This window comes from Daktulosphaira vitifoliae, unplaced genomic scaffold (genome assembly GCF_025091365.1).
Source record: "Daktulosphaira vitifoliae isolate Bord-2020 unplaced genomic scaffold, ASM2509136v1 Scaffold_1, whole genome shotgun sequence".
In the NCBI taxonomy this organism is placed as follows: Eukaryota; Metazoa; Arthropoda; class Insecta; order Hemiptera; family Phylloxeridae; genus Daktulosphaira; species Daktulosphaira vitifoliae.
In genome coordinates this window covers 82,961,182-83,033,270 of record NW_026099572.1, presented here as the reverse complement: position 1 = coordinate 83,033,270, position 72,089 = coordinate 82,961,182, and the positions used below count along the sequence as shown (strand labels likewise).

The window sequence follows — 72,089 nt, the reverse complement described above, 5'->3', positions numbered from 1 at the left end:
GATAACGCACTACTATTATCGCCACGGATTTTTTTATTCAATTCGACAAAGGCGCAAAACAAATGTATAATGTCCATTGCAGTCATTTGTATGTCAATGAAAGCGTTACGATTAATTCGTAACCGTTGGATTATTTTTCATCGAGTCCGAGTGTATTTATAACAGTTCGATATTGTGTCGTTTCTAAGTCTCTAAGCACTCTTCGAACGCAACGGAAAAAATATTAAAGGAGTAATTTAATCGACAGGCGTTTCTATCGACCAATAGTTTCCAATAATTAAAAAAATCCGCGCCAGTAGTCCACGTCTACTCGTTGCGACGTAAATTCTAGTCGTGTTTTATCTGATTATTCACTTTTATGCAAAAGTCTGCCGAGAAATTCGCGGCAAGCAATAAATTCTTGTCTCGTTGAAACATGTAAGCCAATAGTATTTACCACAAACACGATTCCATTCATTGAGCAACATAAATTTACATTTGTAATAGTCGCCAATCAGACGATTCCTTTAAACCTAATGCACACCGTGTGTCAAATGCCTGTCGTATCTGTTTCGATGACATTTATCTGCTCTACGAATTTGTCGAAATCGCAATTTTCGGGTTGTTTATTGGCTGTAGTGGGTGTGTGTTTCATAGTTTTTCTGCTTTTAAATTCGGTAGACGGTATAATTCTGTACTCGTTACCGAGTAAGCGTGTTACCAATTGTTAATTACAAGTCATAGCTCGTTAAAATTCATCATTGCATAAGTTGTAAAGTAAAACAAAACGTTTTCCCGAGACAAGACAACGAAAACCCGTTTGACATTGTTTTTTTTATATCGTGTTCTCTTTAAAAAGAATGACACGGACAAAAAAACCATATATATTTATACTTTGACGCACGCGGATCATTTTTTCTTTTTTTTGGTCTGACCGAAATCAAGTTTTTTAAGACCCGTGCGCTTTTTACCGACATCGCCATATGGTGACGTCGACTCGCGCCAGTTAAATTAATTACGTACACGAAACGGCGGCGGCGGCGGCGTTTCTTTCCACTACTATTATTATGATTATTTCATTACAAATGATAGTAATATTTCGACGGATAATTGAGCGGCCGCTACGGTGTCCAATCGGCTGAGGTGGCCACGCCTTAGCCACCGCCGGGTACTTAACCTGGACGGAGCCTCTCTAATGATCTATTAGAATTTGAATCCGGCGAAATAAAAACTGTGGCGGCAACTGGCGTGCGATCGGTAATGTAGTCGCGTGTGATGGCAGCGCCGCGTTGTACGGACTTGGACAAAAATGTTACAAAGTCCAAGGAAAAATCTATTATGGCACACAACGCTGTCGCGACTGTCCACTATGACATGACATACGTTTGTTTAACCACAAAAACTGTGCAATCACTACTACGAACGGAAGAACTTAATACTTCAGATAAATTTCTACGCTCTGAAAGCTGAAAAATGTATTTATGTCATCAGTTACACATTTTTTCCAAATAAATTTCATAATCCATTAGGTATTGTCTATTTTGTCAGTTATTTTACACGAATAAACAAATTTTAATTGTCACAAATGTAACATACATACACCAAAAACTCAACTGCGTTTTTCAATAAGAAAAAAAAAACTTTTTTTTTTGTCTCGAGCCCCATGTAGATATAGGTAACATAACTGAACAACTATAATTTTATTGTTTATGCCATTTTCACTTTGTTTTTAATTTTAATAAACAAAAATACGTTCAGATATATTAATGTCAACAAATTAGTTTTTCATGAAGTTTTTAATTTCAATTAAAAATCTAAAGCTAGCAATTAAAAAAAAAATTACTTTATATTTATGAAAATGATTTGTCTTTTTTGATTTTTTAAGGGCAATTTTAGTTTATTACCGCATTAGGAACATCCATTTATTGACTATTATTTTCCCATATCGAATTCTTATTTCCGCTAGGCTTTTTTCGAAGTTGTTCTATTCACCTTCGTTATAGACTATGAAAAGTGTTTTTCTGATGGGCTTCAAAATCGCTTTTGTTAAATCATCGGAACTTTAGACATGACTAACCCTAGACATTTTTTTATATGTCTCATAGTGTTGCTTCTATTATTAAGACACTTTAATTTCGCCATTACATATTGTTGAGTGATATTGTGTTTTAAAGTTGAGTATTTTTTTTCTTCAAATGACATTTTTTAATTAAAACATTTTTCAGTAAATTTTATAAAAAAAAAAAAAAAAAGTAAATTTTATAAAAAAAAAAAAAAATCAAGTTTATAAAGTAATCAGGTTATGCTGTATAATTATAATTTTTATTTATTAAAAAAATAAAAAAACCTGACGAATCAATTTAAAATTTATGAAATGGAAAATTATATATAAATCGGCGAACGTATAAACAATATTTTGTTGACTTAAGCAAATACGTTGTTCAAGTTTAAACACTATAATGTTTATTTATGTACAATAAAGAATCTTTAAAAAGTGGAAAATCTGGTTAATAACACACATTGAAGTAAATGAGTCAAACCAAGAGAAAAAAATGAATATTGTTTGCGCCTATAGCATATTTTTAAATCGTCACTGCGATACAAATCAGCGGGTGAAGTATTCGTCCGTTATTAATTACCCGAGGTAAACGGTTCTGATAAATTATAATCATCTCATCATCACACAGTTGTTTGATGACCAAAAAAGTTTTCTCATACCGCGTGCCGTCGGCGGGCTGCAATAAAACAAATTGCTTTTGCTTAATCGTCGTATTGTGCAACGGGATCAGATAGCGGGCGGTTAGAATAAAAAAGTTTGTACGGTCCACATCGACGAGCGTAAATCATTTTCGCCTTCAAGAATGCAGTACTCGTGAAGTGTACACATATTGTACAGACGTATGTTCAACACTGAGAACACGGCGTGCCTTTCGATTCCATTTCGGGGGGTACACGCCACTGACAATTTGAATGACCGTTTGATTGGAACGTTTCATTAGCAGCGGCGACAACGTCAGTAGTACTTCCATGCGTACAGTGTAATTATCGCCGCGCCTGCTGATGTACAGCATAAGACATTCCACAATAAGGTGCTCATTACTGGCACATTTGGATTTATAAGAAAAAATACTTGTGTTTTATTTTTGATGTATCAACGCGTTGAATATCCAAGAGCTAATAATCTAAACCTATTTATCGTGTCTGGCACACGACTGGTAATAGACATAAGTGAATACTCGTCGACGAATTTTGTTGATATAGCGCCGAGTGTACTTGGACAGTGCAACGTGATTATGATAATTATTATATTACTACTCATTAGAAAGCGTAGTGTAGGCATCAGATTCTGCTACCGCACGCCGTCGTATTTGATAATTGTTTAAGATTGTGTAATTATTAAAGACGCATTGACGTGTGCGGCAAGTAAAACGATGACCGGTGGCAAACACTTACCTGCTCATCGTCGATTATTAGATACAATTTAAATCTATAGAACTTTTGCGCGCCGTAGTTGAAACGAAAAATTGCAACGAACTTCTTTTGCTTAAATTTTTTATTTGTTTTCTATACAATATTGAAGTTATACGTATGATTGCAATATTTTGGTATTTACAAAGAAGCAATCGATGTGTTAAAACAAAATCGTCCGTTCCAGTACCAAGTAATACGTTCATGGAAAAGTGTATGAAACAGTAAAATTTGTTTAGCAAATGAAAGTCGTGCAAACCGACGCCATCCCTCACGTGATTGATGCCATGAGATATTGTTGTTTTCGTCGAATCCATAAATGGGTTTGAACTGAAACTACGACTAATTTATTTTTAGAATATGGACGTAGTAACACATGATTAATTCAGAAATATACACTTAAAGATCTTTCAGTACCTGACATTAGTCGTCTGCAATACAAACCGATTCAACTGGAAGAAATATTCTTTGCAGATGTTTTTTTTTTAGGCACATCGTGTTGTAGCTATTAGCTATTCTTCGACTCCTTAAGCTATCGAGAGTTTCCAGTTTATCAAAATTAAATTGGCTCTTGAAATGATATCTTGTGCATGTAAACACTGACGAGCAAAACTTGTGCGTTTGTGTGTTTGAACTCGAACGACTGTTAGACATTCAACATTCCGACTTTGCACTCATGATTTGACCATATGGTTTTAATCATTTGTTTCTCACAGTGTGTGTATAATATCCCAAGCGTCTACGTCCGGCCATAAAAACGACATTTCCGTGATGTCGGCCAAACCGTTAATGATCTCTTCTACACAGGAGTAATTGTGAGAGTCATTAATAGTAGAACACTTCAAAATATATAATACAGTCAATTCACGGTCATAAATTGATTTGGGCGTTTGCGGTGTGGTATGGAATAGATGGAGATAATCGTGCAATTAGTACTCCTAACTATTGAACTTCCAAATATATGTACCGAATCCAAAAATATTAAATACTGATATGTATTGTTTTCCAATTTATAACTTGATTTTCACTCGAGATTCATCTACATCGAGTAAAAAATAGCTTTGTTCCGATGATGTACGTTTTCTGGTCTCAAGGGGCAAATTCACATGCACTCAAAGATTCTCGGATCGAATCTTACGCGCGTGTAAACCCATGTACCGTATAACATGATGACGGTTGCGTTTGGACGTGTTGCTTCTAACAAAAGACATATACAGTGTACAATGTATACTGTACGTAATACGTGCCCGTTGACGACAATATTGGCCAACGGTGTAAGCTACAGCGTAGTATTCGTCGGGGTGGACGGAGATCCACATTCCGAGTGTCAATCACGGTTCTTGTACCTATAAATAACGGCCATCCTGTTGCGATTTTTTTATATTATATATTATTCTTTACCTTTTCTTCGAAACGTTTTATTCGGATCATTCCCCGCGCTTCGTCGCCGGCCAACGATGGCACATCATCGCACTACTGCCACGGGATTCGGTCTTGGGATCGGATCGATCGGTCTGTTTTTCAATATCGATGCGTCTACCGGGGGCAGACAGTCTTTGTCTCCGATACTTTTTTCCCCCATTACTCTCTCCCGTCACCGCGGCTACATCTGTCCTGCGCGTTCCTACGTTTCTTTTATAAGAGGTATTTTTAACTGCACCTCCATTGTATGCGCAATTTTTTTTTTTTTTTATTATTATCAGTTTTTTTTTTTTTTTTATTCAGTGATATAGTAGTCGTCATTAGTCCAGTGCTGCTGCGGAGTAATGGTGGGAGGTATAAATTATGCGCATAAAAAAAAAGAAAAAAAAGGGGAATAAACTAACAATTGTCGGTATCCGTGAAATTTGTAAACAATACTCGAATCACGGGTACAGTTGTGAGTGCATACGGACCAATGTTTTTTCGCCCGTGCCAACATACCCGGAATACCGCGAGTGGCTCCATCCGTCATTAATTAAAAGCACGCTTCTTCAAAGAATGCGCGCAAAAATGCTCCGTACAGTACAGGAGATTTTCAGTCGGTAGCCATCATTATGTTTTATCGCACTGTACGCAGACCGACGCTACACGTGCAATTGGAAAGGTACGAAAAAAAAAGAGCCACAGAAACATTACGGACACTGGAATTCCTTAGATGGTAGTGCTGAAATTACAACGATCCGAGAATGTTATCGGTACTCCGGAGTAGTTGGGGGTCTAGAAAAATTTTTGGAATGGATTATTATATCCGTCGCTACCAGACAGACAAATCATGTAGGCGTTAATGACTCTGTACTCGTTTCGTCTGAACTTTTGATGGATCATTTGCAGGTTGATTTTATGTGAATAACTTTGACGTTGCATTATTAAGGTTCACAGATTTCTTCGAATAAAATTTGTTCTTATGTTGTACGAACTTGTTCCACGTCAACACATAACAACTTTTTGTGTTCCGATTTGTTTTCAAATACACAATGTCTATATGAATTATTTAGAGTGACAATATTTTTTAATTTTTACCATACTATTTATATACTTTCGGTCTTAAAATACTTGTTATGTCGAAACAAGTGAAAACCATTTAGTACCTACTAACATTTATCTAATAAAATGCATCGCTTGAGAATTCAAAAGATTCTCAACAGTGTTACTGTATCACACCTGTTGAACAATTATAACTATTATAACAATTATAAACAATGATTAATTATCACCCATTACTACAAGTATAATTTCATTTTTTCTTCTAATGTACGACTGTAGTTATTAAACACAAATAGCATTAGTTACCGCGGTTGTAGACAATATTAATATGAATGTAATTATCCTTTAGTTTTATTGAGGAACAAAAGACTATTAGTATTTTTATTAATGCGTACACTCAGAGTTGTCAAAGTTTTATTTTGGATGCTATTACTATTAATTGACTTCAAAGAAACTACGTTTAAGCATTATCATGTATATCTACATGATAAAAAGTTATTAATTTGTTCCCTCCAAAAAATGAATTGTTTTTATCTGTTTAAATGTTTTATACTTTGTTAAAATCAAATAATTTATTAAAAAGTAAAAACTCTACTATTAAAAGTTGTCAAATAATTTTTCTATTACATAAATAATTATTATTTTATATTGTCAGCGTAAAAAATTAAATAAATTAGCGAGGCAAACATTATTCAAATAAATAGGTATGGTATTTTAACACGAACATTTCTATTATTTAAACAATATTTATTTCATATAAAAATTTAATTTCTATTTGTGATATTTCTTTTTGTGAATTTACAAAAAATAATTTTGAAACGCTTTAAATTATTAATGGATCGCAACATATATCTCTATCTGTGTATAATTATATTGACATCGTTCTTATATGATGGTGATGCAATTGATTACCTTTGGACTGACTGTTTTAATTACATTTTTTGTTCTTTCTAGGAAACTGACGGGATGAGCTCAAGAGCGTCAGACAGCGGCGCAGAGTCTAGTGGCTCGGAGTCACCGCCTCCGGTCGTTGTGTCGGACGCCCGGTCACCACCGTCTTCTTCTGCAGCAGTAGCAAAAGGAGCATCAGCCGCCACATCGTCTCCCGGTAAGTCAACATACAACGGGTCGTATTCTGTTATCATTGGTTTTCCTCCGTTTATTTATTTTTTTTACTGGCGTAACTTTTTTTTTCCACTTTACGACGATATCGTTTCCGACTAAGCCTTTTATGGTCGCTTACATCGGACAACTCTAAAATAATAACTATAGAAGAAAAAACTGTATCGGTGTCTCAACGAGTCTTACTGATACGTTTGTAGAATTTAATAAAACGTCGCAGACCGCTTGGCTTTAACCGTTCCCGTTTGGTATAATGTCACGTTTTGATAGAATTCCGGATCGAGTACATTGTTGTCAGGCAACTAAAAAAATAAAACTGTACACCGGAAGCGGTGGTCAATGGTCGCGCGATAATTACGACTATACGACATAATACATGTCGGTCAATTTCTTTCTAAATATTTTCACTCGCTTTTAATATCAAAAATCAACATTATTATTTCATCGAAGAGAAATTACGGACATTTATGTGATGGTAAAAAGTAAACATAAACTTATTTGCCTCAACTTTCCACTTAAATTGAATAATGCATTTAAATATTATTGGGTTGAAATCCAATCAAGTCGAGTAAATTACCAAGTAAAAGATTTATTGAATTATTAACGATTAATGTGCAGTGTTGTGTGAAAATCATAAATACGGCGAATTCGGTAGGCAAACTAGATGCACTTAAGTCTCTCATGTTTACACCGAGTTATTAAATGCGTGCGGTCTTTTTACATGACTTAATCACACGTACGGTGGCCCCCCCGTAGTTTGTCGATATTAGTTAAGTCATTATTATTGCTACGAATTAGCCTAATCATCGGTACCGCATTGTGTTCGTTGTTTGGTTAATCTTTCTCTCGTTCGCTTTCGTTCCTCGCGTCGAAGTCACTTGGACATCGAGTACATTCCACGATGACTGGGCGGCGATATGTAAGCGGATAAAACGCAGGTGATTGGCGCGAACCCTTGAACCCGTGAAGATCGTCTATCTCGTTTTGGGGGGCGATCGCGGACGGGGTAACGATTTGTTAGTGGCGATTTTCGGGGCTGCGTCGCCGCGAAACAATGTTATTGCCCCGAGATGACAGATGTCGAGACTCGCGCCGTGTACACGCTAACAATGCCATAATATAACAATAATAGTAATATGGTAATTTATTAAATACGCACGCATTCAAACGTCAATTAAGAATATTGTTGTTATATACATGTGAGGTCGTTAATAATAATAATAACAATAATGATAAAAATATAATAATAATAATAATAATAAAAACAGTGCAATTTAAATGCGCCATTGTTAACCCGTTGCCTGTGAACCGTGTTGTTATTATTATGTGCGAGGTGTGCCTTCTGCGAACGTAGAGAAGCAACCGTTGTGATATGCGGTTAGTGTCGTCGTCGAGGTGTCAAGTATGTGTGCGTCGTCGTCCGTGACTAAGAGAATTTTAACGTGTCATTTAGAACGTACAATTGTTTGGGTTTTTGTCGAGTGAAGCAGCTATGTATGATTTTTTTTTAGAAATCATTTTTGAAATCGAGCGATTGGGTGGACAGAAAGAGAGTGAAAAGGCACAGTAAGAGCGATTTAGGCACTCAAAGGGGAAGTATTNCTAAGAGCGATTTAGGTAATCAGAGGGGAAGTATTATACTTAATGGAAGCCTTGACTTAAAGTCCAGCAGCTGTGAGGCCATGTCTGCGTTGGCACACAAATTATTTTTGAATCCTACAACAAAATTCAGTCACTCGCTGGAGTATATAATTTTAATATTATTTCAATGCGTACGATTTTTAAAACGTTAATGAAGGATGTCTGGATGGATATAATTATTATGCTATGGGTATTTGTGTCCTGCAATAATTGTTGAAATAAATCTATTCATGGATTTGAGAGACGTATAAAATGTCTGTATAGCACACTTTTGTTAATTGTTAAACTACATGTTAGTTGTTCGATAACTCATAATTACTGTGCAATCTAATATTATAAATCTAAATTTCAATTAAGTTGTTACTGAAATATTTATACATATAAATATATGTATGATAATCATTTTACTATCGTTTCAAATGTTTTAAGATTTAGATTTGTATAATTGTGTTATCTTAAATACTTTATCGCTTTCTAAATAATCAACTGTAAATGGTTTTTGAATTAATGGGACGCCCACTAAAAAATCTGATACATTTATTATAATAAAACAATTTAATTAAATATTCTTTTGGAGGTGTTAGTATTGTGGGTTTATTTTAGGTTTCAGCTTAACAGTTATCCTTATAAAATTTCTTAAAATTTTCAAGCTTTATTTATAAATTATATTTATGTAGTAATTAATAATTACCTAATATAATAATTCTTATAGACTAGATTTAATAAATATTTACTATGATAAATTAATTAATTTAAAACAATTTAAATACAATAAGTTTTGTTAATTTCAACTCGCAAAACTACATTGCGTTAGTATTTTTATGTTGTGATTGTTTGTTCAAGACAGTCTCAAAGCTATGAACTTGGAGAAAGAATAGTTTTTACCGACTAAATATATTTTTTTTGTACCTTAATTTACATATTATTCTTGAATTATTATTAGATGTGTAATATTTTTTAAATTCGTTTTTTATGTATTGTAAGGGTGTCTACTTTGTTTTTGTCAAACGGGAATACATATTTTAAATTTAATAAAATGTTTGAGGTTTTATTCTAAAATTTGAAATGACATTTGAATTTTCAACACGACATTATTTGTTTATTATATATAAAACTTTAAAGTTTCAAATTTTTGAGATAATATATGATCATAAATACAGATAGCTAATTGTTGATATCGTTATCACAGATTCGGAGCGTTTATGGCCAATTATGATTATCCTCAGATATGTTTTCTGTATTGTCAGTCGGTGTATTCATAACTCACAACAGAGTGTATTACAACCGCACTTTAAGCATATCTGTTGATAAAGTCATAATTGACAACAAATGCTGCGTATCTGCGAATAGCGAAGTGATAAAAAAACAATTTTATTTTATGTATTTGTCGTGTCTCATATATTATAATTGTATATTTTATATTATAATATTCATAGCAACTTTTAGATAATAGTTTTTGGAGTACATTATTTGACTTGAAATTAACCCGTGTATTATGTGTTTAAACTTCGTCACATTAAAAGTCTCATAAAAATATACGTATATACGCTGCAATACTCTTAATTGAAAACTTAAGATGATTACGTATTGCACGCATATTAATTCACAGCAGTACACAGAAGTCGTAATTCTGGTGTAGTCTACGGAAGTAGTGCCTTTATCGATTTCCTGTCATATTAATGAATGAAGAATGGATAGTTGATTTGGCCACTGTACCAAACACTTTATGAATAGACAAATAGCTTTGACCTGTAATATTTTATAGTTTATTAATTCACCGGATAATTTTTAATGTTATTCATAACACATTAGTCATTAGTACGTATTTTTAACTCCTCTGCCACATGATAAAAATACATCGAATTAAAAAACATCTAACTCTTCGTTTTAATTCAGTGCATCGGGTTTAATGTAAAATATGTGTTTTTCTTGACTTGTGGGTATTAGAAATGGTATTATTTTACCTGAACATTTAGCTCGTGCGTAATTGTTCAACCAACAATTAATTTAACTCGATTTCAAAAAATAAACTCGGCTATCTCTGCTCTCGTTTTTACAAATTAAACTTTTGCCGATATAAATATTTTTACAACCAGCACGTCTTAATAAAAACATTATTCCCTCCAAAAGAGCTATAAATTAGTAAATAATAGAAGTGTAAATTTTCTATTGATATTTTAAGTGTATTTTTTTATAACGAAATGTTGTTCTTGTCGATTGGTTGTCAATGAGTTTCATCTTTAACGTTTGTTTCAGGGATTTTTCGATTGTCATCCAGCAACGCAGAATTAGTGTACTCGAATTTGGCCGCCATGGTGAACTCTTCAGAAGCAGGATCACAGCAAGCGGCCGTTTTGTACCGTCTCGGTCAGTTGGGCAGACAGTTGCAACAGGCATCCGGTCAACAGCAGTTCATGTTGTCTATGTCTAACCCTCCAGCGGCGCATCAAACTCCCGCCGATCTCAGCAACAAGTCTTCCCGGAACAAGCCGTCGGAAATACAAAATCCCTAGAGAAAAAATGTTCATTCAAGAGCATACTGGACATATTGTCAATTTTAGAATAATTGTATTGTTTTAAAACATATTTATGCATCACTTCACTGAAAACAAGTTATATCATGTTTTATCATATCGATATATAAATGTATATTCTAACCAAGTTTTTGTGTATATTTATACAAAGTAAATCATGATTATAAATTCGTTTTTTAAATACATTGCACTGTGTTTATTCAAAACAACAAATTTTCATTAACCCTTAAACAGTCGCGTGGGGGTCTAGCATACCCCCACATAAATAAAAACGGATGTATTATATTGCACAAAAGGTGTACATAGATAAAAATTTAGAAGATGGTTTTTATAGTAATACTGAATCGATTTTCATAAATAAATACCTTCGAGAAAAAAATGTAAGACTTAAAATATCCATCAAAGTTGAAATGGGTCATATTGACCCCCACGCGACTTGTAACGTTATAATTTTTTTTTGGACTTGTATTTTTTTTCAAAATATCGTTTTATCGTAAATGCAATGTTATAATCGATATAATATTGTGAAATTGGAATTATGTGGATCTACCACCGACTGTGCAATTAAGTTTTAAAAATAAATAATCTATTGAGAATTTCCACTACTCGATGATACGGAACAAATAAGAACAAAACACGTAATAAATACATCGCGTATACCAAACAGTATGCAAAGATTGTTGGGAGAAAAATCAATGTTCAACAGATTCAGAATAATTGTATATACTCGTGTCATAATAATTAAATGAATTGTAATATTAATAATAAAAAAATTCAATTTAGAAAAATTATTATATAAATGTAAATACACATAAAACTAATAAATATAAGCCGTGTTTGAGCTCAAAGAAATACAAAAAAAAATTTATAAAAATACATTTTGTATTAGTAAAAACTTTTATTTACCGTCTTAAAAATAAGATTTTGCAGTTAAAATAATTTTTTTACAAACCAAAATTTTTTAATGAAATTTTTAAAATTAAGTTTTTTTTTTTTCGTAATATAATTTTTAGTAATGCACATAATTTTGTCATTTATTTATTTTTTAATTGTTATCCATATTTATATATCATATGGTAACAAATAATGTCTTTGAATTTAAAAAATGAACTTTCTTATACATATTTTATACTTTTTTAAAAATTGGGTCTAATAGATCCCCACGCGACTATGAACGTTAAAAATAGGTACTCGCCTGCTTAAGGGTTAAACGAACCGAATGTATAGATATTTTGTTTTCTCAGGTTCAATTAAACTTATACGCAATATATCTAAAAACAATTAATTTTTAAGTAACAAACACGCAGCACTCTTATTGGAAAATTAAAAACCCAGAACAAAGGAGTCGTGGAATAGTTGGAACAAGTATAAATGATATTTGACAGTAGTTAACATCACTGCCATAAAAGTCGTTTTGATGCGAATCTGTTAAATTTCTTAATTCGTATATTTGAATTTTACGTTTCCTATGACTTAAAATTTCACTCTTATATTCAATTGCATGTTAAATTATTCGCTTAATTGAAAATAACATTATTTTTTTGCTTTGATGGCCGGTTCCTCGCTGTAGACAATTGTCCAGGAAAATTTTTTAAATTTTTTAGTATATTTAAATAAGTTGAGAATAAATTTACGTACATTTTTTTTGTGTATATTTGATTTTTGACATTTACTTTGTACTTTGAAAGTTAGAAAATTGAAATATATTAAAAAAAAGGATAAATTAGGTAGGTGAAAAATATACATAATAGTATATTTCTATGTATTGTAGACTTGCATATGATTTGAACATTATATTACAACTTAATTATTAATGTTTAAAATTATAAGATATTTTTTTTTTTAAAGAAAAGATTATTTTTTCAACTAAAGTCATTGACCAAAATTAATGAATATTAAAAAATTTATGAAAAATTATAACACTAAAGAATTATCATTACTAATCACTACTATAATTGTATTACTAGCATCGACGTGTAGCTGAGAAGATATTGGTATTACTCTGCCGAATTATATGTTTTTTTTTTTTGACGGTATATCAAACTAATCAACTATAACAATTTTTTTTAACGGTATGTCAAACGATCACAAAATGTACATAGTTAAAGGTATTATCTACATAATTTTGAAAAAGCCTCCTAATTCCGTAATAATAGGATTAAAATGTCCAAAAAGTTACAGTTTAAAATCGTGTTATATTAACGAATTGGTTATTAAAATTGGTCAAGTGAGAACTGAGAAAAATTAACGACAGACAAAAAAAAAAAAAAAATTTGTTATAATTAATACCTTCTCAGCTTCGCAACGAAGCTAACATAGAATTATTAAAAAAGAAAAAGAAAAGTTCTATTATTTTGACATTCCGTAGTTAATTATAATTTTAGGATATTATTTCTGATTTTAATTAAGGCTTTTATTTATGATATATATACAATTTACAATTAAATGGATATCATTGAAAATTTAAAATTTGGAATATTTGTAAGCATCATCTTATGACAATATTTTTTTGATATGAAAAAATATAAAAATTGTATATTTTAAATTCATAAAATTTTCTTTATTAGAGCTTGAAAAAAGCAAGTTAGTACAAAAATTGAACATTTCTCGAAATAAATTTATTATTATTAGCAATTATACCATACTTTTTTATATCTCGATAAAATTGTTTTCAAACCACATATGTTTTATAGCTATTAATTCATATTTTTAGTTTTTAATTTAAAAAGTTATACAAACATTGATTTAAATTAATTATTCCATTTTTTTAACTTCGATTGGAAGCTGAGAAGGTATTCATTTTACCATGATATGATTATTTATTTAATTTTTTTTTTATCTGTTACTATTTTTTCTCAGTTCTTATTGGAATGATTTTTCTCAACAATACGTCAAAAGATCACAAATCCTATTTAGTTGATATTACCCTCAAAAATTAAAAATTTTTCCCTCGTTACCCTAAATGTCAATACATTAATATCAGGTATATTTATACAAACTTACTACCTTATATTACCTCAATTTATGTCATACGCAAAAAATTTATCTTTTTTTTTTAATTTTTAATACTTACTCTAAAAAATGTGTGTATATAAATTCTTAAAAAAAGATATATTTTTAATTTTACTTTTGTAAAACACTTGTTTTTTTCATTTCATAGTAGTCTTAACTATGTAAAAAAAAGTTTTTTTTTTTGTTTAATGTAGTTTTACATGAAATTAGAGCTATTAAAATAATATAAATGTTTTTATAATCAATGAAAAAAAACGAAATAAGTAATATTGTTTTATTAAGCTTTAAAATCAAAACTTTAAACAGCCATAAACACGATAGGCGACAAATGTGATCTTGAAATATATTTCTAATGAATATATCAAAATTATATTTCATGACTTGTTTGTATTTATTAAAATTTGGATTTTGTTCAGGATTAACTTTTGAAACTTTATGAGCCAAATTAAAATTGAGTCATACATTTTATTTTATTATATATGTATAAACAACTTAATTTTATCCATTAACTATTCTTATTAAAAATACTTATTTTCAGTCGCTATAAAATTGTAAATCGTGGCGGCTGTATATTGAGTTACCTACCTCACACTTTTAAGGAATTATATAATTAATTATTTTTCATTTTTGGAGAATAATAATTCTTATCTCGTTACAAGACTTGGAACCTAAATAATATAGGGTTTTGTAAATTTTGTTTTTATCTAGTAAACTAATTCATCTACAACAGTTTTTTTAGAACATATAAAAAAATTATTACAAAAATGAAAGATATTGTGAGATTATATTTGAAAATTTAATTAAACTTAAAATTATTCATTAAAAAATATAAAACCCAAAATTAACAAGAAAAAATTATATTAGTTCATTTTGAATGTTTAACTTTATAAGGTCAAATTTTAATTTTGATAAGGTTTTAAAACAATTTCATAATATATTTGGTATCAAAATCCTAATTAATTTAAATATAAATTCAATCAACAAAATTGTATGATTTAAATTGAAAAAAAAAAAATTCTTAGATCAAATATTAAAATTTAGAAGTATATAAATGCATTACAGAATAAAAAATAAAATTAATTTTTACAAAAACTTAGTGTTTTTAATTAAATTACAATTAAAAAACAAAATTTTAAACATTGAATTATTAAAAAAGAAAAAGAAATGTTCTATTAATTTGACACTTGATAGTTAATTATAATATAAGATATGAAATTGTAATTCATCATAGGTCATAGATAGCTAGGATAATTTTTTCGTAATGGGAAGTCCCAGGAATCGTTGAAAAATAATCGATCCAATGAGAGTTGAGTAAAAATGACAGACATACACAATAAAAAATAAATAAACATATCATTGTAAAATTAATATTTTGTCAACTTTTAATTGAAGCTAAAAGAAAAATGTTCCAGTGATTTAACCTCTTAAGTCAAAAATCGTCTAATTTTTAGTAGATATCTTAAATATTTTTTAATGTGTTTCAAATATGTACCGAAGTATTTTACAACAGTGGTTTTATTACTGTCAAATATATATAATATATATATTTATATATATATAAATAATATATATATATAAATCGTTTTATATTGATTTCTATGCCTCAACTCTTTTTTTCTAGATCTTTTTTGTACATTTTATTTATTATTATTTTTGTATATAAAAAATTTAGTTGATTGACCGAAATTTAAGGAATTAAAATTAAATATAAAATATTTTTCTTGGATTTTTTTCACCTTAAAATCAATGTACATGTTTATTTGTAAACTTTTTATTTAGGAAGACTTAGAACTAGTATATTAATTGTAATGCTTACTAAAATTGTAAAATATAATATAATATTTTAATGTTTCATTTCTTATTATTCCATTTTAATTTAACAAGTGTTTTTTAATATCTTAAACTTTAAATTAGCTATTTATTACTTTCATAAAAATCAACTTAAAAGGATCAAAAGAATAAGTTAAAAATTTCATTTTGAATAGAAATTTTGTACGGATTATTTTTAACATATTAAAAATCAATAATAACTTGATAAAAAAATTTTTAAATTAAATTTTTTTTGTTTTTCTAATTAGGAATAATCTCAAAAAAGGGACGACTGAAAAGTCTAATTTATGACATGTAATCAGCGTAAAAAGTAAGTATATTTCAGTCTATAATCATTAAAAAATATTTTATTTTACTTATATTATTTTACTGTGTAATTTAGTAGTATAAAAACAAATTTTATACTTCTATTAATTTGGAGATATTTATTAAAAAGAAGTTTTTTTAAGTTCGACAAGTTTAAAATCGTGTTATATTAACGAATTGGTTATTAAAATTGGTCAAGTGAGAACTGAGAAAAATTAACGACAGACAAACAAAAAAAAAACTTTGTTATAATTAATACCTTCTCAGCTTCGCAACGAAGCTAACATAGAATTATTAAAAAAGAAAAAGAAAAGTTCTATTATTTTGACATTCCGTAGTTAATTATAATTTTAGGATATTATTTCTGATTTTAATTAAGGCTTTTATTTATGATATATATACAATTTACAATTAAATGGATATCATTGAAAATTTAAAATTTGGAATATTTGTAAGCATCATCTTATGACAATATTTTTTTGATATGAAAAAATATAAAAATTGTATATTTTAAATTCATAAAATTTTCTTTATTAGAGCTTGAAAAAAGCAAGTTAGTACAAAAATTGAACATTTCTCGAAATAAATTTATTATTATTAGCAATTATACCATACTTTTTTATATCTCGATAAAATTGTTTTCAAACCACATATGTTTTATAGCTATAAATTCATATTTTTAGTTTTTATTTTAAAAAGTTATATTAACAATGATTTCAATTCATTATTTTCTTATTATTTTAATATTAAGAACAATTTTCCGGGTCTGCTTTCATAACTATTCAATATTTGATTTAAAAAATAATACAATTATGACAGTTAAATTCTTATATTATTACCCTAAGCTACTGTTGTTAGATCTAACCATCTACAGCAATAAATTTATTTTCCATTGTATAAAAGAATTAGTTTATTAATTACAAGTTTTCTAATGATTACTTAATTTAATGAATAATTTCTAATAATTATATTTAACAAGATATATTGAATAGGAGAAAGGGTTCAAAACAAAAAATTCAATTTGCATAATTGAATGATTTTAAATCATGTTAAAAGTTATTTATTTGGTAAAAAAATATAAATAAATTATACAAAATATTAGTCGAGTAACGAGTTTGTATAATTACAATTTGAAAAAAGGGTGCAATTAATTGTACCAAATGTAATCTTAATATATCAATAGCTATCCTAGATTATATTATCTAAAACCTTTTTAACATTTTCAATAGTTTAAGATTATTAATAAATTTTTTTAATGTGTAAACAATTTAAAACATATATCATTCAAATATTAGAGAAAAATATTTTAAAAAATGATGCCATGTTTCTTGCTATTTTAGTTGTAATAATATTTAAAAATCAATAAATTTTACACTCAAATATAATTATGTATATATATTTATGTATATATGATCGTTTATAATTAAAAAAAATATTATTTATATAATACAAGGACAAAAAAAAATAGAACTTATTTGAGTTATTTAATAAAAATTTCACTTGCTTAAGGGTGCAATAAATTTTTGTAAAAATGTTGTTTTTCTTAAAAATGTTTGCAATGATATGCTTTCTTTGCAACATAAGTTTCATACAAATATCTTGTGCTGAAAAGGTAATAATATTTTTATTGAGTTTATAAAAAAATTATAAAAGAACACTTATAAAAATATCTATACAATAATAATTCAATCACAGCAAAACAATTTATATATATTATTATATTTGTCTATGATTTCAGAGTATATCATATCCATCAAAAGTTACTAAATGGGATGGATCGATATTGCAATTTGATACAAAAGAATTTAAAACTTCACATTATTATAATCCAGTCGATGAAGAATGGAAAAGAGAAAAATGTAGAAGTTTGGGATTTACTTTTAATGAACCTATTACAGAACAAAAGTTTACTTCCTTCATGATTCCAGTGGATTCTTTTTTTAATAATGATGGCATGTATTATATTTTATCCGAAGTAGTGTGTGGAAGTCAAAAAATTCGTCACCAACTACAAAGAAACATAATACAAGTGAGCATTTAATATTAACTAATTTTCATAAAATAATCTTAATCTATGAAACTTATTTCTCAAAAATATAGAATCTCATGGAAAATCAAGATATTAAACAATTATTCGGTGACGAACTATTTAATGATTATATAAAGAATACTATAAAAATATCAGATCCAGGTATGTGTAATACCTATAGATAATATTTCTCATAATTTTACTTAGATAGTATTTTCTTAAATCGATTATCTCTATCCATATGAATATCCCAAAGTTGTAATAAAGAAAAGTATGAAGGAGTATACTTTGGTTATGACAAAAATAAATACACAATAGAGATGTGATTTTTTTATTTAACCTAAATTTTTTCTTCAATGACTCATATGGAATTATTTTACAATAATTTTATATACTTATCATCTAAAATTTTACTGAATTCATTGTTTGCTACTTTAAGCTTTTAATAATTTCCACGCTCGTTTTTAATTATGGTTCGTTCTTTAATAATAATCTTACAAAGGGTACTTCACTCATATAATTACAAGATATAAATTTTTATAAAATTAAAGGATATAAAATGTACAATTTATTTACATATTGATTATTATTAAATTCTTTAAAAATAAGGTGAATAATTTAAACTTCATCGTATATCTATCATTTTATATCTAATTGGAAAGTAACTGTTATAATATAATTGTATATTTAAAGAATATATACTAATAAAAAACTTGTTTTACTTTAATATTATAGTTGAACCGGACAGAAGAGGTTAGTATTTAAATTGCTATTTATCTATTATCATTTGTCAATAAAATATTTCATGTATATAGAAGCTATTTCTAGACAAGCCTTTAAATGTTATTTTTTAGAGAAGTTAAACCATTTTTTGTTGATTTGCTATAAAATCTCAAGATATACTTTTGCATAATACTATACATATACTTAAGCCTAATATAATTATCCATACTATTTAGAGTCGTGTGAAGCATGTCCAATTTGCTATGAAAATTCTACAATTATTTTAGAAACATGTAATCATGCAATATGCCAGGAATGCACAGATAAATTAAAAATTAAAAAACAATACAATTGTCCACTTTGTAGATCACAAATAGAAAAATTTATAGACATAAATGGTGTGTATTTATTAATATTGACTGTAACTAAAATTATCTAATTTTGTTTTTATAAAGAAACTTTCTTACTGTACATTTGCATTGGAGTATTTTATGATAGTGATATTAATTACTGTCGGATTTCAATTTATACTGGGTCTCCACTATTCCATGTACCCTTTGTGATGGGTTAGTTTGAATTTTTCAATTTTTTTAAACAGACAAATTTTTGATAGCAAATATATTTACTATATTTATAATTTTCAAAGAATTTTATTAATTTAAATTTCAGTATATTATATATTTCAAATGTTTATCAATGCGGTTCCATTATTAATTATTTTATCAAAAATATATACATAGTAGTAAAATGTTGTATTATTTATCAATTATTACGGTGTATTATTTGCATAGATAATCTAATAATGTTTTCAAACAAATTATTGTACATTTTACAGGAGAAGTACAAAGTAAATGTGGCTGTATAGAGCTCTTTGCTGCTGCTTATTATTTAGATGTGTGTATTTATGTCTATGATAATATACAAAAATATTGGTTGGTATACCGCAAAGATTGGCCCAATTATGATAACCTGGACATGAAAGATGAAAAATGTATTTATTTATATGTAACCGAAAATCGTTTTGGTATTGTGCACAATGTGATAGAATAAATGTACCTATAAATAATATTCAATATTTTTAAACAATAAAAAAAAATCGTTAAACTTTTGTTATATTTATAAGTACAATAATATAGTTATGTCTTTTATATGCTGTTGTAATTTTATTACAAAATTTTAAAGTTTAATTTTGCTAACAACATTTTTTTTGAATACTCTATAAATAATTATTGTTATGTATTTTAAATAAAAACTAGTTATGTCATAACTGTAAAAACTTTATTTTAAAAATCATAAGAGCGTGCTTTTTTACTGTATCTAAAACATCTTAATGAGAAGGAGAACGATGCTACAAGCTGCTTAACAGTGCAGCCACTAATATATAACAGTTATATTGATATTTTTTTTAAATTTATAAAAAATTAAAAAATATATTATTTTTGATGATATATGTATAGTTTTAAATTATATTATATATATATTATATATGATAGTTAATATTTTACTTATACAGGGTGGTCCACGATTTTTTGATAAATCTAATAACTTTTAATCTACTGAATATTATGCGTTACTTTGTTTTAAAAATACTGATTATAATAAAATTTTAATACAGTATAAGTGAGACAATGAATTCACTTTTGGTGTATTTTATGAGAACATTCATAGAAAACCATGTTCCATTTAAGTAAAAATATTGTGTGTTTCCTATTTATTTTCTAAATCCCTGTGTACAAAAAATCATCACAGAAACGTCGCAGTGATACCACTTCGAAAAGTGTGATATTATAATCAAGTGCCTTTGTTAGTTGTTGAGAATAACTGGCGATCCTTAATATCAAATTAGTTTGCACAGATGTCACAAAAAGTAATTGATATATATATAGTCAATTGTATAAATATATTTATACTAATACAATTAATTAATTATTCGCACACAAATGTTTCTCAGTAATATAATAAATTTTATAAAAATTTTTATGATGGGAAGTATGAATAATCATAAGTAACATGATAACCAATAAACCAAAGTAAATAATTAATTTGTGGAGTGTATCAATAATTTACATTATCTATCTCATCACACCTTATTGATGTATCTATAGCACTTATAATAAATAGTTTAAAAACTAGTATTAACTGAGTACTTATTCCAAAATGATAACATTTTTATACTAACATTATATTATATTTGCAATTGAAAGTTTACAGACACTAACATATTACTTAAATAACATTTTAGTAATATCAATACTAGTAAAATATTAATAATTCTGTATGTATTCAAAACCACATTAAAAAATCTTGGTATACTGCACTAGTGTAAGAAAGTGTATGAATTAAAACTATCCTACAAAGTTAGGTAGAAAATTTACTACTAGGGTTATCATTAATTGCTACACTCTGTTTGGTCCATTTATTTTGATTGATGTAGTGTCTGAAGATGTAAATATTTATTGTTCTTTTATAGAAACTTTTATAATACTTAATATTTATTTTGCGGTTTAGTACAGAATGCCTTTAGCAAAGATCTAGTAGACCAGTTGTTACAAACATCTGCAAAATGGTCTAAATAAAAAGTTAACTAGTGAACAACCTGTATTGTATTATTAATTTTTGAGTTAATATAATTTTTAGTTAAATGAGTGGGGTGCGCAACGTGAAAAATTTTTTATCTATGCGTCATGGTAAAATTAAAGAGTTGCTAAATACTATCTCGCGCCTCATCTTTACTAATTATTTAAATGTTAATGTCTTACAAAGTTATAATACAAAGCAGGTTATCGAACAGTCAAATTTTTTTTTTGATGATTCTTGGTTTAATAATAACAAAAAATAATAAGTTTCCATTTAACTTCTGAAAGCTACCCCTAAAATATATCTTTAGAAATTATTATTTATTATAATTTACTTGATATTTACTACGGTTTATAAAAATAAATCAAATCATAATTTGTAAGTTTTTATAAAAAAATCATTATTTAACGAAAAAATTGAGGGAAAATGCTCAATAACAAATTTTGGTTTATTATTAACCACTCGACTACTCACAAAATAATCACAATACTAGAAAAAAAATGTTGATTTCTTTTAGTCACATATATTACTTTCTGAAGTTATAGTCATTTTTATTATTATTTATACCTAGACGAGGTGAAGAGTACGGCCAGTAAATGACTAGTGATAAAAATAGCTGTACCTACGCCTCACCCTCATTCATTACTTTAAATAGTTAAAACTTTTGAAATACTGGTTCAAAAGTTTATTCACCATTTATTTTCTTAATTAGATTATTTCCAATTTTATAAGCTAATTAAATGTGTATGTTACTATTCAAAAAAATAAACTTGAGATCTTTTTAAGTTTTCAATTTTTGAGGTAATATCTTCGACTAGATACGATTTGCGAATTTTTGGCATATTGTTCATCAAATTCAGTCCAGTGAGAGCTGAGAACAAGTGGTAACAGACACAAAAAAAAACACATCATAGTAAAATTAATACCTTCTTAGCATTGTCGATGCAAAGCTAAGATAATACCAAAAATCTTTTAGCCTATTGAAGCTAATAGATTTTTGGCAAAATATTTGCAGTTTGAAAAGCTATTAAAGATGTTAGAACGATCTTCTGATATCATTCTTGGCTAACTGATCATATAATCGATTTTTTGTTATTAGTTTAGGGTTACACACACACATACATATTTATATATATATATTTGTTGTATTTGCTTAAATGCATAGTTTAAAAGGTATTAATATTATCATTATGCATTTATTTTTGTCTATCACTACTTTTTTCACCTATCACTGGACTGATATTTTGATCCATGCTTGCTTATTTAATCTAAAAATAAAAAATAATATTGATAATTTTATTAAGGTTTTATTTTAGTAAATTTATAAATCTCTAAATATTTTTAAAGTATTTTGAGTCTGAATATGTGCCTGATAAAATATAGATACTTGTGTAAGCATATATATTTTACGAATGTTTATTCTTGAGAAATAGAATATTATATTTTAAGATATTTAGTCATTGTTTGTTGTATTCTTATTTATGATTTTTTTTTTTATTAAAATAATTATTTTTGTACATTTATTATTATTTTCTGTCACAATCAGAATTAAATCATGAATAAAATTATTAAAAAAAATTTTAATGTAGTTAATTGTCTTAGAATATATATGCTTGAAACATCTGGTTCTTTTTTGTTAACATAGAACAAAATTGAGTTTTTAATTTTAATTAAAATAAATTTGATGTTCAAAATTAATTTTTTAAGAGAAAAAAAAATTATTTTATTGTGAAAAGAATCAATATTTTATGCTTATTAATTTAAAATTGCATAGAGTATACTCTATATTTTAAACAATTTTTTTATAATAAAAGGAAGGAAACTTAAAAATACCATAATAGTGACGCATTTAAGGGGGGTGTCAGTTGTTATGATATCCCCCTTGAATAGAAACAATACATATATTTTTTGTTATACGTGATTTTATTCTAAAAACCCAAAGTTATAAATATTAAATCCAACAGAAAATTATAATTACTTGTATTCAACGGTTAAGAGTTTCTAAATTAGTTAAATGAAATAAATTTATGAGTATTTGTAGCTTAAATCTTCAAACCAAATAATTCGATTAATTAGTTATTAAAAATTAATTTCCATGTAGGGTGTTCCGCGAGGTTTTAATAAATAAGTGTATCAGAACTTTGTGCAACTTAATCTGCATATTTGCAGGCCATTCCTCTATCTGTAACCTGAGGACGCGCCCGATTCACCGAGATATGGAAACTGCGCTCGTGCCGACGTTTTGTAGCCTTTAAAGACCGATCACACCAACACTGTAGCGCAGCGCAACGGGGGGGGGGGGGCACATAATCGTGCGAAAGTCATAAACAGCCTAGCGGGTCTCATGACCAACCATGGAATGCCAAGGGAGATGCAGTACAGACTTTTAGTCAGCGTCCTCCAGTACAGGTCCCCGGTTTGGGTGGATACGGATCTTAAGTAATCGTACAAAAACCAAGAAGCCTTGTTCATGATGCAGAGGCGGATGGCGATCCAGAAAGTTTCGGCTTACCGAACGGTGTCCGGAGTGACGGCAATTTACTTGTCGTCATTGTTGCCCGTTGACCTGCTTGCCGAAAAATTCGCCGCGCAGAGAACCCAAAGACCAGCTGGCGCTCAGGCGGATGACCATGCTCTGGTGACGGATTGGCCTCTTGGATGAAATGTCGAGAGGCGAGTGGACCAGGTCCCTCATAGAACCCGATCAGTTAAATAGGTGGGTGGACCGGACTTACAGTGAGATGATTTTTCGTTTCACCCAAGTGATGTCCGTCCACGGCGGCTTCAACGAGTACCTGCATCGTATTCGTAAAGCAGCCGCGACGACGTTCCAATCGTGCAGGAAAGGTAGACATCTCTCTGCACACTCTCTGCCGGTGCGAAGCACGATCCCATGAGTAGGACCCTTTGGAACCCCGACTAGTATCCACGTTCCGAGTCGAGTCCATGGTTGACCTGATTTTGGGGAGTTGAGAGGCGTGGAGGCTCGTCCAGGCGTTTGTCGAATCTGTCTTGAAAAAGAAGGAGGAAGTGGAACGCCTGAACAGAGGCAGCCACGAAGATCCAAGGCCTCATAATAGTGACCACCTCGGAAGTTCTACTGGTAGGAGAGACTGACCGTTACATACCCTAAAATGGGAATTCAAAACGTCATCACCCCTACGTTAATACGATCGCCGGGGAATAATAGTCGGTTATAGTTAGTGTACAGGAAATCGTGTAAAAAAAAAAAAAAAAAACCGGTACGGGATTAAAACCCGCGATCCAAGGTATCATAGAGACAAACCTTACCACTAGGCCACCATTCATTTATGATTCAGATCCCAATACAATTTTATTAAATTTGATAACGTGATGTGCGGCTGAGGGAAAAAAATGTTCCGGTGATTTAGCTTCTGCTTTTTAATTTTTTTTAAATAAGCATCAAAACGTTTTGACAGTGATTTTAATAATTTTTAGATTTCATTCAATACTAATATAATTACAAAATGCTCCGTTACACAGAATCCCAAGTGAACTTTTTATATTTAATAGGGTTGTATTTTTAAATAAATTCAATAAAAATCTCAATTGAATCTAGAATATAGCTATATAAAAAATTAATACCAAAATTGAAACTTATTTTTAAACTTAAACAATATAATATTAATAACTGCTCTCGTATTCATCAATAATTGTGTTTTTAAAGGCATAATATTTTTTTTTAATTCTTCGTCAATATAAAATTATTTAAAAAATTACTACTTTAAAATTTAATTTATGTGGGCAATAAATTAGTAATAAAATTATAAATATATTCATTAATATTGAAGGATAACATTAATCATGCTTACGAACAATTATTTAGAATTAGAGTAATATACAAAATGGTTCTATATCATAAACCATTAAATTACTCCAGAATTAAAATGATTTAAACATTTTTTTAGCTTCGATGCGAAGCTGAGAAAGTATTAGTTTTATCATGATGTGTTTTTTTTGTGACTGTTGCAACTTTTTCTTATATTTACTATAAAATTAAAAAAAAAATTGTCCCAACGAATTATCTTCTATGTGCAAATAGTTACCGTAGTAAAAAAAAAAGCTATTTTTGATTTTCGATTTTATACTTTTAAGTTTAAATTGCTATAACATTTAGAAAAATGTATCTGCACAATTTTTTTTTTCTAAATATATAATTTATACTTCTTTCATTTAACATACTTTTTATTTAAATTGGACAATATCCCTTTATACAGGAGGCATTCAAAACTTGAAACATACGTATAAAATTAGAACTATTTCATCTTAACTTTTGAACATGTTCCGGAAATACAGTGTCCTTTAAACATATGTCAAATTAAAACATACAATAAATACTATAAGTTCAAAAAAAAAAATTGTCCCTACACCTTTTCTTCTATGAGAAAATAGCCGTCGAATTTAATGAAAAATTTAATTTTTATGTTAAAATCACTGTTTAACATAAATACTTTTTAAAGTCAAAAAAGTAACTTTAAAATTTGAATTAGCTTAATTTGCCAATTTTATCAACCGACAAAAGCGACGGACAGTTGCCAAATCAGTAACACTTGTGTTTTTTTCGCTTAGGGTCTAGGGTCAAATCCGCCTGTAGCATTAGATATTTTGTATTTTGGTTAAGTTAGAAAAAATGTTCAAATTATTTGATTTTTATGTCAATTAGATTCATTAACTTAAATAAATATCAAGGATCTTATCACTGTCGTCTCCTCTCATGAGAAGATATTTCTTATTCATATTAATATTATTTTACTATATGTGTTTTTTTTGAGGCTGCGATTTATTTTTCCAACCCTCACTTAACCTTCTTTTTCAACGTTATGTCAAATGATTAAAAAGCGTGTTTAGTTGAAGATATTACCCTCTAAAATTGAAAAAAAATCCCTTAATCAAATGAAAAGTAGCTTAAACAGCTTTATCTATACAAACAATTAAAAACATTAATTTCTAATATTTTTAAAGTATTTATTGTCGAATAATTACATTGATTTGATGTAATAAAAGTGTTCAACTACAAAAGTTAATAATTTTACTTTGTAATTTGTTAATTTTTAAACTCAGTTAAACCAGTCTATAACATTCCAAATTTTTTTGAAACATGTTGTATAAATCATTTATCTAAAAAAAAATTTTTTTAATTTTTAGTTTCACCTCAATTTAACAATGGATTTTTACAATTATAATCAAATTTTATAATACGCTCACAATTGATTAAATTTTTTTAACAACTTTTTAATTGGTTTTTTTAGTTAAAGTAAATTATTAAAATTAGTTCAATTTTACATATTTTAATTGTAAAATCTTTTTAAACACCAAAAGTTAATTAGAAATGATTAAACATGATTTCTATTTAAATTTTTATTCGATAAAAATGCAAAAAAAATCAAGATTTTCTAATAAATTTACCATAAATAGTAATTATAAAACTTACTGACTCCATATTAATGTTAACAATACCATTTTTTACAAAATAATGATGTCAATTTCAAAATTGCAAGTTGAGCTAAAAGTTATGGCAATAAATTCAGTTTTTTTTTATTATACTTTCACAAAAAACTATGTTAAAAATTATTACTTATAACATATTAAAAATCGATATCAATAATAATTTGAAAACAATTAATTATAAAAATTGTATAATATATAAATAAAAATATATATATTGTATTTTTGAATCTAAGAATTACTAAACTGGATACAATTAAGGAAATAGAAGTTGATGTTGCTGTTGTAATTATTCACCAACTTCTTAGAATTAAACACTATCTACTGACTTGCACCGAAGCGTTTCTTATGATAGTGCTTTTAATCACTGTCAGATTAAATCTATATTGGACCCTATTATGCCACGTCCTTACTGTGCCGCGACTCCACTGTGCTGGGTTTTTTCTTTTGGTTACCTTTAGTAAATTTTTTTCAAATTGGAACACGTATAGAATTTAATAAAATGTTTGAAGTTTTACTATAATAGTAAATGGCATTATAATTTTAACAGATAGCATTATTCATTTATTAGATATAAAAATTTTTATTTCATATTTTTGAGTTAATATAAATGTGTAATGTACGAGTAATGTCAAATACAGTTAAAAAATTGCTTTTTTACAACTTCACTATTCAGAGATATGCAACACTTAATATCAATTATGACTTTGTCATCAGATATGCAAAAAAATATGGTATTAAAGCACATTTTTATGAGATAACATTAATGATTTATTGAATATCCCGGTCTTTACCTGTTTAAATTTTAAACTAAGATTTCATTACTGGTATCTTCATTTGAAAAATTATAATTAAATTGAATGATATATTTGTATTTTATTTGATTTCTTATTCTAAATACATAAAATTTATTTTTTTTAACAAGCTCTAATATTATGTTTAAATTGTTTAAAAATATAAGTAATTTGAGTGTTGTATAAAATAAAAAAAAAGATTTAAAAACACAGGTAATATTATTTTACTAACTATTATTTATTATACTTTTATTATTAGTTTCGATGCGAAGCTGAGAAGGTATTAATTTTACTATGATGTGTTTTTGTTTTTGTGTCTGTTACCATTTTTTCTCAGCTCTCACCGAACCGATTTCTTTTAACGATACGTCTAAAGATCACAAATCGTATCTAGTAGAGGACATTACCCTCAAAAATTGAAAAAATTTCCCTCGTTCCCCGTAAATGAGGGAAAAATTACAAATTTATAAACCGCTAATTTTCAAATTTTTTTTTATTTTTAGCTTCGATGCAAAGCTGTGAAGGTATTGGTTTTACTAAGATGTGTTTTTTTTTGTGCCTGTTACCACTTTTTCTCAGCTCTTACCGAACGGATTTCTTTCAACGGATTTATTTAATCTATACTGTACCCAACTATGCCACGACCCCACTTTGCCGCCATCCCACGGTGCTGGGTTTTTTTAAACATAATTATAATACAAATATGTAAATTTTGTAACATAATTCTGCTATAACTTATAGAATAATAAAATAAACTCAAAAATTATCCAATTCAATTAAACTATTTTATAGTAGTAAATGATATATCATTATTTATCAGAAAATTATGACCACATTTTGATATAACTCAAACGTAACTCAACAATAAAATAATTTATAAAAATTATTTTTTAGTCAAATATTTTTCTCGTATTATAGAAACTAAAACATACATTTATCAATGTAATAAATAGACAATAAATTCATAGTTGCTAATTTTAAAAGAAATTTATTTTAAATTATAATTGGGAAAATAGCAATTAATAACCGACTGATATTGGCTATTAGTTACTATTAAAATCTCTTGATTTTACTTGAAACAATCTTCTCAATACACTAGTCATTATTAGCTATGCTGCTTACTATCATGAATTGTTTATTAAGTCAAATTAAATAGCTGAAAATACATATTATTTTTTTTTTATATATATTAGAGGATATTATTAATTACATAAGAGTGATTTTAAAATGTTAAACATTTCATATACAATTATTTTAAAAATAATGTTTAGAACACGAACTATAAATAATGTATGAATTCATTCCATCCTATACTTTTGTTAATTTTTGTCATAGTTTAAATTTCTTAAACAGTAAATGTTGATCAAATGACATCAATACTTAATATAGATAAATTAATATAATATAAGTATGACATTATATTTAAAAATATATTTAAGAAAAAAATATATGTTTTATATTGACTATGTCAGGTTATATATGAACAAAAAATTGTATTTCAATTTTATTTTAAAATAATTTTGACTTCGAAAAAATGATTTTTTTCATGAAAAGAATCGTAATTTTAAGTATACTGTATACAATTGAGCCAATAATATCACATTCGGTAAATTTAAATAAGTATTAATTAATTTGTAGATATATGAATTATTTTTAAACAAATATTTGCTTAGTTAAATTAATACGCAATTATAATAATAATTAAAATTTTTTTTTTACTTCAAATTAAAATGATATAATATTTATTAAATTTTATTTATAATAATCACTTTAATTTTAAGGGTATATTTTTTCCTAAAAATATAGAAGAACAGAATTGGAATTCTAGTTATTCAACATTCAGTGTAAGACCTTATTATAACAAAGTTGATTTAAACTGGAAAATAAATAAATGTAAAAAATTAGGATTTACTCGAAAGAATTCTATGGTCGGGCAACAGATAACATCTAATATGATTCCAGTTGATGTTTATTTTAATAAATCTGGATTATATGAGCTTCTGGCAGAATTTTTATGCCAAGATATTACAATAAGTTCTATAATACAAAACAATGTGTTTAAAGTAAGATATTTTATATTTATATTTTTGTTCTATATTAAATTATCAAAATTAAATTTTTTATGTCAAAAAAAGAACATGAAAGAGAATAATAATATAAAAATATTCTTTAATTCAGAAGAAAGATATAATGAATACATAGAAGAATTTATTGACGTCCAAGATACAAGTATGAATAGTTTTGAAATATTTTTTTAGCTTTGATGCGAAACTGAGAAAGTATTAATTTTACCATGGTATGTTAATATATTTTTTGTATCTAATACTACTTTTTCTCAGCTCTCAGTGGACTGATTTTCTTCAACAACACATCTAAAGATCACAAATTGTATCTAGCTGAAGACATTACCCTCAAAAATTAAAAATTTTCTCTTATCCCCTGTAAATGTAGGAAACCCTTCAAAAAATTACGATTTTTAAAATCGGTAAATTTTAAAATTTCTTTTACTTTTTTTTTGCAAAAATTGCCATAACTTATTAAAGAATGAACAAATCAAAATAATTATTTTTTATATTGAAACCTTAAGTAATTTCCTTTTTATTTGATATAATATTTGAAAATATTCCAGAAATACTGCGTTTTAAACATATATCAAATTAAAGCTTATTTTATGTACTATAAAATGAAAAAAAAAAATTTGTCCCGACACTATCTTTTGCATGTAAACGGCTGCCGTAGTTAAAAAAAACGCTATTTTTGTGTTAAAATTTTCAACTTTAAATTGCTATAACTTTTTGAAAAAAATATGTATCAACACAAATTTTTGTTTCTAAAAGTATTATATATACCCCTCTATCCGATATACTTTTTGTTTAAATCGGTGAATTTCTCTTTATACAGAGGGGGTTCAAAGTTTGTAACATACATATATAAAGTATATTTTTCAACTTAACTTTTGTAAATGTTCCGGAAATACTGCGACCTTTATAAATATGTTAAATTAAAGCTTACGTTATGTAGTTTAAGATAAAAAAAAATTTTTGTCTCGACGACCTATCTTCTATGTGCAAATATCCGTCAAAATTAAACAAAATATGTAATTTTCGTGTAAAAAAATCAATGTTATTTTGGTACTTATAACTGCCATATTTTTTTGAAAAAAATGAACCAAAATAATTTTTTTTATATAAACAATTTACGTATTTCCATTTATTTTATATAAATTTTATGACAATCTGAAATTAAATAAAGCTTATTTTATGTGCTAGGTGTTCAAAAAAAAAATTGTACAGACTATCTATTTTCTATGTGTAGATGGCAGTCGCAGTAGAACAAAAAATAAGAGTTAATTTTGCTTTTGGAATAATTCTCCAATTTCTTAGAATTTAACACTATCTACAGATTTGCATCGAAGCATTCTTATGATATTTATTTTAATCCCTGTCAGATATCATCTTATCTCAACTATGACATAAACCCACTGTGCTACCGTTTGAATTTCAATAAGTGGTAAAAATAGTTAATCTAGGGTCAAACATTTTTTTTTACTATTTATATATATATATATATATGTGTGTGATTTTTTATCATTGATATAATTCTACTAGTTTATATCCACAAAGAGTGAAAAAAATAATTTTTATAGTTTAGATAGAATTAAAATTTTGCTATAAATTTTATTTATTAATAATTTATGCATATTTAAACTTTATTAAGATTATATTTCTTATTATCTGTTATTAATAAAAAAACATATTTATTTTAATTTATAATTTTTTCAAAATTAATAAAACCATTTTTTTAATCTTTTTCTTACAAAAAATTTAAGTTGATAATAACTTTAACACAAATAGTTAATAAATTATAAGCATTTTAGTAATATACGTTCAGTATATTACTGAAATTCAGTAAATTTTCAAAAATTTACTTAAACAAAATGTTTTTTGTTCTCTCTATACTTAGGTGTTTAATTTAATTTTAATAAAATGTAACCAAAAGAAAGATAATTTCCTCGGATATATTTTATTAAAATTTCATTATGATATATGGCTTCTTCACAAGTTAAATTAAAATTAAGTTATTGATATTTTTACACCACGGGTAGGTAATGGAGGTGGTTCATAAATGTTTAAAAATATTTCATTTTTACTATTATCATGTATGATAATCACCTGCTGATTAACTTGTTCCCATAACATTTATGGGGAACGAGGAAAATTTTTTCAAGTTTTCTGAGTAATGTCTTCGGCTAGATACAATTTGTGATTTTTTGACATATCGTTGAAAGAAATGAGTCCGATGAGAGCTGAGAACAAGTGGTAACGGACATAAAAAAAAAAAAAAATAAATTCTCAGCTTCGCGTCGAAGCTAAAAACATGGTAGATAAAATCAATAACTTCTCAAATTATTCAAAGACATTTGAAAATATTAGACTAAAATTTTCAAGTTATTATTTAATTGGTAATTTTAAATGTACAACTTAAAGGTTTTACTACTTATCAATAATAAATAGTTATTTGTTATTAATAAGACGATACTGATAATCAGTTGATTAACAGTATAGAAACAAGAGTAAACAGGCTAAGGCAACAATTTAGTTTTAAACTTATCACTTGTAACTATCGCTTGGAAGTTTGACATGGATAAATCAGATATATAAATATATATATATATATATACAGGGTGATTTTTTTATCATAACCCACTCAATTACTTACAGAATAATAATAATTTAAACATTTTTTTTTTTCATTATTTTTAGTTACACATTATTCTTGAATTTTTAACTATGTAATACTTTTTAAGTTCATCCCTTATGCCTTGGAAGGGGGTCAACTTTGTTTTTTTAAATGGTAACACATATTTTTAATTTAATAAAATGTTTGAGTTTTTAATTTAATAGTAAATGGCATTTGAATTTTTAATATAACTTAATTCGTTTATTAGATATAATCATTTAAAGTTTCAAATTTTTGAATTAATATACAGGTATAATACACAAGGGATTACAAATATAGGTAGCTAATTGGTTTTTTATAACATCGATATTAGCAGGTACACAGCATTGTTATTATCAATTGTAGTAAGGCACATTGTTATGAGTTTATAAATACACTAACTGACAATACAGAAAGTATATCTATTGATAATCATAATTGATAATAAACAATCCATGACTGAGACAGCAATGACATAAAAGTCCAATTAGCTACCTGTATTTACAATCCCATGTGTATTATACATGTATATTAACTCAAAATTTTGAAACTTTAAATGTTTATATCTAATAAGCTAATAAAGTTATATTAAAAATTCAAATGCCATTTACTATTAAATTAAAAACTCAAACATTTTATTAAATTAAAAATATGTGTTACCATTTAAAAAAACAAAGTTTACCCCCCTCCAAGGCATAAGGGATGAACTTAAAAAGTATTACATAGTTAAAAATTCAAGAATAATGTGTAACTAAAGATAATAATAAAAAAAAATGTTTAAATTATTATTATTCTGTAAGTAATTGAGTGGGTTATGATAAAAAAATCACCCTGTATATTAAATAATAAAGTAGTTATGTGAACATTTTTTTTTATCAAATGTTCAAATAAATAATTATTAAAGCTTGCCAAAATAATATAAGTTATTAATAAAAAAAAAAATGGCACAAATTAATTTAGTTGTTTAGATGTAATTAATTTGTATATTGTTAAATCTAAATTATTAAAATATAATATTTGATTTACAGATATAGAAAGACCAAGTTTAGATACGGAATTGTTAGCAATTTCTGATTATCTAGACGTTTGTATTTATCTTTTTAAAAATTTAAAAAATGTTTGGTTCGTATTCCGAGGAAAAGACTGGCCCGATTATAGAGGTGTTGATATGAAATACGAAGACTGTATTTATTTATATGAAAATAATGATGGAACATTTGGTGTTGTTAGTAATGTTACTGGACCATATTTATAATTTGATTAGACAAATTTACAAAGATTGTTATGCAAATTATTTCATAATAAAATACATAACACAAATTTTACCATTTACAACTATTTTTTTCTTAATTAGTGTTCCCCGTGATAAAGATAAGTAAAAATAATAATACCTCTTCTTGGACAATCAACTACCATTAAATCCCTATACAATAGATTTGACTTTTTATTTGATCAATAAAATCTAACAAATATAATTCAAGAATATCAAAGATCGCTAAACCACTAAGTAGTTCTGTAGTAGATTAAGGTATTGGGATTTATACAAAATCTTAGGAGCAATGGCTAAGTTCGGAAAAGCTCCATTACTTTTCTTCATAAAGTTAATTACATCACCAGATATTGTTGATTCTGTGAAATATTATACACAACACATGAACCGCTAATTAAAAATCACACTAATTCATTAAATTTGAGGATTAGTAAAATAGAAATCCTTATGAGTTTATATATTTGGTATACAGTATTTGTATACAACAGCATAGTAGTCGCAGAATCAACAATATCTATTGATGTAATTAACTTTATGAAGAAAAGTAATGGAGCTTTTCTGAACCTAGCCATTGTTTCTAGGATTTTTTATGAGTGCCCTACAGAACGCAGAATAAATACAAGAAATAAAAATTGAGTGTTGAAAATAACGTAGTTTGTGGATTTTTCATAATGCGCTAATTGTAAATTTTGTAAATTCTATAAGTAGCGTTAAAATAATTTCTCCATCATCAAATTTTCACCAGACGTTTTAATTGCCTAAAGGTAAGCACTATACCTAATTCTAGAATAATATTTAGTTATATATATGCTCCTCTTATATGCTCGTTCTTTATCCTATCTTCTCTAGTCACTCCACTCATCCATCTAAGCATTCTCATCTCTGCTACCCTTATTCTTTACTCTACTTTCTATCAACCGCCCAACACTCTGAACAATACATCATATCTGGCCTTACTACAGTCTTGTAGAATTAACCTGTCAGCCTTATTGGAATTCTTTTATCGCATAAGACACCAGACTTATCTTTCTTCTTCAACCACCCGCATTAAATCCTGTGTCTTACAGCCTCGTCAATACCACTATTCTTTTGCACAACTGATCCTAAAAATTTATAATTTTCTAAATCTCCAATTATGTCCTCGCCTATTGTCACTGGTATCCTAATTTCACCTACCTCGTATTCTCTTTTATCAAACTCGTACTCTATATACTCTGTCTTACTTCTACTTATTCTTAAACCTTTTTTTCAAGAGCTGATCTCCACACCTCTAACCTTTGATTAATTTCCTTCCTAATTTCTCTTATTAACACTATATCGTCAGCATACAACATACACCACGACACCTCTCCTTGTATTTATCCTCATTTAGTAATTTTTCAAAAATTTTTTTCCACCTTATTTTCACATCATCATCACTCGAGAGTACCTTATTATCAACACTTTTTATTCACCTTATATAATGATAATCTTTAGACCTTTTATCTTATACCTTTGCGAGTCCATAGATTTCTTTCTCTCCTTACTTTGGCTAGGAAGACTATCATACAACTCATCATACCTTTTAAACTTCGCCTTACTTACTGCACAGTGTGCAGTGCACACTTGGCTTTTTTGCACATGCGTTTATACTCCATCCAATTTTCTGTCTTTTTGTTCTTCTTTATGGTAGAATTTACTTTTTCTTACTTTCTATGATTTTTTGAACGTCCTCATCCCACTACCAGGTTTCCTTGTTTCCCGCATTCTACTCTTACATTTACCAACAATCTCCTTTGCAGTATTCTTTACACAACTAACAGATCTATTCCACACATCATTTATATCTCCTTCGACATTCCACACCGTCCTCTCTTTTACCGTCTTGATAAACTCTTTTTCATTTTCCTCTTTCAAGTTTCACCACCGGATCTTCGATTTTTCCCTCATGTTTCTTCTATTTTTGTATATATTCTTCCCGGTACATTACACCTTCATTTCCATCAGTCTATGTTGTGTAGTTACACTCTCGCGTGGTATATAACTTTACAATTTTTATTCGCTTTACGCTCTCTCTCTTCCACATACAATAATCAATCTGTGATCTATTCCTCCCACTCTTATAAATTATATAATGTTCTTCCCTCTTTTTAAAATAAGTATTAACCACAGCAAGATCATACGATACTACGAAATCCAGGATTCTTCCTCCAGTCTCATTCTTCCCACTAAAACCATTCCCTCCGTGTACTCTTTCATATCCTCTCCTCTCTTTACCTACATGTCCATTCATATCTCCACCTATCACCGCATCCAATTGCCAGGACCCCTTGCATCAACTCATCCATCTCTCTCCAAATCACTTCCTTGTCTATTTCACCACATCCAACTTGTGGTGCATAGGCACTTATTACATTCAGTACTTTTTCTTCAAAAATCAATTTTAAGGCCATAATTCTGTCACTTTTCCTAGCTACTTCTACTACTTTACTTTTCATCTTCTCATCCATTATTAACCTTATACCATTCTTTGTACTAGACTTCTCTAAGTATATTATTTTATAATCCTTACCTATTTCCCTTGATTTTTTTCCTTCCCACTTAGTTTCCTGCACACAACAAATGTTAATTTTTCTCCTCTTCAATACTTCAACTAATTCTCTACTTCTACTAGTTAATGTTTCAACATTCCAAGTACCTATTCTTACTTTGTATCTCTCTTTCTCCCTTATTCACGAGTCCAGCCTAGAGTTAAGTGGTGATCTTTCTACACTGTTGACACTACAAGTGTTGGGTAGACCTGTACACATGACTGGTGAAACAGCTACCACACAAGTTGTCCGGCTGGTATCAAACACTTTATTCCTTTGGTCTTCTTCGTTTTTAACTACTTTATTCCCTCTTACCTGTTGATTTAACTACTTTCTGTTGTCCCCGCGTACACTCGAGATGGGACAATCCACTTAAGTTTTATTCAGAATTCCTCATACTTTTTGAACAGTAATTTTTACGCCGGCTGTCGACCTGACGCAACCTCATTAGTTGCCTTTTATGACTGGCAGAGGGGCCATGGAAGTATTCTTATCCCCTATCCATAGGAAAAAATTTTTATTTGATATACATTTTTTCGAAATCTGACCCTTTCCTTACCAACAGAAGGTATAAAGTAGCTACTTTTGCACAAAAATTTAACTTTTTCAATATAAGTTTTAACGATGTTCCGGAAATACTGCGTCCTTTAAACATATGTTAAATTAAAGCTGATGTTACGTGCTATAAATTAAAAAAAAATGTTTGACGACGACTTATCTTCTATGTGCAAATAGTTGCCGTGGTAAAAAAATATGGTCATTTTTTGTTAAAATGTGCAATGTTTAATTTTATATTTTCATCTTTAATCTCCTCATTATTTATATTCGAAAATATTATTTAGACTTTAAACTTATATAACTTTATAAAGATTGTTTTATTTTAAAATACTTTACAAGGGGAGTACACTGATTTTTATAAAAATTATATTAATTACATTGAATATACAGTTAAACTTATTTTGAATATTTTACCTCCTCTGAGATAAGAAAAAAAAATTGTTTGTATTTAAGATTTAACAATGAATTTGCTATAAAAATGCAAATATGATTTTACAAGATTGTGACCATGAAATATGCGACCAATGCTTTTATTATCAAGAGAGTTATCAAAAGAATGAAAACTTGTCAACTTTGCAAAGCTGTTTTTGTAGGATATAAAGATAAAGACATCTAAAAATATTATATTTCTTATACCAGTATAAATTATGGGTGGCCTATCCTAAGTAGTTGGGATTAAGGCAAGAAAAAGAAGAAGAATGCCAGTACAAATTATCTTTTTAATATGTTTTTGTATATAAACAGAATAATTATTTTATCATAAGTCAATGTATAAATCGTAATATAAAAAATTTGAAAAATATATCATGATTCATAAAATATATATAATTATCAATTGAAAAAATAAAAATATTTTTCTAAGATAAAAGATGTTAGTTGATGTTAATTTTTTTTATTATTCAAGGAGATATACAATTTTAAAGTAGGTATAATGTATGGATGAGTAACAAGTGATAATAAATAAATAATAAGTGATTAAATTAAAAAAAAAAAAAATTGACGTCATATATTGTACAACGTATTGTGTTAATTATTGTTTGTATAGCACAAAAATATATTTTTCTTTGTGAAGTTATAGCATATCGTTAAAAACTACAAATAATTCTTAACATTATAAATAGATCAGGTATTTTATATTAAAAGAAACATCTTGTATATACTTTTTTCAGGAGACATAAGTTGTGGAACTGGAAATTTTGAATTGTTGGCTGCTGCATTTAAATGTGTGCATTTATATGTATACGGACAATCAATGGATTTTGTATAGAAAAAAATATCTTAATTTTGAGGAATTAGATATGAATAATGAAAAGTACATTTATTTTTATAAAACCTAAAAATATATTGGTGTCGTTACGAATGCTACGCACATTAAAGGACATTATTAGTTAAAAAAATTTAATTATATAATTTTTTTTTCAAATTTATTTATAAAAATTTTTAGAAACTGTGCCTAAAAATATCAAAAAATTCAGAATGTGATCCTTTTATTATAATACATCATCTCGTAAAATGCAAAATTTCGTTACAATGCACATCTTACAAAATTTTATAATCTATTACTCGTGTATGAACAAATAATTAATTCATTTGTTGTTATATACACATCTGTTCAAATGCGCTATCATTACCTCCACTGTATTTTAACAGTTTGGAGATGGGCGTCTTGACTGTCTCTCAGAGCTACATCCGAACATTATATTTTCGATTTTCATTTTTAGTTGCGAGCTCAATTTTAAATCTTTGCGCAATAGATTAACTAATGTCCTACACTCCGATGGATTGTACTGTGTCCGAAATCAGACTGGCTAGTCGACAAGAGAAGAAACACTTTGGAGAAATCTTGTGGTCAATTAAAATTTTGATTATGATATTATTGTACTAGTGCACTTTCTAACCGATTTTTTTTTTATGCTAAACACGATAAATAAAAAAAACGTTAGCACAGTGTGGTAGAGGCACAGTGTGGACGAGGCATAGATGGGAAAAGTATAGATGATATCTGACGGTGATTAAAATCATAAGAAACGTTTCGATGCAAGTCTGTAGATAGTGTTTCATTTAGAGAAATTGGTGGATTATTCCAAAAGCAACATCAACTCTTATTTCTTTAATTATATCCCGATTAGTAGTTCTTTGATTTTAAAATATAATATATGAATAAATACTAATTAAATTTTTTAAATTTAGTATGTAATTGTGAGGCCAGCTATGATGTATGGTTCATAGTGTTGGGTGGTTGATAAGAAAGTAGAGCAGAGATTTTTTTTTCAAATTAAAGTATATTACATAAACTTTAATTTAATATATATGTAAAAGTGTCAGTCTTTCCGGAACATTTTCAAAAGTTAAGTTGAAAAAGTTCTACTTTCCATACGCATTTTAAAAGGTTTGCATCCCCCCTGTATAAAGGGAAAAGGTCCGATGTAAAAAAAAAGTATGTCGAATGAAAGAGATATATATAAAGTATTTATTATTAAAAAATAGAATTGATTCATGCATTTTTTAAAAAGTTATAGCATCAGAATGTTAAAAAATGTAAAATATAATATCAAGAATTTTTTCACAAAAATAGCATATTTTTGCATACGGTGTCATTTTCACCATGAAGACAAATCCAGAGGTCAAATTTTTTTTCTTCAAATTAAAGTATATTACATAAGCTTTAATTTAAAATATATATATATATATATAAGTGTCAGTATTTGACATATTGTTCATCAAAATCGGTCCAGTGAGAGCTAAAATTGAGCGTTCACAGACACACAAAAAAAAAAAACACATCATAGTAAAATTAATACCTTCTCAGCTTCGCATCGAAGCTAAAAAATCAATTTTAATAAATTCTAAACGAGATATCACTATTTAAAGTTTAGGGGATATAACAAATAAAACAGTAGTCGGTTAATACAGTAACATTAATATTTAGTGTACCGATAAGAATTATCGTTGTATTGTTTTTGGTTATCGGTTTACGACCCGTAAAATTTGCGTGTCATTTATAAATCAACGTGAGTAATACTTACGTCCCCTAAAATTTAATGAATAATTGCTCGCTGATAATTGAATAAAATAAAAAGAATTTTTTAAAACTAAATCTAATCTGATTATGTAAAAAAAATTGGGTTACCATTTGAAAATTGAAAGTTGATAATGATTTATAGTGTAATAAACAAAAAGACGTAAAGGTAGGAGGGGTAGGTCTTGTAGTAAACAAAAAGTAAAAAAGGGTAGGTATGTAATAAACAAAACGAGATAAAATGGATAGTATGTGTTGTGGCAAAGGAATGTAAGGAATGTTGTTAGGTGTGTTTGGGGTTCGGTGTGTGAAAGGGAAGAAATGTAACACAGGTGGTCAATAAGGAAATAATAATCGTAGCGGGCGTAGTGTAAAAAGGATGGGCACCAATGGAAAGTAAAAGTGTCTATAGATACCCGGCAGTGACTACAATAAAATGAAATAGAAAGGGATTTCGGGGTATGTATGCTTGCGTAAAGACGTCTAATGTATGAATAAGATGGAATTACAAAGAAGGGTCACTATCTAGCTTCTGCACAGAAACGCGTACACTAATTTCCGGCGAGTCACAAGTATTTTATATTTTTTATAAAAATATTTTAGTTTGTTCTCAATGACCTATCTTGTTCTAATTGTTTATTACTAAAAAATTCTTCAGTAAAGGATCTATTATAGACTTATTATGTAAACAAATGTTTCACTTACCTCTGACTATCCTGATATTCTCTTGAGATGAATGATGTTGTTGATGCAACAACTATCAATGTATACGTTTACGCATTAATGTACGCAATTATATTTATACGGTTTATATTATCATTAACTCGCGTGTAACTACTTTTATAGTACAATTCTATATTAAATCTACCCAAGATGAAGTCTAAGTTTATTATAACTCTGTCTTTTTGTAAAAACTTTTTGTATATTTATGTAGTATAGTTCTTAACCTTGTATATGGTGTTTTACCGTAATATATTTATTATTTAAAAATTTATAAAGCAAATAAATAACTTCTAAACAACATAACTGTCCTGTGCAACAAACTATTTTCAAATGGCCTACGTCTTTTCAGTCGTCCAAAGAGTGATCTAGGGTAGATGCGAGCTCAATTTCGGTTCTTTGCACAATAAATTATACTAGTGTCCTGCACTCCGATTGCCCGCACTGTGGCTGAGATCAGACTAGCTAGTCGATAAGTGGAGAGACACTTTTAGTTGTTTAGTATAATGTTAGTTATAAATATATATATTAGTAAAATATTAGTTTTTAGTATAATATTTCGACTCTGATTTATTTGTATTTCGTAGCTGGATATACCAACGCGAGATCTCAAATAATATCTTTGTCTTTATGCAAAGAACCTTATGATATGTGACCTACTTCTTTTCAATCACCTGTAGGACGACCTAGGTTAGATGAGACTGTACTATAGATTTATGCACGATAAGTTCTGTTAGTGTCCTACACTCCGATTGCCCGCACTGTGGCAGAGATCAGACTAGCTAGTCGATAAGTGGAGAGACACTATGAAGAAATTTTATGCTTAACTAAAATTCTAATTATGATATTATTGTACTATTACCTTGTCCAGCCAGGTTGTTTACAATAAGTAATAGATACAATTCAATCAAATTAAATACCTTAGAATATGCTTATATATATATAAATATAAATGTAAATAAAAGAAATAAATAAACACACATATTTTATATGTGTTAGAATATTTATATCACCAAAAGTGTTCGACCGAAAATAAGATGTATAATATTTTCAGTAATTACGAAAGAGGGTAAAAATAATGTAGATTTCATATAGAATTGTAACTAAGAATGAAACATAAACTCACGCACATTCACTTTTTGTATCTCGGTTGAGTATTCTAGAGAGCCGTAGAGATGCATAGATAGAATGGCAAGGCGTCCCAGTATCCGCTAGAGGGATGTTCAGAAATCGTACATAACCACCGCAAGAGAACCACACTAAGGGAAGCGAAGCACAGAGGAACCATCTGAATTTGGGGGAAAATGGCCTTTTTATAGCTTGCAAAAACTGGTTTAGCGATCTCTGGTGAGACTCTTGAAATATTTTTGCTGTATTTGATTGGTTAATGTGATAGAATCTTTTACGTGGGCGTTTTATGGAATGCGTAAGATGGTGGTTAAATCTTGTGTAAGGGTATTATTTTATTATTCATCTTATCCACGGGGAAACACTGATTTGGTGATATATTTTATTAAATATAAGTATTAATTATAACATGTAATAAATGTGATACTACAATAGCATAAGGGATGATCAAAAAATGTAATCTTACTCATTGAGCAACATAAGATAGAAACATTATATTTCATAAAAAAAAGAGATAAAAAAAAAGAACACTTAAATTTTTGGAGATAATTTGTGAGGCATAATCAATCGCCGTGTATTTAACAAGAGAATAAAGACATTCAGATTGGAAACTAATTGTACAACAAAACAAACCAGATGTATGAGTTAAAATATTCAACTAATAACCAAAAAAAATTTTCTCATTATAAAGCATTTTTATTTTATAGTGATTTTAATCACTGTCAGATATCATTATACTTGATCCAACTATACCACGTTACCACTGTGCCGCGCCCCACTATGCTGGGTTTTTAATAACATATTTTCCCGCAATAATAATTATAAAAAAATATTCTTGTTACAAGAAAAAATTCTCTTGGAAATATTCTTTCATTATATTAAAAAACATAATAAATTTTAGTATTATAATAATTATCAAACACGAATATGTGTGGAATAAACGAGAAGTTAGTTGTTTGTATTTTATTTAGAGATTTTATAAAATCTTTCACTATTTCAATCAATTTAAATAATTTTTTATCTAAAAAAATTTTGTATTTATATTGCGAGTAACCAAACCATTTATGATAAATTGATCACTCTGTATTTGTTAATTTTTGTCATAGTTAAAATTACTATGGTAATTGTTGAGCGAACGCCATTAATACTATAAATAGATATTTTCAAATACTATTAGTTAAACATTTTATTCTAAAAATAAATTTCTTTAACAAAAATTTAAATGATTTTTTATTGACTAGTGAGAGTACATATAAACAAAAAAAATTAGTTTTATATTTTATTCAAAATTGTTTTAGTGTTTAAAATTATTATATTACAAAATGAAAAAATGATTTTTTTTGTAAAAAGAATCACTATTTTAAGTTTGATATGCACAATTGAGCCGATAATTTCACATGAGGTAATTTAACATAAATTTTTATTAATGAATACGTAATTATATATATTATACTTCATTAAATATATACTTGGCTAAATGAATATATAAATAAAGCAATCATTTTTTTTTTTCATTGCAAATTAAACCACATACAATTTTTTTAATGTTATTAGTAATAATTACTTTCATTTTATTTTTAAGGGTATAAAATATCCAATAGAGGTAGAATACTTTGATGGAATAACTTTGAAATATAATACAATAGAATTTAATATACCTCTTTATTATAATCCAGTCGATGAAAAATGGAGAATTGAAAAATGTGTTAAATTAGGATTTACTCACAATAAATCTATGGTTGGGGAAATGTTTATTTCAAATATGATACCAGTTGATATTTTTTTTAATAAATTTGGAATATATGAACTTTTGTCAGAATACCTATGCAAAAACTTAAAATTAAGTTCTCAAATGCAGAGAAATGTTTTAGAAGTAAAGAATTTAATATTTATATTTTTGTAATATATTGAATTATTAAAATTAAATTTTTTTTTTTTTGTTAAAAAAGAAACTAAATGAGAGCGAAAAAATTTTAGCATTCTTTCGCAGAAGAGATTGGTTTGATTTATATATAAAGAAGTATATTATAGTCGAAGAAGAAAGTATGAATAATTTTCAAATAATACTTTATTTGTAATAATAAAATCTTAATGTTTATATTTTTAGCTTCAAAGCATAGCTAAGTAGATTTAGGTTTAACTGCCTTTTTTTTTAATTGCATTATTATAACTACTCTGCTCTAATTGGACTGATTTTGCCCAATGATACGTCAAAAGATTATAAATTTATCTAGTTGAAGCTTTTAAAGACATAATATTGAAAAATTTCCCTCATTCCATTTCATATTTAGTAACAAAGGTAAATTTTTCTAAACGTTAAATTATTATAAAACAGCTAATGTTGGTGTTTCCAATCTATATTTAAATAAGTTAATTATTAGGAAATTTTTAATGATAATACTTTATATGTTTGCCTTACCCACGACATACTTTTAGAAAATCCAATAATTTATCAAGGTACTTTCAGGTTTTAAAAATCATATCAAATTTGTTTTTATTTCAATTTAAATGAATAAGAGTAGCAGATTTTCGAGTGGTTTTGGTTTAACACAGATACCGTTTGTTTAAATAAACCAGAGTATGTTAAGAGTACGCGCAGATGAAGTGAAACTTCTTTAAGAGTACTGATTGGGTTTATATAGGAATAAAATTAAAAAAATATACCTAAACATTTTATTTTTAATTGAAATTAATTTACTTATTTATTATTATTAATTATTTTATATTATAAATACAAAAGACATAATAGGCGTATGATAACTGAAATAAATATCGTGATAAGATATTGTGTAAAAATTACATATATTGTAGTTTTTTTTAATTTTTTTACGCACAATAAAAATTATTTATTGAATTTTGTATAAAATTACTTTAATTTTTGAAAATACAGTGCTAAATTATAATATTAAATATAAACTATTACTTGCTATTTTCTTATTATATAATAGAATAAGGGAAAAAACGCATTTCTAGGAAAATTACTTAGCATGCTCGGATTTTCAAGATTTTTCTTTTTTAACGAAAGTACTCGGTCACAAGATTCCGGAAAAATTATTGGCGAAAGTCGAAAAATTTATGTCACTCGCCCGCAAGCGTTTTAAAATTTTGACAGTTTTCGAAAAACACTCTCGTTGACGTCAGCGTTTTACGACTTAAGGTTTGACATTTTTACCAGATCCGTCCAATGGCATTTCTAAGATACCATAAAGAAATTAATTTAATCCGTTTTTTTTCGAGCGCATAATTTTTTTTGAAGTCCACGCGTATGGTTATTGACTCATATGTTTATTGTGACCTTTACTTTGTAAAATCTGAATTTTTATGACTATTTCATTTTCTATTCAATTCATTTTTGATACATGTTATTGATGTCATATATTAATTGATTGTGCTAGATTATTAACTATCTTTTTGTTTTGATATTATGTTTTGTTTATTAATAATACAGTTACTTTCATAATCCACTCGATTACTCGTAAAACAAAAACAATATTGGAAAAATGAAATTTGATTTCTTTTAGTTACATATTATTCTTGATTTATCAGCTAATAATTACTTTTTAGAATAATACCTTAGAACTTAAAGTGGTGTTAATTTAGTTTTTTTTTAATGATAACATAAATATTTAACTAGCTTATTAAAATATTTTATAAGTTAATTAAATATGTATGTTACTATTTAAAATAATAATGTCGAAATCCCTTATACATTATAAGAGATAATAGTAAAAAGTAATAACTAGCTGATAAATTAAGAATTATATGTAACTAAAAGAAATCAAATTTCATTTTCCAATGTTATATTTATTTTGTGAGTAATCGAGTAGTTTATAATAAACTGATCTGTATAGATAATATTTATTTTTATTAAAATTAATTAAATTTATAACTATTACATTTATTTATGTTAAATTATTTATTTATTTAAATAAATGTACTGGGTAGGCCTAGTCTAGTGGGTAGAAACATACGCTTCGTCGCACCGGGTCTAGGATTCGATCCCTTGGATGTTAACGAGATTCTTCTTGTGATTTTCTCATTGGTGGTGTCTGTCTCTGGTGCAAGCCGGCCATAATATCCGTCCAGTCCATCTTTTGCCTAGCTAAGAACCCTAACATGTGAAACAGAGCAACCACACTATAGAAGTTAAATTTGAGAAATAAAAGGATGTAAAATTGATCTTTTTTTGTATTTATATAAATAAATGTAATATCTATAAATTTCATTATTTATATATGACATAATATTTAACATCATTTTTTTTACCTAAAAGATAATATTTGATATATAGGAATACAAAGTCAATGTGGGGATGTGGAAATGTTTGCCATTTCTGAATATCTAGACGTATGTATTTATCTTTATAGATCTGAAAATAATGATTGGACAGTATTCCGAGAAAAAAACTGGCCTAATTATGATGGTGTAGATATGAAAGATGAAGAATGTATTTATTTATATCTTAATAATGATCGTATTGGCATTGTTTCTAACGTTACCGGACCATATTAAATATTTGATGAGAACTAATATTATGTAAATTATTTCATAATAAAATTAATTTTACTTAAAATTATTTTTATGGACAATTATAAACCAATAATTTACAACAGAAACGTATTTTTTTTTCAAATTTTATATATTTATTCTTCTACATTATAATTAAGAAAACAAAATACTTACAAGTGGGATCAGATTTCATTTTGTTTAGTATAAACATAAACTCTTTATTTGTTATCTCCTTGGTTGTATATTACATACTAAGATCATTTTTTTAAATGAAATACTACAAATACTCTACATATAGTATTTTACTGTATTTTATGTGCATGTGATATTAATTAACATACGGCTAAGGTCAAAATAAGGAGGTGATAGTGTTTTAACTTTTCCAGAGAATTACAAAATGATTAAAAATATTTTTTTATATAAAATAAATGTTGTAACCTCGGTTAGTTTCGCTGTCACAGATTCTTTGAGTTAGCCCCTTACCGTGTGTAATTTGTAGGCGAGCGGTGTTGAGTATTGTTATTTAATTCTTAAACTTAGTGAAAGGGTTTTAAGATAAAATTCAATAATTAATACTTGATATTATTGATTTATTGTAATTACAATATTAAAATGGTAAGTAATAGTAATAGCAATAAATAAACTTAGTACCAATCAATTTTCTATTTTCCTATACTGTATGTATGGCGAAAGCGTTGCTGCGTAATTTTGTTATTATGGCTTTTATTAAAATTGCTATTGCAGTAGCTTGCAAGTGGGCTTTTTGTGGCTTACAACAACAACATAGTTTACCACTTGCATGACGACTAGCTATAGAAACAAGGGTCACCATCACCTAGGCCAGGTGTCACACCTATTGGATATGATTACCGGACCATAGGTGGAATTTAATTTTAAATTAATGAATAGTTTAATTTAAGTTAATATGTCGTTATATGTATAAATAATTATAACATCTCGTGGTTTATTAAAGAAAAAATTGGTATAAGAAAATAACAAACTTGTGCCTTCTAGCACAGTCAATAACAGAATAAAGATGAAGAGCCTACACCGATCTAACGGAAATTTTAAATCAATAACGGTCAGTATTTTTATAAGGGATCATTACCGATAAACAATTCGATTTTAATTATATTTATTCTCTTTTGTCGCCTTATCTAGCGGTCAGCCGCAAAAATAATGAGCAATTGACACCGCTGTATCAGAAAAAGGTTCATTCGCGCATTCTCTTGCGTGATAAAATAAATATGTAGACATAAAAAATTATAAACGGTCCACCGTCGAATTTGTGACGTTACAAACTAATTGTTTTTTTATGACGTCGATATTCACAGATACACGGCATTAATTATCAATGGTAGTAAGGTACATTATTGTGAATTTATAAAAACACTAACTTACAACACAGAAAGTATATCTATTGATAGTTATAATTGACAATAAACACTCCGTGACTGTGGCAGCTTAGTAAGGATTGAAATGTGTTACATTACTCCTCCACTAGACTTTAGACTAGTATACGTAGGGTTACATTACCCTTTACAAGGTTATAGGTTAGTATACTTAAGGGCGATAGTGGCGGTGGCGGCTACTTAATCTTAATGTACTGCACACTGCAATGAAGTTTATTACTACGACGTATGTTTTAGTGAAAAACAATTAATGATAAATCGTACACACAACTCAGGGCGTCTCACTAAGACCTCCCCATTCACCCTCTACACTAATCACTAAGTAGGTACGATTCTCCATCATACCTACAATCTCTAGGAATCTACAGGTATGTGAACGTAGGTTATATTACTCATTACTCATTTAGGGCCCTCTTTAAACTTTGTTTTTTATTAATGAGGAAGCATCACCCGATGCTTACTAATACCCTCAAATCATACCCCTTATCACCACTATAATTCTAGACCACACCCAATTTAACCTCTCTATATATCAGACCATCACCCCTTAATCCCCTCCATCATCCTAGACTACGCCTTTTCATCTAACAACGTTGACATCGATCAAAAAATCTTAAATTAAACTTAAGGCGCTTTGCTTAAAAAATAAATCAACAGGACTGTTTTCTTTTTTCAATTTATATAATATCTTGCTTGAATTTAAATTTTATATTGATATAAAAAAAAACAATTTCTAATGTGATTTTAAACTGAACAGAAAAAATAATTAATATGATATAATGGATTATGGCAATATTCATAAAAAAGGGAATTGAAACAAGTAAATTGACAAAAATTTCTCAATAAAATAAATGCCATCTATGCTTAAGAATATATATATATATATTAAACTTAAATGAATATACGAGTATAAAATTAATATACATATATGAATATATCGTAAAAAATATAATAACAGAAAACTAATTAAGACAACCATTTTCGATAACATAGTTCAATATATCAGTATAATCATTTCGAGTAGCTTCATAAATAGTATCTCTACTCCATGGACAATTATTTTCATGAGCGTATTTTAAGCAACGAAACTGACCATTTGCAGCAGCAAGTCTAGTTGTGCCTTCATCCCACTCGTATCCATTTTCATGAGAATATTTTAAACAGTCTAAATGTCCATTTGCAGCAGCTCCACTTGTTGTTCCTTTGTCCCATTTGCATCCTTTTTTATGTAAAAATTTCAAACAATTAATACAACCACTTGCAGCAGCTTCCCTAATTGTGCCTTCATCCCACTCATAATCATTTTCATATGCATATTTTAGACAGTCCAAATGTCCATTTGCAGCAGCCCCTCTAGTTGTACCTTCAACCCAATCGTATCCTTGACCATGAGCAAACTTTAAGATATATAAATGACCATGCATGGCAGCCGTAACTATTGTATTTTTATCCCAAATACATCCATTTTCATGAGCATAAATTAAGCAGTCTAAACAACCACTAGCTGCAGCAGCTATAGTAGTATCTTTATCCCAAATACATCCATTTTTATGAGCATATACTAAACAATCTAAACTACCTTTTAAAGCAGCAGCTCTAATTGTGCCATTATCCCATGGACATCCATTTTCATGAGCGTATATTAAACAATCGATACAACCACTAGCTGCAGAAGCTCTAGTCGTACCATCATCCCAATGACATCCATTTTCGTGAGCATATTTTAAACAACTAAAATTAGAATTATTAGCCGCTTCAACTATTGTGCCATCACCCCAAGGACATCCATTTTCGTGGGCATATATTAAACAATCTAAATTACCTTCTAAAGCAGCAGCTTTAGTTGTGTCATCATCCCATGGGCATCCGTTTTCATGGGCATATATTAAACAATCTAAATTATCTTCTAAAGTAGCAACTCTTGTTGTGCCCTTATCCCATGGACATCCATTTTCATGAGCATATATTAAACAATCTATACAACCACTAGATGCAGCAGCTCTAGTCGTGCCATCTCCCCAATGACATCCATTTTCGTGAGCATATTTTAAACAACTAAAATTGGAATTATTAGCCGCTTCAGCTATTGTGCCATCACCCCAAGGACATCCATTTTCGTGGGCATATACTAAACAATCTAAATTACCTCCTAAAGCAGCAGCATTAGTTGTATCATCATCCCATTGGCATTCGTTTTCATGGGCATATGTTAAACAATCTAAATTACCTCCTAAAGCAGCAGCTCTAGTTGTGCCATCATCCCATGGACATCCATTTTCACGAGCATATATTAAACATCTAATAGAACCACCTGCAGCGGTATCTCTTGTGGTACCTTCATCCCAATAACATCCCTTTTTGTGTGCATATTTTAAACATTCTAAATGCCCATACGCTGCGGCAGCCCTTACTGTGCCATTATCCCATGGACATCCATTTTCGTAGGCATACTTTAAACAGACAAATGAACCACTAGTAGCAGCAGCTCTTGTGGTTTCTACACCCCAAGAACATCTATTTTCATGTGCATATTTTAAGCATTCTAAACTACCATAGTTCGAAGCTGCTTTTGTTGTGCTTTCATCCCATGGGCAATCATTTTCATGTGCATATTTTAAAATGTTTAAATAACCTTTTGCAGCAGCCGCAGCAGTTGTGTATTCATTCCATGGACATCCATTTTCATGAGCATATCTTAAAATTTCTAAATAACCATTAGAAGCAGCTTCTGCTGTTATTGTTTCATCCCATTCGCATCCATTTTTATGTGCGTATTTTAAGCATTCTAAATGGCCATAACGTGCAGCTGCTCTTGTAGTTCTTACATCCCATTGACAGCTATTATCATGTGCATATTTTAAAATTTCTAAATCACCGTTTGTGGCAGCTGCAGCAGGAGTGCTTGCATTCCACTTGCATTCATTTTCATGAGCATATATTAGAATTTCTATATTACCATTAGAAGCAGCAGCTGTCGTTATTGTTTCATCCCATTTGCATCCATTTTCATGTGCGTATTTTAAACATTCTAAATTACTATTTTGAGCAGCAACTCTTGTTGTTGTTTCATCCCATTTACAGCCATTTTCATGTGCATATTTTAAGCATTCTAAATGGCCATCACATGCAGCTGCTTCTGTTGTGCTTTCATCCCACGGACATCCATTTTTATGTGCATATTTTAAAATTTCTAAATTACCACTAGAAGCAGCAGCTGCCGTTATTGTTTCATCCCATTTACATCCATTTTCGTGAGCAAATACTAAACAGTCTAAATTTCCGTAAGCAGCTGCTGATCTAGTCGTATCTTCATTCCATTTACATTTATTTTTATAAGCATATTTTAAGCATTCTAAATTTCCTCCTATTGCAATACTAGTAGCTGTATATTCATCCCATGGACCTCCTTTTTGATGAATGTATTCTAAACATTTTAAATGACCATTTGATGCGGCTAGTATAATTGTATATTCATCAAATGGGCATCCATTTTCATGCGCATATTTTAAACATTCGTAATGTCCATTTGCAGCAGCTGCAGCGGTCGTATATTCATCCCATTCAGATCTACTTTCGTAAGCTAGTTTTAATATATCAATGTCACCATTTGTAGCAGCATATCTTGTCGACCCTTCTTCAAATTGGCATATTTTTTCGTCTTCCACATTAAATCTAATTTTAATCGCTAAATGAAAACATTCATTAAATTTTTGCTTTATTCAAATTTGATCTATATAACTAAAAAATATCTAATAAGCGTAACAGTTAAATTCAAATGTTCATGTTTTAAAAACCTTGAAATATTAAGTTCCCAATGTAATATTATTTTAAGTCTATGAAGTAAATGTGATCGAGAATAGTACGTTACTAATATTATTCTGTACAACTTTTAATTAATTATGTGTTAACAATTTTTATGCGAAATATAATGATTGCAAAAAATTAGCAATCTGTATAAATTACAAAAATCTTAATAAATTAATTTAAATAATTCTGTATTAGCATTAATTCTCGTTCATACTTCCTTCCATTATATCTTCAGCCTCAAAGAATAGAAGCTAAAATCAATTTTTGATTATTTAAACTGACTACTTGCAACTATTTTATTAAGAGAATTTCAAAATATAATTATTTAAATTAAAATATATTCCTAGAATTTTTATCGTTCAAATGGTAAAAATAATAATTGGTTATATCTCATAATTATTTGTTTGATGCATTTTAATTTGAATAAAATTTTACTAGAAAATTATTTATAACAACTACTTTTACTTCAATAAAAATATCAACAATTTTTTTTAATTAATATTTATTCAACAATAATAATGTAAAATTATTTCATTGATTTTTATAAAAATGGTTATAAAATAAAAAATAATTTTTTACTTAAATAATTAATCTTAAAATTACTTAAGTATGAATGATTATTGAACATAATAATTATAAGAACAAATTAGTTTCAAATTTTTATTTTATCAAACTAAAAATAGGAATTAATATTTGCCATTAATGAAAATTAAAGTTTAAGTTTTTTACCCAAGGAGGAATGAAATAAAAATTATTTAACTACATATTATTGTAAATTTTTTTAAATCTAAAAACTTTTTGAAAATGTATCAGGAATTCAATTAAAAAATATACTTGATAAAACTTATGGGCATAAATAATATAAAAAATAATTTACCTTCGTTAAATATTAAACTGGAAATTATCAACAAATAAAATATCAATTGCCAATTCTAGAATAAAATAAAATAATCTTTTAAAGTTTAATCGAATACTTCATGTTAAGTGTATTACTCACCTCCATTTTTACAATAAGTGTTATATACTAAATAATTAATGAAAATTTTCAGTTAAATTGGTGTATTTATATAAATAATGACTGATATAATTTATTATTTTTTTTTAATTTAAAAAAAGCATTTAAAGTAAATAATAAAATACACCTTAAAAAATAATTATTTTTAGTCAACCTATATCAACTATAAGTATGTAAAAAAAGCTGGCCAAACCGGAATTGGAATAAACATTTTCTCAATTTAAAAAAGAACGAATAAATAACATAAACACAATTTTCATATTTATAATTGATCACTTTAAAATAATATCAATCTTTACTGTAATCTTCAGGGTGATTTTTTTATCATAACCCACTCAATTACTTGCAGAATAATAATAATTTAAACATTTTTCTTTTTTATTATCTTTAGTTACACATTATTCTTGAATTTTTAACTATGTAATACTTTTTAAGTTCATCCATTATGCTTTGGAGGGGGGTCAACTTTGTTTTTTTAAATGGTAACACATATTTTTAATTTAATAAAATGTTTGAATTTTTAATTTAATAATTAATGGTATTTGAATTTTTAATATAACTTTATTAGCTTATTAGATATAAACATTTAAAGTTTCAAAATTTTGAGTTAATATACATGTATAATACACATGGGATTGTAAATACAGGTAGCTAATTGGATTTTTATGACATTGCTGTCTCAGTCACGGATTGTTTATTATCAATTATGATTATCAATAGATATACTTTCTGTATTGTCAGTTAGTGTATTTATAAACTCATAACAATGTGCCTTACTATAATTGATAATAACAATGCTGTGTACCTGCTAATATCGATGTTATAAAAAACCAATTAGCTACCTGTATTTGTAATCCCTTGTGTATTATACCTGTATATTAACTCAAAAATTTGAAACTTTAAATGATTATATCTAATAAACGAATTAAGTTATATTAAAAATTCAAATGCCATTTACTATTAAATTAAAAACTCAAACATTTTATTAAATTAAAAATATGTGTTACCATTTAAAAAAACAAAGTTGACCCTCTTCCAAGGCATAAGGGATGAACTTAAAAAGTATTACATAGTTAAAAATTCAAGAATAATGTGTAACTAAAGATAATAAAAAAAAAATGTTTAAATTATTATTATTCTGCAAGTAATTGAGTGGGTTATAATAAAAAAATCACCCTGCATATTAGTAATAATAAATATTTTCATAATTAATTATATTTCTAACAAAATTATAGATTTTTGATTTTATAATTAAAGTATTCATCAATATAAATTTCAAGTACAATTTATTTTAAAATATACTTCTATTATAATGTAGTTGTTTCTCTCAGCTTAGCCAAGAGTTCATATCTAATAAATCAACTAATAAAAATTAAAAAATTCAGCATATAGAAGATAGAACTCTGAAACTATGCATTTCTAATTTTAAGTGTTTGTAACGTAATAAAATTATCATGAGTATAGGGTCACAGGTAACTATATTCAAACAGTGCGCGGCGTACATCTGTAGGGTCAGTGTTACATATACACACATGATTATTCACTATACAAGTAATTTTCCTTACCACCTGTGATCCTCGTACATATCATATTATACCACATTATAATGGTCACACTGGCACACACCCTTTCCCATGTGTTATCAAGCTGGCTTAAGAAAGTACGGTAATGTTCAAAAAAAGAATCTCTCAATCATCATCATTCTCTGATTTTAGGTTCGATGCGAAGCTGAGAAGGTATTAATTTTACTATGATGTGTTTTTTTATTTTTTTTTTTGTGTCTGTGAACGCTCAATCTCAGCTCTCGCTGGACCGATTTTGATGAACAATATGTCAAAAGATCACAAATCGTATCTAGTCGAAGACATTACCCTCAAAAATTGAAAAAAATTCCCTCGTTCCCCGTAAACGAGGGAAATCCCCAAAAAATTACAAATTTAAAAATCGCTAATTTTCGATATTTTTTCAATTTTTTTTACTTAAAATTGCCATAACTTTTTTAAAAATGATCGAATCAATATCATTTTTTTTTTATAGATACCTTAAATATTTACCTATCATTTTATATATTTTTGTGAACATTTGACCCTTTAACACCCCACAGGAAGGGTTTCAAAATGGTAGCTTTTTTACAAAAAATTAACTTTTTCAACTTAACTTTTGAAAATGTTCCGGAAAGACTGACAATTTTATATATACCTTAAATTAAAGCTAATGTAATATACTTTAATTTGAAAAAAAAAAATTTGACCTCTGGACTTGTCTTCATGGTGAAAATGACTACCGTATGCAAAAATATGCTATTTTTGTGAAAAAATTCTTGATATTATATTTTACATTTTTTAACATTATGTTGCTATAACTTTTTAAAAAATGCATAATCAACTTTATTCTTTAATGATACATATTTTATATATACTTCTTTCATTCGACATACTTTTTTTTTAAAATCGGACCATTTCCCTTTATACAGGGGGGGGTGCAAACCTTTTAAAATGCGTATAGAAAGTAGAACTTTTTCAACTTAACTTTTGAAAATGTTCCGGAAAGACTGACACTTTTATATATATCTTAAATTAAAGCTTATGTAATATACTTTAATTTGAAAAAAAAAAATTTGACCTATGGACTTGTCTGCGTGGTGAAAACTGACATCAAAGTTAAAGAAAAACGTACGATTTCCGTGAAAAAATTCTCGATTTTATATGTTATTTTATTTAATTTATATTTTATATAACTTTTGGAAAAATGTATGGATCAATATTATTATTTTTTTATAATAAATATTGATATACCCCTTTCATCTGGCACGCTTTTTTTGTAAATCGGATCATACCCCTTTAACAAGGGGGGTCAAAACTTTAAACATGCGTATTGTTACTACGATATTTTCAATTTAATTTTTGAAAGTATTCCGGAAATACTGACACTTTTAAATATATCTTAAATTAAAGCTTATGTAATATACTTTAATGTGAAAAAAAAAAATTTGACCTCTGGATTTGTCTTCATGGTAAAAATGACTACCGTATGCAAAAATATGCTATTTTTGTGTTAAAATTCTGGGTTTTGTATTTTATTTTATTTTAAAATACCTGACAAGGGGAGTACAGATTTTCATAAATATTATATAAATTAAAATTGATATAGTATAGATAGTTAAACTTATTTAAATATGTTTGTTTCTTTTAAGTCGAGAAAAATAACTTTGAAATTTGAACTAGCTTAAATAGCCAATTTTTCAACCGCCGGAAGCAACGTACGGTTGCCGAGTTGGTAAAATTTATGTTTTACACGCTTGGGGTACGAGGTTCCAACCCGCATATGGCAATGAATTTTTTGCATTTTTTCTTAATTCTTTTTAAGTTAGTATAAATTTTAACTCGTTTGATTTTTATCACATTTAGATTCAATAACTTCAATAAAGATCAAGGATCCCATCACTTTAGTCGCCCCTTGCAAGAAGAAATTTCTTATTCGTATTAAAATTATTTTACTATATTTTAAGTTTTCGCTTCGATGCAAAGCCGAGAAGATATTTTTTTGTGACTATCATTTATTTTCTCTGCTCTAACTTGACCTACTTTTTTCAACAATACGTCAAATTACTACAATTCGTATCTAGTTGAAGATATTACTCTCAAAAATTGAAAAAAAAATTCTAATTTATCAATTAAACAGTTAGTTATTACATCGTCTCCATAAAGACAATTAAAATCATTAATTTCTAATGTTTTCAAAATATTTATTAACGAATGAAGTTTGATATGATAGGTTTCAACTACAAAATTAAATCATTTTACTTTGTAATTTAATAATTTTTTTACTCTATTTGTGTGTGCTACTACTAGACTATAATATTACAATTTTTTTTTGTAACATGTTGCTATATAAATCATTTCTAAAAAAAATGATTGTTTTTTCTCCTGAATTAACAATTGATTTTTACAAATATAATCAAATTTTATAATACACTCAATTGAGTAAATCTTTTTAACAACTTTGTTTTGATTGGTACATTTAGTTAAAGTAAATCATTAAAATTAATTAAGTTCTCAATATTTCAATTATAGAATCTTTTCAACAAACAACAAAAGTTCCTAGGAAATTATTACTATTACTTCTATTTAAGTTATCTATTACCATAAAAATGCAAAAAAATATTGAGCTTTTCTGATAAATTTACAATAAATAGTAATTATAAAACTTTCTGACTGCATATTGATCTTAACGATACAATTTTTTTAATTGTCATAAAATTTTCTATTTAATTATGTCAATGTCAAACTTACCAATTGAGCTAAAAGTTATGGTAAAATAAATTTTTTTTTTTTATTATAAACATTTACAACAATCAACTTTAAACGATTAACAAAATAGGTTAAATATGTCATTTTCCTTATTTTTAACTTATTAATAATCAAATTAATATTAAATATTATATCAAATCAGTATTAATTTAAAACAATTTTTTTTGTTCTTAATTATTTTTTTTTATATGTAAAAACTATTTTTTAATAATATTAAAACTTAGAAGTTATAGAAAAAGTCTAATTGCACATTTTAAAACATCGCGAAAAGTTGATTTAGAATAGTATATTTTTGTTTCTGATGGAAGTTCCTTGTAGTCCAGTGTATAAAACTTATAACTTTGTTAATTGTTATAACTTTATCAAAAATGACCAAATCAGTATATTTTTTTTTATTTAGATGCATGTCTTTATCTATCATTTGGTTTTTTTTATAAATCTAACCCTTTACCTGCCCACAAGAGGGATTCAAAATATTAACTTTTTTTTTTTTAGTTAAAGTAAATCATTAAAATTAATTCAGTTCTGGATATTTCAATAGTAGAATCTTTTTAAATATCAAAAATTACTTAGAAATGATTACTATGATTTCTATTTAAGTGTTCTATTACGATAAAAATGCAAAAAATAATGAGTTTTTCTGATAAATTTACAATAAATAATAATTATAAAACTTTCTGACTGCATATTAATCTTAAAAATAACATTGTTTTAATTCTCATAAAATTTTCTATTTAATGATTCATTCTAGTCAACGAAGGAGTAATTTTGCAGAATAGCAGAAAAAATTCCCAACAAACTTTTTTTTTTTTTGTTTTAATTAGGCAATTGGTGGATTATTCCAAAAGCAACATCAACTCTTATTTCTTTAATTATATCATGATTAGTAGTTCTTTGATTTTAAAATATAATATATGAATATATACTAATTATAATTATTAAATTTAGTATGAAATTGATATTTAATATTGTAATTTAAACGGAGAAATTATAAAAATAATAAAGAAGTTATATTTTGCTTTACTTTTACGTGTATAAAAATTTAAAGGGCTTGATACAATAATTTTCAATAAAAACTGTTTGTTACTATAAAAAAATGCACTGGACTACAAGGAACTTTCATCAGAAGCAAAAATATACTTTTCTAAATCAAATTTTCGCGTTGTTTTCAAATCTGCAAGTAGACTATTTCTATCACTTCTAATTTTTTATATTATTACTAATTATATATATAAAATAATAATTAAAAGAAAAAAAAATTTGTTTTCAAATTATTACTGATTTGATTTTTAATATGTTAAAAATAATCAGTCCAAATTTTCAATTTTAACCTATTTTTTTGGTTCTTTAAAGTTGATGAAAAATTTTTGATAAAGATTTATGAAAGTTTATAGTAAAATAAATTGAATATATTACCATAACTTTTAGCTCAATTACAAGTTTAAAATTGACATCTAGGCCTGTCAACAAAGGAAAAATTGCGGAAAAAATTTTGTTTTTTTAAAAGTTGAATTAAAATATGTATAATGACATACTAATAGTCCTCAAGATTGGAATTGAGCTTTTTTTTTAAATCCTCGCAAAAGTTCAAAAATATGAGCTTTCTTAATTTTCTCAAAAAAAAATATTTAACTTACAAAAAAAAGTTTCGCACAAAAGTTGTTTAAAAGACAATTATAAATAAAAATATAATCTTATATTTTTTCATTTAAACAAATATTTTTCGAGTTACATTACATTTAATATGAGTAATAAAATTTATATTCCATTTTTTTCATTTTACGGTTACTTTTTATCATGTTATACTTACATTAGACACAATGTTATAAATGCATATGTGTGTATGTGTGAGTTTATTTATTTATTGTATCATTAAAGTGTAGTGTATATTGAGATACAACCGATAGAGTAGGTAATTGATTTGACGCTATATTATTTAAACCCAACTAAACGCTAAATTGTACATTCCGAAATAACAATCATATTATGTCAATTGCCACCGGAATATCTGGTAATATTTTTCTTTTTCTTTGCCTTAATCCCAACTACTTGGGGTCGGGCACCCTTATCCTAAGATTCCACTTGACACGATCTCCCACATCTTCTACGCTCACATCAGCTGTCCTCAAATCGCATTCAATAGCATCCCTCCATCTCTTTTTTGGTCTTCCTCTATCTCTTCTTCCTTCAACATTCATTTCTATAACTGTTCTTACAGCTTTCGATTCTTCTTTCCTCATACCATGACTAAACAATCTAAGTCTATTTTCTGTCATCTTATCCACGATTGACGCAACACCTATACTTCCTCTTATATGCTCGTTCCTTATCCTATCTTCTCTAGTCACTCCACTCATCCAACTAAGCATTCTCATTTCTGCTACACTTATTCTCTGCTCTACTTTCTTATCAACTGCCCAACACTATGAACCATACATCATAGATGGCCACACAATTTCATACTAAATTTAAAAACTATAATTAGTATTTATTCATATATTATATTTTAAAATCAAAGAATTACTAATCAGGATATAATTAAAGAAATAAGAGTTGATGTTGCTTTTAAAATATTTCACCAATTTCTCTAAAGGAAACACTATCTACAGATTTGCATCGAAGCGTTTCTTATGATAGTGATTTTAATCACTGTCAGATATTATCTATACTTGTCCCATCTATGCCTCGTCCACACTGTGCCTCGACCCCACTGTGCTACCGTTTTTTTTCAACTGGAATTACCATTTAATCAATTTTCTTTCGACGTTGGATTTTACTAATCCGTTATGGAGGAGTAGTTTTTTAATTTGGCTTGGCCATCAAAATGGCCTCAACAACATACATCTGAATCTTGGACATCTCAACATCTTATTGTAATGTGGTATGTTTTGTTTTTTATGTATTTTGTCTTATACATATATATATATATATATGTATATGTGTACATATATATAAATTAATTTATTGTTTTTTTTATGAATCAGCTGACTATTTAGTCATATTTTTATTTATTTAAAAACTATATGAATTGTCACCATGGAATGAAATTAGGTTCTAGGTCAATCCTTTCTGTTCCTTAGTTTATCTTCTTTCACCCTTCGTGAGCTGACAGGTCCTCGGGTGTGGTTAGGGTAGACATGGTGAACAACTCAATGGATCCCCTACATTTATATAGAGGATACCCATTGAAGTTAGTGATATGTCCATTTTACTCTAACCCATGCGTTGGATTTGTCATGCCCACGATACTTTTACTCTATTGTTTTTTTTCTCTTGTTGGCTTGTTATTAAATTAATTATTTAATAGTATGTATAAATCTCATTTATTTTATTTAACTGATTGGATCCTGTCACTATTTGATAAGTGAATTTGTTCTAAAATGGACTCTTTAATACTGCCTATGTGAGCATTATGTTTTAACAATGTCAACCACATGTAGTTTCATAAAATACAAAGGCTGTTCGGATGCTAGTATATCTATAGACATTTAATTTTATACAATTAAAATAAATCAAAGATCATTTATTGGGCCTAAATCATAATAACTGGATCTGTCTTAATGTACCTGTTTTTATTTCTGTTATGACCTTTTACTCATATTTTCTTTTTGATCCTTGACCATCGTTTAATTGTTAATAGTATTTTATTTAATCTACTTCTGTTAATTCGAATATATTTATATTTTGTTTATTAGTAAAATTTAATTATCTATTATATTTTATTTGTTTTGATAAAAATATAATGAACTTGTAATAATTAATAAATGTTAATCATTGTTATCTTAAATTATTACTATTCTTCATAACCTTTCCCCATAGGATAAGGTACAAAATCCCTGGTGCTTCGGCTTTGCCTCGGCCCAGGGTGGACCCTCCTTGGGGTCCTTGTAAAGTGAGGCTGATTTATAATAGTTTAGCTTATATGTTATTCTAAAAAAACTAAACAATCATCAGTTCCGGTTAGTTTTTGTTTTATATGTTTTGTGCTAGAGCTCAAAGTTTTAATTAAAAGCTATTTTTTATCATTATTATTGTATTAAGCTTCAATTAAAATTTTTTCTTGAAAAAAAAAATCCTTTTTTTATGGACGACATAAATTTTTATATTCTAACTTACCTCATGTTGAAACATCATTATTATTTTGTATAGTAACTAATAATTTAACTAAGTTTGCTATTTCAACTAAATAACTTATCATTTAAGGAAACATGAAATAATGACATACACTTAAAAAAACTAATTATGCGAACAATAATTTATTCGCATGGGTCCTATATATAAATGTATTTAATTATTAGCTTTTAGGTAATAATCTAAAAAACTTACAGATTTTTAGCTGTAATTAAAAATGAGTAAATATGCCTTTTTATTAATTATACCAGGTAATAAATTGCAGTTTAAATTTAAAATCACCACAAACATAAATAAATCTATTTATTGAGATCGATAATTTTGGTAAACTTTCAGAAAAATCTGGCAGTGAATAACATTACAAATAGCTTTGATAAAAATTTGGTAAAATATGATTTTAGTCAGCATTATTTTTGGCAATTTTTCTTATTCTTCTTCTTCCTCACCTTAATCCCAACTACTTGTGGACGGCCATCTTTATCCTAATCTTCCACTTCACACGATTTCCCACACGATCTCCCACATCATTTACGCTCATATCAGGTGTCTTCAAATCGCATTCATTCAATCGCATTTCCATTTTTATGATAATCGTCAAAAATAAAATTTTACTTTCGAAAGTCTGAAATTTACATTTTTTTGCGAAGCTATAATAGTTTATATATTAACGTTGACAAACTCATATTATCAATAATTAATACTAACAATTCACAATACACAAACGATTAGTAGTTGACATTATGTTATTTTCGTCATATTGATCATTATTTAATGTAATCTTATTTTATATTTCTCCCATTAAAAAGATTGATGTACTCTGGCAAACAAGTTCGTTATGGTTCTATTGGTGTGAGTAGGCTTTGTTGTCATTATTTCTAAATGTTAGACTAAAACAGGTGTCCGTTATTCGGAGATTTCTCTATATAAAATTTGTGTAAATGTCCTCGTCCACTATTAAGAGATGTTCGTTAGAAATGGTTTTACTGTATTTATTTATTTTTATAACAATTTTAAGAATATATTACTAAATTTCTTTAAATCCAATGATATTATTTCTTATCCCAAACGATAACTTGCCGTGCTCTCCAATATCTTTACCAGATAGTTATTTTTGTTTCTGGAGATCTATGCCCCTTTACCCTTTTATCATTAGCGATAAGTAATATTCTCTAAGCCAATACATCAAGAAGTTATATAAATATTGTATATACAACCACAAAATCTCTAAAAATATATTTTTTAAATAAGTAACGGTAATAAAAAAAATATAAGTATTAAACTATAAAATACCTACGTCAATAAACACACGAAATTTATTCATACAATTGTACGACAAATGTTTATTATATTTACTTTTGTTAATAAAATTGATAAATTGTTTAAAATGTTTATATTTAGTTAAAATTTTATTCATATTTTTACCTTTCACCACTTTAATGGCTAGAACAACAATATACTGTAATAAACGATCTTTTTAGAACAAACAGGCTAGATCAAGCATATGGGACTATTTAAAATTTCTTTAAAATGAATAAGATTCGAAATAATAATATGAAAGACAAGTGTTTGAGTGTTCCTTTAACTAAAATTTAAAAAGAGAACACTACTTGCGAGCCGTGAATAGATGTATAGGTATATAAGAAAAGGAATTTTGAAAGACGTTTAGAGTTATATTATTATTTTAAGTAAAACATCTTATATAAAACATAAAATAATCTTAAATTAATGTTAGTAGAAATTAACTAAAGATATATATATATATATATAAATGTACTTAATATATTCATACACAAATTACCAATAAAATATACAATAAATGTGACCTGTATGTCCACAGATGACAGCAACCTTGATTGGGGCTGGATTGCGAATTACAGGTGACGTGGTACAGAATGTGTTTCATGGCGTGGAACTCGTCCCGACGGTGGCGAATTTTGGCGTATGCGAAACTATGTGCGTATACACCTTTGCGATGCTTCAAAAGAGCACAAAAGAAAAATAATGAGAAACGATAATATATTGTTCAGTATCACGATACTCAAGCGAGCGTTTGATTGCTAATGAATAATGACTCGTTTTATTGAGTCGCGTGGAACTCGTCCAGTTATTTTTACCAGCGATCAGTCACATATTGATGGGGCGGTCACAACAAAACACCATATGACTGTGTACGCAACAACAAGAATGGTAAATTACTCTTAGACATAACAGGGGTGATGAACTGATGACGAGAGTACCTTGAAACACTCATATCAAGGGGATGAATTACAAGATACCATGGGTATGTGATATATTTTCTTATGGTGCACCGATACTAAGAAGTGAATTTAACGGCACTCTTAGAGATTTACAAAATAAAAAAGCCTCTTGAATTGATGAAATCCTCAGGGGTTTAATAGAGTACTACTAAAACGCAAGTTAAAGCATAAGGAAATATGATGATCCATTTTATGATAGATCTATATGAAACAGGGATATAACTAAAGAACTTTTGCAACAGTTGAACTGTAACATTATCGAAAAATAACAAAGTTGTTTCATGTATAGATTTTAGAACTTACTTGTCTTAAAGATAAAAATTATATATCGACAGATTTATAAATACGCTAACCAATATCTTGAAAATGATCAATACTGACTCAGGAAACAAAAGGAAACTAGAGAAGCAATATTAAGTATAGAAAATAAATATCTCAAAATAAAATAAGCTACTTAACATTTATAGATATCAAAAAATCTCTCGATAATATTGATTAGCAAATTACGTTTTCAATAATGAAGGATATTAAATTTAGATTTTATAGACAGAAAAATGATATATAACCTCTACAAAAATCAAAACACAGAAATTACAATAAAAAATGAGACAGCTAATGCGGAAATTTTTAGAGGTGTGAGACAAGGGTGCCCATTTTCACCATATCTATTTAACTGCTACATAAAATGAAGTTAAAGAGAAACTTAACAGATTATGATTAAAATAAAACTGGGTGGTATATTGATTCCAATGTTTCGGTTTGCAGACGATATCGTACTATTAGCAGATACAAAACATTTCCTTCAGAGAGCATTGGTTAAGATACAAATGACTCTAAATCAGTATCAAATGCGTATATACTCAAGCGAAACAAAAAATTTAGTTTGTACGTGTGAATCAACATTTAATACAAATATTTCTTTAGGAAACTATTATATAGCCCAAATTTCCAGTTTTAAATATTTGGGTAGATTAATAACATCAAATGCGAATTTCCATTCGCAGCTTATTAAGCAAAGAATAGGACAAGCAAAAACAGTTTTTATTAAGAAAAAAAAAATTTTAGTGTGGAGTAAAATTAATAGAGGAATAAAGATGGAATTTCTAAAAAACTTTTGTATAGAGTGTCGCTTTATATGTTTCTTAATAAATGCAATATGCAGATGCAACGTATCACTACTTGAAATTCCAATTACTCGTACAAGTAAAACCTCTTTTCAATAAATAGTTTATTAAATGGAAACCTCCTCTTTACGGAAAAAAATTGGTTTGTAAAATTTTTATTGAAAGGAAATTTCAATGTATTGGAAAATAAGATTTAAAATGAAGATTGAACTGAGAAAACTGAGAGATCTTTGAGCGTTATTTGGGTTTTTTTATAAACAATTAATGGAGGTTTATTCAAACGCAAGAAGTCATCTTCGCCATAACTATTATTTTTTTATTATCCCCTTGCAATATTATTAACTTATTACGTGTTAATAATTACATTTTAGTCCATAATTATCTACATTTTATAATGACGTACCAGTTGTGACATAATATTTTACACATTATTTATTGCATTATGTGTAACACATTATTATTACATATTGTTTATTTGTTTATTTTTATTCTATATAATTATTAAATGCTACTATACAAAGTTCCATTAGTACATTTTTATTAGTATTCATAATTATGTATGTCATATTGACACATATGTAATGATATTTTAATTGCTAATTAAAATATAATAATAATAATAGTAATGATAATAATAAAACCTATATATATATATCATAACATTTACCAGATTTTTTTAAAAGATGTGTCTTCACAACTATAGTAAATAAATGTAGAGTATGTAATGTATACAAGAAGAAAACATATGCTATGATTAGTGATATAATAATAGTATATTTAGTAATATGTAATAAATTATTAGTACAAAGTATTTGTTTCGTATGAGGAGGCTAAACTGTAGGACGGCTAGTTGTGCACCGCATTAGAATTCTATCTTACCTTAAACCTATTTAAATCGCTCTTATTGAAACGGGAGAGTGGGATCACCTGGGAGAATGCTGGCTAACCGCACATACAATAAATTACGAGAGTAGATAATAATTAAATAACAAATAACCACATACATTAAAGGTTCTTCAACAAGTATCCTAAAATTTAAGTTTAGGTTGGAGGTCTCAGTAGTCTCGGAATGTATAGTGTTATGATCCTTGAAACTATGGGCGCAGATAGATAGACGTTATAGTTGACCACGAGGAGAAACACTGGTAAATGGAGTCCAGGAGCCCATGCTGTCAGCAGGCATGACGGATTCATTGGTGTCTGACTTGATTGGGCTTGGGTTCTGCGTACATGACTCTTAGCAAGAAGAGGGTCGTACTCTAATCCCAACTTGGTTTCCCTCCAAAGTCACACGGTGATTTGTGTTTTCAGGTAGTGCTCTACTGTACAACTTAAACTACGACTACGGAGAGTAGTCTACGAAGAACTACGGTATCTTCTCGGCATTAACCTTGGTATGCTGTCTTTACGCTGCAGTGCGGTTTCCGGGTATGGCCTAATTTGGTTCAAGAGTCAATCCGCCCTCCGGACAGCCAGGAGTAACTATGAATATATTTCTTATGATATATTTGTATAAATAATATAAATAATAAAAATATTATCAATTATTATCAATTGGCGTTTAGACAGTGCGGACGTATTTTTTACTTCTCTTCTTATATTACACTAAATATTATAATTTGTTTAACTAACCTCCTATTTAAAGTTTTCTATTTAATAAAATGTCTCAAACTTAAAATTATGCGGCATGTTTGACCCGCTTTGCGGAATAAGATGTGTCTGTAAAATATGATAGTTGCTCTAAAGCTGTTCATAGTAAATGTTCGGGACTTTCAGCTGCTGAGTTAAAATGTGTTTCGATGAAAAATAAATCTTTAAAATATTTCTGTATGGCTTGTGATCAAGGACTTAAGGAACTACCTGAATTAAAAATTCTTATAAAAAAATTACTAACGGAAGTTGATGCACTTAAAAACTCAACGTCACAAAATTTAAAAAAAGAATCTGACTATGAATTTGTTATCAGTGAGATTAATGAGCGCAACAGGCGTGCAGCAAATCTTATCTATTACAATGTCACCGAAAGCGATTCTAATCAGTCTGAAGCACGCATTGCATATGATCACGATTAGGTAAATGTCATTCTACACACTATAATCAACGAACCTAATGTTACAGTGCCGGCACCGATAAAAATTCTTCGTCTTCATCTAATAAATCTAATAAACCTAGACCTTTAATGATTACATTCAATTTTGCATCTGAAGCGTTTGATATCATTAAAAATAAAAAAAAGCTTTCATCTTGTTTTCCGTCAATTCCTTTAAGCTCAGATCGTACTTAATATCAAATAGAAAATTTAATAAAACTTCGGGGAGAATTATCGACGCGTATTTCAAATGATGATATTAGATTGTCTATAAAATTTGTTAAAGGAGAACCAAAAATTGTACAAACATCCAAAAAAAATGACTATAATTCACAAAAAAACTTTTAAACTTCCATGCTTTTTATCAAAATGTACAAGGTCTTAGGACAAAACTATTGTATTTTCGTGATTCTGTAAATAACTTTGAATGTGATTTGTTGTTTTTATCTGAAATGTGGCTTAATAATAATATTAGTGATGCTGAACTAGGACTAGTTAATTATAACATTTTTATATCTGATCGTGATATAAGTCATGAAACAAGAGGGGCTGGCGTTTTAATAGCTATAAGCAATAAATTTAATTGTGTTCTTTTACATTCAGAAAATATTAATAATATAGATTATATACTTGTTTTACTAAACTATAATAATAGAAAAGTTTTATTAAACTGTGTATATATTCCACCTAATACTAGTAAAGAAAGTTAAATTTCATTTTATGACTTAGTTGACGATACTATATCTTCTTATTTCATCTCGGAAATAATAATCATAGGTGATTTTAATTTACCTGGCTGTGTGTGATCAATAAATAACCCTATGCTAAATTTTTCTGCTAATATTATTTTTAATAGTCTTATAAATTATCTTAATTTAAAACAGTGTAATAATATTACAAATTCTTATAACAATTTATCAGATCCGATTTTTACTGATTTTAATATATTGAACTTTTCTAAAGGTTCATTTTTAACACTGATGTATGATGTCTAACACCTCCCTTTAGTGTTTATTTTCTTACTGAATATATCTTTTAATACTTCTAGTCAAACATCAACTCCTATTTTTTACAATTTTTACTTCTGTAAACTAAATGATATAGGTGCACACCTCTCAAAAATAGATATTATACATTATTTCAATAACTTAAATTTAAACTCATCTATCGATAAGTTATATGAAATTATTTTGCATACTTTTGATATTTATGTCCTTAAATTTAAATTCAATCCTAACATAAATTGTAACATCACATGGTCAAATCCAACCCTCAGAAAATCAATAAAATTAAAAAAAGAAGCTCACAAAAAATTTAAAGTAACAAATTCTCAACAGGATTACTCAACTTTTTCCGAACTTCTGAAAAAATGCAAATCATTATATAGTCAAATTCATGCAAATTACATACAAAATATTGAAAATGGTGTAAATGTAAATTCTAAATCATTTTGGCATTATGTCCAGTCCTTGAGAACTAATAGATCAAATATACAGTTTATCTTAATACAGTTGTATCTAAAAATATCAATGAAATAACTGAATTATTTGCAAAATATTTTTTTCTGTTTATACAGATTATTCTAATAAAATTGATTTATATGATAGTTCATTAGTTGAGAGCAATCCCAATTTAAATTTTTTGCATATTTCAGAATATGAAATTTATGATATGTTAGATTCATTAAGTGTTTATGGAAATACTGGCCCTGATGGAATCTTTTCGTCATTTTTAAAGGCTTGTAAGTCAGTTTTAGTCAAACCACTACATTTTTTATTTAATTTATAGCTTTATAAGTGGATTTTTCTCAAATATTACTCCTATTTATAAATCTGGTGATAAAAATAATATTCGAAGCTACCGCCCAATATCAAAATTAATTATCACTCATTCCTAAATTATTTGAAGCCATTATTACTAAAAAGTTGACAAACATTTTAATTAATCATATAAGTCCACACCAGCATGGTTTTTTGCCTAATTATTTTATTTTAACAAATCTATTAACCTACCAAACGTATTTATTGAATTCAAATATTAAAAATTATTAGGTTGACACAATATATATGGATTTTCAAAATGCTTTGACAAGGTCAATCATGATATTTTGCTAGTTAAATTAAGAGCTCTCGGGGTTAATGGTACATTTCTTTCATAGATTGCGTCATACTACACAAATCGTTCTCAGGCAGTAAAACTATCTTTTCATATATCTGCTGATTTTCACGTATTATCAGGCGTTCCACAAGGTCGCATTTAGGACCACTACTTTTCTTAGTTTTTATTAATGATTTGTCACAGTTAATAGATAGCGACGTTAATATATTACTTTTTGCTGATGATCCTAAATTATTTTGCTCAATAAAATCTTTTTCAGATGTTGAGGTATTACAAAAACACTTGTACAAATTTATTTGGTGGAGTATTAAAAATTAAAAATTAAATAATAATGAATTAAGTAGAGAAACTGTTATTAAAGATTTAGGTGTACATTTTGAATCAGATTTATCTTATAAATTTCATCACAATCAAATAAATGCTATAAAATATAGACTTTATCAGAAATACATAAGATTTAAAAAAAAACATGTAGTTTGAAAACATTATACTGTTCTCTAGATCGATCAACTTTGGATTTTGGCTCTATAATATGATCTCAAAATTTTTCTAGATATTCAAAAAACCTTGATACAGTACAATATAAATTTCTTAAGAGAATAGATATATTATCAAATTCAAATATATCTAGTGATTCATATAGTACTATTTAGGATTCTATTGGTATAGATTCATTAGGTCTAAGAAGAAATCTCTTCGATGTTCTATTTATTTATAAATATATTAATAGTCATATTGATTGTCCACATCTTTTGGCTTTAATTGGGATACGAGTTCCTTTTTATAACTCTAGATCATCTGATTTTTTCTATTCCTCACTATCGTATGAGTTTGGGTGCAGTTTCTTTTTTTCCTCGGGCGCTAGTTATGACTAATATAGTGTCCATTTCCGTCGATTATTTTTATATAAATCATGAAAAGTTCAAGTTAAATGCCTCACTGGTATTAAGAAATAAAACCATTCAATAGTTTTTAGTCTAATTAATTTATTAATTTTTAGTTATTTTATGTTATTCCCATACATTGTATTTTTTTTGTTTTATACTTGTTATAAATATATTCTTATTCTTATTAATTACTGTTTGTCTGTCATTATTTAATATGTCAATGTGTCTTGTAATATGTTAGCTTCGATGCAAAGCTGAGAAGGTATTGGTTTTACTATTATGTGTTTTTTTTTTTTTGTGTCTATTACCATTTTTTCTCAGCTCTCACCGAACGGATTTCTTTCAATGATACGTCAAAAGATCACAAATCGTATCTAGTCGAAGACATTATCCTTAAAAATTGAAAAAAATTCCCCCGTACCCCATAAATGGGGGAAACCTCCAAAAAAATTACAAATTTAAAAATCGCTAATTTTCGAAATTTTTTCAATTTTTTTTTACTAAAATGTGCCGTAACTTTTTCAAAAATGAACATATCAATATAACTGTTTTTTTTATAGATGCTTGATGTCTTTACCTATCATTTGATATATTTTTTTTGTAAATCTGACCATTTATCTGCCCACAGAGGGGGATTTAAAATGACAACTTTATTATAAAAAATTAACTTTTTCAACTTAACTTTTGAAAATGTTCCGGAAGGTTTGACACTTTTATATATATCTTAAATTAAAGCTAATGTAATGTACTTTATAATGAAAAAAAAAATTTGACCTTTGGACTTGTCTTTTTGGCTACCTAATGCTATTTTCGTGTGAAAATTCTCGATTTTATTTTTATATTATATTTAACTTTATAATGCTATAACTTATTGAAAATTGTATGGATCCACACAATTTTTTTATGAGAAATAATATTTTTTAATAAACTCTTTTTCATTTGACATACTTTATCTTAATCGAGATATTAATAAGGAACCAGCAGATCATGTAGCTTTTGGAATAAAACACCAATTTTTTTAAAATTAAACACTATCTAAAGATTTGCATCGAAGCGTTTATTTTTGATAGTGATTTTAAACACTGTCAGATATTATTATACTTGATCCAACTATACCACGGCACCANTATTATACTTGATCCAACTATACCACGGCACCACTGTGCCGCGACCCCCCTGTGCTGGGTTTATATATATATATATATAAAGGGCTAAAGCCTGTTAAATGTTTATAAATAAATAAATAAAAACCCAGCACAGTGGTGACGTGGCATAGTTGGATCAAGTATAATGATATCTGACAGTGATTAAAATCACTATAAAAAAAAAACGCTTCGATGCAAATCTTTAGATAGTGTTTAATTTTAAAAAATTGGTGAATTATTCCAAAATCTACATGATCTGCTAGTTCCTTATTAATATCCTGATTAAGATAAAGTATGTCGAATAAAAAAGAGATTATTAAAAAATATTATTTCTCATAAAAAAATTGTGTTGATCCATACACTTTTCAATAAGTTATAGCATTAAAAAATTAAAAATTAAAAAAATAAAATCGAGAATTTTCACACAAAAATAGCATTTGGTAGACATTTTCACCATGAAGACAAGTCCAAAGGTCAAATTTTTTTTTTTCATAATAAAGTACATTACATTAGCTTTAATTTAAGATATATATAAATGTGTCAGACCTTCCAGAACATTTTCAAAAGTAAGTAGAAAAAGTTGTAATTTTAAATCGCCCCTTGTGGGCAGGTTAAGTGTCAGATTTACAAAAAAATATACCAAATGATAGGTAAAGACATCAAGCATCTATAAAAAAAAAATTATACTGATAAGTTCATTTTTGAAAAAGTAACGGCAGTTTTATGAAAAAAATTGAAAACATTAAATATAATATTATGAAAAAGTTATAATAAATAGATAATAATAAATTTTAAGTAAATAATTTTAGTACAATAGTATATAATGATATATATTGGAACGGTAAAATATAGAACAATAATGATATAAATGTCAATATTAATTAGTATGTAATAAAGGTATTATTCTAAATTACCATAAAAAAAAATATAGAAAAATGACATTAAAGACATATGATTATTGTAATAAATCGGGATACTTATTATTAATATAATAATATGAACTATAAACGTAAATTAGACCATATTTTAAGTTATTCAACAGGTGTGCACACATACATCAACAATATGGTAATATTTAATAAAATATCAGCACAGTATAGAGCACTTATATTATAAATGTAAATTATAAAAGTGTGTATTATGTGACTAATTACATAAAAAACACTAGTATACAAATAAAAAAAACCCAGCACAGTGGAGTCGCGGCATAGTGAGGACGTTGCATATTTGGGTCCAGTATAGATTTATTCTGACAGTAATTAAAATCACTATCATAAGAAAAGCTTTGATGAAAATGTGTAGATAGTGTTTAATTCTAATAAATTGATGGATAATTACAAAAGCAACATCAAC

At 27.5% G+C, this 72,089-nt stretch overlaps 5 protein-coding genes and 1 long non-coding RNA gene across 9 annotated transcripts in view; 4 read left to right on the top strand and 2 right to left on the bottom strand.

The window, feature by feature from the left end:
• LOC126897232 (serum response factor homolog) overlaps window positions 1–11,393 on the top strand; it is a 36,767-nt gene extending 25,374 nt beyond the window's left edge. The window contains exons 3-4 of the mRNA XM_050670668.1: window positions 6,868–7,021; window positions 10,933–11,393. Of these exons, the coding sequence (XP_050526625.1) occupies window positions 6,868–7,021; window positions 10,933–11,189 (411 nt within the window). The 3' untranslated portion in view covers window positions 11,190–11,393. The remainder of the gene's footprint in view (window positions 1–6,867; window positions 7,022–10,932) is intronic.
• A 6,414-nt stretch (window positions 11,394–17,807) lies between these two features.
• LOC126894681 (uncharacterized) lies at window positions 17,808–20,258 on the top strand. Of its 2 annotated transcripts, XM_050665863.1 has the most exons (6): window positions 17,811–17,970; window positions 18,097–18,387; window positions 18,459–18,549; window positions 19,123–19,140; window positions 19,347–19,508; window positions 19,946–20,258. In XM_050665863.1, the coding sequence occupies exons 1-6, from the start codon at window positions 17,890–17,892 to the stop codon at window positions 20,158–20,160; spliced, it is 858 nt and encodes a 285-aa protein (XP_050521820.1). In that variant the 5' UTR covers window positions 17,811–17,889; the 3' UTR covers window positions 20,161–20,258. The 2 variants fall into 2 exon arrangements, with proteins under 2 accessions (XP_050521821.1, XP_050521820.1); XM_050665864.1 differs by lacking the exon at window positions 19,347–19,508 and having other exon boundaries at window positions 17,808–17,970.
• Window positions 20,259–29,412: 9,154 nt separating this feature from the next.
• On the top strand, window positions 29,413–34,001 carry LOC126894531 (uncharacterized). The gene is made up of 4 exons (XM_050665603.1): window positions 29,413–29,553; window positions 29,729–30,010; window positions 30,083–30,176; window positions 33,695–34,001. The coding sequence occupies exons 1-4, from the start codon at window positions 29,482–29,484 to the stop codon at window positions 33,919–33,921; spliced, it is 675 nt and encodes a 224-aa protein (XP_050521560.1). The 5' UTR covers window positions 29,413–29,481; the 3' UTR covers window positions 33,922–34,001.
• Window positions 34,002–43,199: 9,198 nt separating this feature from the next.
• Window positions 43,200–46,533, top strand: LOC126910284 (uncharacterized). Its single transcript, XM_050692715.1, has 4 exons — window positions 43,200–43,333; window positions 43,514–43,804; window positions 43,881–43,974; window positions 46,223–46,533. Exons 1-4 carry the CDS (start codon window positions 43,262–43,264, stop codon window positions 46,441–46,443), a joined length of 678 nt encoding a protein of 225 aa, XP_050548672.1. The 5' UTR covers window positions 43,200–43,261; the 3' UTR covers window positions 46,444–46,533.
• Window positions 46,534–48,711: 2,178 nt separating this feature from the next.
• Window positions 48,712–52,714, bottom strand: LOC126893955 (uncharacterized). Of its 3 annotated transcripts, none has more exons than XM_050664528.1 (4): window positions 52,657–52,697; window positions 52,537–52,591; window positions 49,999–51,537; window positions 48,712–49,674 (listed from the first exon to the last, which is right to left on the bottom strand). In XM_050664528.1, exons 1-4 carry the CDS (start codon window positions 52,660–52,662, stop codon window positions 48,815–48,817), a joined length of 2,460 nt encoding a protein of 819 aa, XP_050520485.1. In that variant the 5' UTR covers window positions 52,663–52,697; the 3' UTR covers window positions 48,712–48,814. The 3 variants fall into 3 exon arrangements, with proteins under 3 accessions (XP_050520485.1, XP_050520486.1, XP_050520483.1); XM_050664529.1 differs by having other exon boundaries at window positions 48,712–49,755; window positions 50,080–51,537; XM_050664526.1 differs by having other exon boundaries at window positions 48,712–51,537; window positions 52,657–52,714.
• A 1,681-nt stretch (window positions 52,715–54,395) lies between these two features.
• LOC126910290 (uncharacterized) lies at window positions 54,396–56,490 on the bottom strand. Its single transcript, XR_007705231.1, has 2 exons — window positions 55,669–56,490; window positions 54,396–55,296 (listed from the first exon to the last, which is right to left on the bottom strand). It is a non-coding gene; the product is annotated as an uncharacterized LOC126910290 (long non-coding RNA).
• Between the last annotated feature and the right edge of the window lie 15,599 nt (window positions 56,491–72,089).

Bases quoted from the DNA above. Each gene is read 5' to 3' on its own strand.
- LOC126894681 (XM_050665863.1), top strand. From the start codon at position 17,890: ATGTTGTTTTTCTTAAAAATGTTTGCAATGATATGCTTTCTTTGCAAC. The intron at 18,388-18,458 runs GTGAGCATTTAA...TCAAAAATATAG, and splicing joins TACAAAGAAACATAATACAA to AATCTCATGGAAAATCAAGA. The intron at 19,509-19,945 runs GTGTGTATTTAT...TACATTTTACAG, and splicing joins AAAATTTATAGACATAAATG to GAGAAGTACAAAGTAAATGT.
- LOC126910284 (XM_050692715.1), top strand. From the start codon at position 43,262: ATGATTTTTTTTGTAAAAAGAATCACTATTTTAAGTTTGATATGCACA. The intron at 43,334-43,513 runs GTAATTTAACAT...TTTATTTTTAAG, and splicing joins AGCCGATAATTTCACATGAG to GGTATAAAATATCCAATAGA. The intron at 43,805-43,880 runs GTAAAGAATTTA...TTGTTAAAAAAG, and splicing joins TGCAGAGAAATGTTTTAGAA to AAACTAAATGAGAGCGAAAA.
- LOC126893955 (XM_050664526.1), bottom strand. The intron at 51,538-52,536 runs GTAAATTATTTT...GTTTTCATTTAG, and splicing joins CAGTTTAATATTTAACGAAG to CGATTAAAATTAGATTTAAT.
- LOC126894531 (XM_050665603.1), top strand. From the start codon at position 29,482: ATGATTTTTTTCATGAAAAGAATCGTAATTTTAAGTATACTGTATACA. The intron at 29,554-29,728 runs GTAAATTTAAAT...TTTAATTTTAAG, and splicing joins AGCCAATAATATCACATTCG to GGTATATTTTTTCCTAAAAA. The intron at 30,177-33,694 runs GTATGAATAGTT...TTTGATTTACAG, and splicing joins TATTGACGTCCAAGATACAA to ATATAGAAAGACCAAGTTTA.